Raw genomic sequence first — 68,707 nt, forward strand, 5'->3', positions numbered from 1 at the left:
ATGGCCCAAAACCCTTTGTTGCTGGAGACAGTGCAACCAAAAACCCTTGAAGCATTGAAGGGGGAACAATCTCGTTTACCCCCTCCTAAAAACTCCACACCCCTTTTTGCTTGGGGAGCTTATGGTCTTTTCTAGCCTGACTCCCGCAGTTCAAACCCGCCAAATAAATTCTAATAGACCAATTTTGGTCTCCCGCGACTCATTCCTCCGGCCGTGCCTACCAATTTTGTTGGTGGGTTAAGTCCCTTTAGGAGGAGCGCCTGTGAGTGCAGCTGCACTCAGTCACAATCTACACTGTTTCCACAGCCAGAAATTATGGGGACTTCTCTCCCCAGCGCTGGAACCTTAGGCTGGGATCTCTCCCCCTTCTAGGGGATGGGGAGGGACCCCCACAGCAGAAATAGCCCTCCCGATCTTTAATGTTCACACGCGGGTGTGGGGCCAGCCTGGTCCACGTCTCTGACCTTCCTACCAGTCTGAAGGTGGCTTTTTCTGCACGTCCTTCTTTGAAAGGCTTCTCTTCAGCTTGATTTTAGGTGATTCTCAATAATGGTTGTTTTGTAAATTAGTTGTAATTTTGATGTGGTTGTGAGAGAAGGTAAGCACAGCGTTTACCTGCTGCGCCATCTTGGTGGTACCCATACTTGATCTTGATCATGAACAGTCTAGCTCTCTGATGTCCCCATCTCCTCACCATTTACCTTAAGGTCTGTCAGGTGGAAGTACATACAGTAAGTCCTCACTTAATGTCCACGATACATTCTGTGACTTTAAGCGAAATTTAGTTAAATCAATTTTTACCACAGGCTAATTTATATAAACAAGAATTAAGTTCTGGGGCAGCTGGTTAGCTCAGTTGGTTAGAACGTGGTGCTCTTAACAAGGTTGCCGGTTCTGTCCCCACACGGGCCACTTAAACTGCGCCCTCCACAACTAGATTGGGACAACTACTTGACTTGGAGCTGATGGGTCCTGGAAAAATACCCTTAAATAAAAAAATAGAGTTAAGTTCCTACAGCATTTCATCAACGCTGTATTCGAGGACCTGCTGTACCAGGTAGAAATGCTTCTGGCTGCAAGTAATCACACTGTCAAGTGACAGTGACTTGAAAAGACAGGAGGTTCTTTTCCTCCCTCAACAAGACTGCTGGTGTTAGTTAGCAGTTCAACAATGTTGGGCCAGGTTGGAGTCTCCTGTGACTATAGACTGACCCCGAGGTCTCAAGATGGTAGCCACACTTTCCACTGATGTCTCTGGACACGGCAGCCTATGGAGATGGAAGGAAGGGAACAGCTAGAGCGAGAGGCTCTTTGCATTTCCTGGGGACTCAGGTTATTGACAAGGGATTTTGGTTATGTATCCCCACTATCGAAACCCCACGCCTTCTCTCCTCACTCAGGGATCCCCTCAAATATTGAAAATCACTTGATGGTCTCTGAGCTGTTCAGGCTTTGGCTTTGGGCCCTGGGGGGTGATGGGAGGAGCGGTGGGTGGTCTGGGGTTTCTCTGGGGATGGAACGAATCCCCATTCCCTCCACACACACCCCCAGCAAGAGCCACTAGCTCAGCCTTAGGGCCCATGGTCGCTCCCACAGCTGCGTGCGGTCCAAGTCCTGAACACCTCTGCTCCTTGCTTGTGTGCAACAACACATCACACAGGTGTGGGGCCCAGGCCTGGGGGTTGGCGGCTGCCCTGGAGGTGGGGAGTACCTTGGCCTCCCTGAGGGGGCAGCAGAGCCCTGCAGACTTAGGATGAAACCCTGGGGTAGAAGCCAACACTCGCCACCTCAAGGCCTCTGTTGCCACCACCCTGGCGTGAGTCCCCATCATGCTCACCTCTGCTACGGTAGGGTCTCCTGACTGGTCCTCTACATCTGCCCTTGTCCCCTAGTCTGTTGTCTTTACAGTGCCCAAAGGGATCCTTTTACAACCAAATTGGATCATATCCCTCCTCTGCTCAACACCGTCTGGTGGCTCACCCGACACTCAGACAAAAAGCCCAGTTCCTCATCGGGGCACACAAAGCTCTCCAGGATCAGACTTGACCAACCTCATCTCCTCCTCTCCCCCTCCACTGGCATCTAATCCTGGCACACTCCAGCCTCAGTGCCTTTGCACTGCCTTTTCTCTCTGCCTAGAATGTTCTCTCCTACACACTACGTATGGCTCCCTCTCCCACTTCATTCAGGTATTTAATTTCATGCTGTCAGGAACATCTTAGCTGACCTATTGTATAGTTTTTCCCATTATTGACCTGCTTCCACTAGAATCTGAGCCCCATAAGGGCAGGGATTTCTGTCAGTTTAGGTTACAGCTGTACTCCCAGAGCCTAGAAGAGGTCCTGGCACAGAGTAGGTACTCAGTAATGTCTGTCCAACGCAGGACTCTAAAACACTTAAAAGTGGTGCCTATGACACGGCAGACATTCAGAAAATGGTTATTGAGCGAGTGCATAAATCAATGCATGCATGCATGAATCAGTAAGTGAACCCCATCCCATTTGGGTCCCCCATCCCGCCCCCAGCAGCCGTGGGATCCAGCCATCAACACAACCACAGGAACTTTATTTACAAACACAAGGCTGGAGCACGGGCCAGCTGGGAAGGTGGCCATGGCAGGGCTGGGGGGCTCCTACTTCTGCTCCCGCCTCCAGACGATGACCATGCCACTGGCGTCACTGGAAGCCAGAAGGCTCTCATCACAGTTGAAGCTGACGTCCAGCACAGGGGCGCTGTGGCCCTGCAGCTTGTTGACAGCGGCCTTGGCTGCCCGCTCCACGTCAAAGAAGTGCACGCACATGTCCTCACTGCCTGTCACTGCCCAGGTGAGAGAGAGAGGCCGTCAGGAAGTGTCACAGGAGGCGGCGGTGGGGTGCCCCAGGTGTGAATTATCTGAGGTGACTCAGGTGTTGAGGGATTTATGTTCAAAGTCTGAGGTCCTAGTGTGCCTTGGGGGGGCCTGGAGGGTCCATCGCTAGATGGGAAGTCACCCAGGTGTTTTGGTTCTGTGTCCAGAGTGTGAGGTCTCTGAGCTTTTTTTGGGGGGGAGGGTCTATGTCTCATGTTGTAAGGCTTCTGCACTGGTTGGGGCTCTGTGTGTAAAGTGGGAGTCTGTCAGGGCATTGAGAGAGCTCAAGGCCCAGGAAGTCAGGGCATCAGGGTGTCATGACGCCTGAGTTAGATCAGCACCAGCCCTGGTGCCCGCCCCTCCCTGGAGGCTTGGACACCCCAACCGCATGGGACTCACCCACACAGGCGCCCTGGCGGAAGGACATGAGCGGGCAGAAGATGCTGCGCACGGGGTGTGAACTCTGCTCAATGGGGAAGCTTCTCTTCAGCTGCAGGGTCCCCTCATTGTCCACCACCCTGAGGGGAGGAGAAGAGGGGTCAGGGCGCAGCCTCAGCCCCAGACAGGGATGAACAGGTGCGCTAGTCTATGTCCCCACCCCTGCACCTGAGTTCTTTTCAAGGTTCATGAAATCCAGTTTTGCGACGACTGCATAAACCTGTAAAGCCTGGGCTGGGGTGGGGGTGGGGTTAGTGACAGTTTGGCCACTGTGTCTGTTGACATGAAATGGGGAGCCTCTGCAGTGCAATTCACTAGTTTCACTTCCTAAGGGTTTCTAAGAGATCCTGGCATTCAGATGGGCACAAAGAGAGGAAATGGTTGACCAAGCCATGGTGCCCCTGTGCTGTGAATAGCACACAGCCATTCACAGGAACGAACCGACGCGGCTGCAGGTGCCCTGCGGCACGTCCACAGGGATCATCTGGTGAGAAAAGTGAGATGTGGAAAAGGGTGTAGGAGGAGCCCACTTCTGTAAGACAATGACCCTCCCTCAGAAATGTGTGGGTGTGTGTGCGCGCCGAGGACTATGGGAGAGGGAACAAAGTATGGAACGGTACATACAAAGTTGTTAATACGCTTGACTGTGGCAGGGGGAAGCCAAGGCGGCCGGAGCAAGGAGAGAAGGGAGAGGATTGGGGAAACTGTCAGAAAACTTAGGAGTACACTTAAATTAAAAATTCTAAGTGTGTGTGTACATTTTTTCAAAGGAGAAGAAATATAAAATAGTAAAATGGCAAGCATCCTGTTGGGCAATCATTTTAAGGCTTGGCTGGCCGTCACTTGGGGAACTTCTCAATATACCAATGCCCAGCCTGCCTTAGAGCTTCTGAAATCCGTGGCCTGGAGGGCAGCCTGACCACGACTCTTGAAGCCTTTCAGATCATTCCAGCGTGAGGCCCAGGCTGAGAACTGCATTTGGGTAACATGACATTATGTGAGTGGGGACAGTAAACTCCCTGCCTCAAAGAAAAAAAAAAGGACAGGAAAACAGGCCACTGCTCTCAGGGGATCTATTTTATGCCTCAGTTTGCTGATCTGTAAAATGTACACAATAACATCACCCACCTTACAGGGTTGTTATGAGGATGAAATGAGGCGATATGTATGAGGTCCTTTCAACAGGGCCTGGTCCCAGCAACTGCCACCTAAGTGCCAGCTACTCCTATTACTATTACTGCTACTACTGAGGTCATCGTTATATGATGATGATGACGAGACCAGATCTCCCCATTCAGTGGTTAACCTGATGGAGGAGACAGGGCTCCCACCCCAGCCTGATGGAGCTGGCAGGTCCTCCACCTGCAGGTGGCTGGACAGGGGAGACCCACCTGTAGAGCAGCAGCTTGTTGAGGCAAGCATTGATGAGCAGTGAGGGGTCCCGGGCCTCACGGCTGACCCAGGAGCGGGCGGAGATGCTGGTCACAGGGCTACCCTCATGTACCACCAGACGCTTGGCTTTGGTCAGCTTCCCTATGACAATGGAGAGAGGCGGCAGAAGGAACGGTGAGGGCTACACACCAAGAGGGCGGGAGTGTGAGGACCCAGGTGCAGGCCTGGGGCCTGCCTACCTGTGGCCATGTCGAAGAGGAAGGAGAAAACACTGCCGCGGTCGTCGCCTGCCCAGAGCAGCCGGCCAGGGGCATCGAAAGACAGAGCGAGGACACGGCCTGTCAGCTTGCTGGAGCCACCCTTCACTTTCTTGCCCGTGGAGATGTTCATGACATGCACGTTGTGCTTGGCATTCCCTACCTGTGGGTGAGAGCCGCATACCGTCATCCTGCTCCCAGCCAGTCCCCCCTTGAGTCTGACCACAGTGGGCTGCTACTGATGGGACCTGCTGCTCCCCACTCGAGTCTAATCACGGTGGGGCCATGTAGGTAGACTAGGGGCGACCCAGGCTTATAATCCTCCCAAACCAGCCCCTCTTACAATCTGACCAGAGTACACAGCTGCTCTGGGGACTAAAGGGGTTGCAGATCCATAGTGCTGCCCCTTGGCCATGCCCCCCGTGGTAGGCAAAGCTTCAGGTTGTCCCAGGCCCATGATAACAGCTCATCTGCTCTCTCTTGACTGGTCTCTCCTGGAGCCCTGACTATACTGGGGCTGCTGCTGCTGCAACTATCCCAAAGCAGAGGCCCACTTGGCCAGTTCCCCCTACTCCCCGCTCAGGGCCAGGCCAAACTTTGCATTTCCCTCCCTCACTGCCCCCCACCCTCTGACTCTCTATCCCTGGGTCAGACCACAGTAGAACTGCCACTGAGACCAGACGAGGTTTCCAACTAGTAATCCTGCTTCCCAGCCAGCAGCCACTGCAGTTGACAAATGGTAGGACTACTGCTGATGGGACCAAAGGGGCGCCAGACCTGTAACCCTACCCCCTAACCAGTCCCCCCTGGAGTCTACCATAATGAGACCACCCCAGACCAAGCACTGTGTTACCCCATTCTGACTTATTTCCCTCTGAGTGACCACGGGGGACTGTGGCAATGGACTAGAGAGCCCCCCCATGCTGATGCCCCAGGGCAGCCCTCCTGGCCCTGGAGCCTGACCACGGTGAGGTTATTGTTGACGGGCTGGAAGGTGCAGCAGAGCAATTCAGAGCCATCGGGGTCAGGGATCTCCCGGATGCAGCGGCCGTCCTCAGAGGCCCAGATGCGCATGGTAGCATCAAGTGAGGTGGATACAAGGATGTCATTGGAGAGGGACCAGGCGAAGTCGGAGACACCACGGGTATGGCCCCGCAGCACACGCAGCACGGAGGGCGGGGCAGGCACCAGCTGGCACAGTGAGATGCTGCCGTCGAGTGAGCAACAGGCCAGGCGGTGCCGGTCGTCATTGGCGAAGCGCACCCTTGGGACTACAATGCCAAGAGTCACTTGTGGGAGTCAGCACACCTACCAGGTGCTCTCGTTCATAACAAGTTCTGACATGTGAGCCGGGGGCTGGGACCCACTGCACCAGGCACAGTGGCCTCAGCAAAGGGCTTTCCTTGACTGAGAAAGGGAGTTGGAACCCCACAAAGCCCTCTGCCAAAAGCTCCCTATATCTTTTTTTTTTTTTAAGGAAGACGCAGCTCACAGTGGCCCACGCGGGGATCGAACCGGCAACTTTGGTGTTATCAGCACCACGCTCTAACCAACTGAACTAACTGGCCGCCCCACAAAGCTCCCTATATCTTAGCAAGTACTTTATAGATTGCAAAAGACTTCTGCAATGTGAAAAGGCCCCTACATCTCAGCAAGCACTTTACAATTACCAGGATCTGGGCAGTTTACAAAAGTTACTCTATCCTTTGCAAGGGAATTTCTTTGCAGCAAAGGCTTTGAATTCATCCAAGTGAGTGACAACCCCAGAAGTCTTTTAAAGGGCTCTTTTAAGCTGCTGAGACCCTTTGTGGTAAAAAAAAATACCTGAGATTATGCAGACCACTTTGCAGAGGGCTTTTAGGTTTGTGAAAGGTTTTATGGATGTCAATTCCTCCGGAGGTGGGCTGGACATTGCATTCCAGAAAAGGACGCACTGGGTGGCTGTCACAGTTTGGGCAAATGCATAGTGATGGGACCTGCCATCTACTGGCTCACCTGCCTCATCCACGTGCTGGTCAAAAACATGGTACATGCCCGCAAAGGCATAATTCTCGCTCAGCGATGTGTCCCCAGCCATGGCTCGACTTGCTTCTGCCGCTGACGTGGGCACCACACTGCCGGGGGGCCTGGGCCCCAACAGGAGTGGGGGGTGAGAGGAGGTAGGTACTAATGTTTGGCCTGCCATTACCCCGCAGCATGGCTCCTCTCCTCCTCGCAAACCCCCAGCCCTCAGCTGCCCCTGGTACTACCTGTCCTCATAGACGGCACGGTTCATTTGTGCCTGCAGCTGGTAGGAGCCTCGGCTGACGGAACGTCGGTGTCCACGGGCCCCCAGGGCCCGAGGATCATCCTCAAAGTCCTGCAAACAGAAATGGTCAGACGTGGGAGCATCGTGAAAACAACCCTCAACCACCTGTGAGGTCTGGAGCCTTCAAAATATACCCGGAACCAGATTCCTTCTCACCTAGTCCAGTGCCACCACCATCAGCTGTATTGTGATGGCCTCTGCATTAGTTCTCCTGCTCCTGCCCTTGCCCTGCTCAGTAGATATTCAATAAATGTTCTCTGAACAAAAAATGAACACCCCCTGAAAACTACTCAGTTCAGTCTCTTGCTTCATTCAAGTTTCAGCTCAATTTCTCCCTCCTCGGAGGCCTTCCCTCATCATCCCCATCAGAAATAGCTTCCCTCTGTCCCCCATACCAATACTGTTTCAGCCCCCTCGTCTGCTTTGTTTTTTCATCTTAGCACACCTCCCTATAAGCCATAGTAATTTCTGACTTGTTTATCTTGTTTGCTGTTTATTGACCTATTTATCTTGTTTACTGTCTGTTTATTGACTTATCTCATATATTTTTTGCCCTCTGTTCATCCTAAGAGCCTGGAACAGAGCCTGGCATATAGCAGGTGCTTGACAAGTCTGTCCAGTGAATATACACGGAGGCAAGCAGTATGCATGGCAGGCGGCGTGGAGGGAACTCACCTCCATGCGGTCAAGGGTAGTGCGGCTGCTGCGGACGATGCTGTTGCTGTAGGCACGAGCACTGCCTGGCTCGGAGAGGGGCCCGTAGCGCTGGCCCAACAGCTGCCCACGCAGCCTCAGGTACTGCCGACGCAGTGCTGGGGGGTGCCCAGCCTTGGCATTCTCCCGCAGTAGCTGGCTGCGCCGTCGGATATACTGTGTCCGAAACTGTGGAAACGTTGGTGTGCGATATGCGTTGTACCTGTGATGGCAGCAGGCAGGCGAGCGGCAGGCACAGGACAGAGGGAATCAATCAGCTCAGGGGATAGGGAAGCAGAATGAGGTGTGAGGGGTGAGGATGGCAAGTGATCAGCAGTGGTGATGGGGGGTCCCTCTGGCACTGTGATGAGGGTGAATCTACTACAGTAATAATGGCATGGAGATGAGATCAGTGTGGAGACAATGGAGGCAGTCCGCAGCTTTGCTGAAGTTGGTAGGGGTCAGTATGACATGGTGATGGGGGTTAATGTGGAGCAATGACAGGGTGGTGATGGGGTCAGACTGGAGAAATGATGGTGGTAGGGTAAGTCTGGTGGGCAATGGTAGAGAACAGAAATGTCACCAGCCTGAGCTCCACCACCCTCTCTCAAAGGTTCTAGTAACACAGCCTCTTTGCGCATGCCCACATCGGACTGCATTTTCCCAGCATGCTCTTTAAGACCCTCTCCGGCCAGCCCTTTGCGGGCTAGCCCCCAAACCTTGCTACTGCGCATGCCCAACTTCGGCACGCCCACACAGCAGCATAAGGCAAGTTCTCCGCCCACCCTCACTCATCACCATTGCGCATGCACCACAGTAACTTCCGCTCCCATGGGCTTCGATCCCACGCCTCACCTCGCGTCTACTGCTAAGACCTGCTGCCACACCGCGGCCATTCCCCGGCCTCCTCTTCCAGCGTGTCCGCCCGCGGGCGCCTGCAGGACAGGGGCCTGGAATGTCAGGGTCTCAAGTGAAGGGGTCTAGTTCCGTCCCTTCTGCCTGGCGATCGTTGCCACAGACACTGAGTCTCTCCACGTCAGAAGGGCCTGAAATCCCACCCAGCTGTTAGCATGCTCGTCACCTCAGCCCTGCCCTGGCAGCGCCCGATGACTCAGAGCGGCGATTCACACCTGACTCCGCCCCTCCCTGGTCGCCATAGCAACACCCCTCCCCCAGCCTAGCAATCCTTGGCCTTCCCCACCCATCTTGCCCCCCGCCTTCTCCTCTCGGGTCCAAGATCAGGGTCCGGGATCAGGGACCACCTCCGGGGCTGCCTCCGGCTCTTGAGGCCCCTGGGGCGGCCCTGACACCAGTGTCGCCCTTTCCTTCTGTCTCTCTTCTCCCTTTCTCAGGCTCCAAGCAAGATGGCGGCCTGCCACCAGGAAGTGCTGCCAAGCGCAGAGCGAATGGATAGGAATCTTCTCCAGAGCGTGGGAGAACCACGCAAGCGCACTAAGGGACAGTAGCTTCCCGCACAAGGCTGGAGGCTCCGCCCCTTAAAGTCTATCCACCCGGTCCCTGATAGCACTTTTTGTATACACAAGAATAATGTCCAAGGGCCACAGGATAGGGGCGAGTATGCGAATCACTCACTAAAAACCAGAAATACGACTTCCAAAAAAAATGATTTTCTTTTAAAAGATATAAGTGATATAAGTTGCTTTTTAGCAGCACAATCTTGGCCAAGCAAGTTTTGAAGCACAGAGTAAAACAATCACACATGCAAAGCCCCCTAAGAAAGTTTTCCAATTCTTAGAGTGACTGATGGGCCCCCGGATACCCCCAAAAGAAGAGTACATTCTGTGGGGAGGGTGCAGGCGTGTGGTTTGGGCTTGGTGCTCCCAGAAAGCTTGGTCTGGGAATGAGTCTCTAAAGGCAGAAGACATAATTAGGCACAACAAGTTTTGGGGTTTGGATCCCAGGAGCCTATCTGAATCATCCTTATTTCAACTTCAACGGGAAGCTGCATATCTATTCATCTTAACGTGATCAGGATATACACTTACAAAGTTGAAATACAAGGTTTAGTAGCTTCTTATTGGATCTTAACATCAACTGACACAATTCTCAAACGTACTTTTCACACTAGTTTTATAACAAATACTATAATCTGAACAATGTTCTAAAGTCACCTGAAATGAGGAGACACATCCAAAAACGTATTGCTGTTTTTTTGTGTGTCCTAGCAAAACTGGAATTGACTTGGCACCGCCCTTGTCTATGTAACTAAGCTATCTGTGTCTTTTCAGGATACTAAATACCCTTGTATTGCATGATTGCTGAAGAATAAACTATTTCACTGCACAAATGTGTAACCACTAACATTTATTGGACAATATGCTGGACACTGTTCAAGATGATTTACATGTATTAATCCATTTAATCCTAATAACTGAATGTTGTGGGTATTATTACTATCCCCATTTTACAGATGATGAAATCTGAAGACCAGGGAGTTCAAGAGTGTCATTTTATTGAACTGGTCCCCTATTTGTGACCAGCATTGGGTTTTTTCCCATGTTCATTTTGCCATAAAGGATGCTGTGATCAATGCCTTTCCTCTTCACCTGGACCCTCTGTGGACAGAGCCCTGCCCTTTCATCCCACTACTCAGCTTGCAAAGAAATATGGTGGGAAGAAATCACAGGAGAGTCAGAGATGCCAGGGAGACTTACTATCTCACGGCTGGCATTGATTCTTTTGTTGTTGTTTTTACAATATTCATATATTAAAATTTCAAAAATTATTTTTAAACCCTCATTTCTATGAGGCTATAAGATACCAGTTAAAACAACCTAATGACAGGGTTGTTGTAAGTATAAATGAATTAATGCATAGCAAGTGTTCACAACACCTGTTGCACGAACATTGGCTATTATTCTGAGAGACAGTATAGTACTTTTCAGAAGGCAGTCTAACTTGGCCAGTGCCACAGGCTCTGCCAACTAGGAGCTATGTATTCTTGGGCAAGTCACTTAACCCTTTTATAACTCAGTCTCCTCATCTGAAAATACCGCCACATAGGGTTGTGAGGACTGAGTGAGTTAATACTTGTAAAGTTTAGCATCTGGAACAGAGAAAATGCCCACTAATTTTTGAGTACTGTTGTTTTAAAAACTTTCCCCAATAACAGATTCATCTGCCAGAGGTAGATCTGGTACAGAAATAATGTGAATTAGAAATGACCACAGCTGCCTCTTGCATTTGTTATGTACTCTGCATTTTTTCAATTTTTGTTCTTAAGCATTTACACACCCTCACTGGATTAAAAATGAGTTTTGAACAACAAGGTGATGACAGAACGCATTTTCAGTTTGTTGAAAGCATGGAGAGAAAGGGGCAGAGTTTATCAGCATGAATGAATTGCAGGTAAGTGGGTGGGGGAAAGGAGGGTCTCAGGCCCGTGGTATCAAGTCATGAGTGACCTTGATTACAATCATGACATCTAGAAAAGAAGCTCAAGCCCATAGCGTCCACAAGTCCCATTCACTCTAACAGGATCAGGGCTATTTTATCAGAATGATGGTTGAGGGTCCTAGCCAAATGAACAAACAAAAACAGATTTGGACAGAAAAGACAGGTAAGCTAGAGCTGTTTGAAGATAACACATCACAAAAGCAACTCAGATGGTGGCAGAAACAGGCAGGGCCATGTCTGTTCCGGATTCCTCCTTCCTTCATGCACCTCCTGTCTATTTGGCTCCCAGAGTTTAAAAATGCAAAGGCGAGCACTGAACCACACTGGCTGTGTCCGCTTTTCATTACTAACACAGGCTGAAATGAAACCCGGAGTGGGGCCCCATCTTTAGGGACAAACAGGAGCATGATTTGAGGGAAAGCCTGGGTAGCTTGGAGTGACAAGGGTATGCTGAGAATCCAGGCGAGAGAGAGAAATGAAAGAAGACATGGAGCTGACGTGTAACTGGACTGCAGACGCTGAGTCCTCATTCACTTATCTCACCCCTGAAGTTTCTTCCTAAATGGGACAAGTGGGGTTTGCGACATAAGGTCATAACTTAAATTTTACCATTTCCGATGGGAAAATATTTGCCTCTGAAGCCAAAGTTCTCACAATCCCCAAAGTCTTAATGGTGATAATTCTCCATGGTCTGAGTCAGAAACAAGATTCCTGCAGTGGGGAAAGACCTCACAGACCACTTGAGCACCCCCAGCAAGCTGCAACAGCGAGCCGGCCACAGCGAGCCGGCCACAGCGAGCCGGCCTTCCAAAACATATTGATCAAGCCCACATTAGGCGCCAGGCACTGGGGCAACAGCAGGAACTCAGACAAACGGTCCCCGCACTCATGGAGCTGCCATTCTAGCGGGAAAGATAAACGATAAAGATCATTTAGAAACTGGCACCTACTATCATTAAAATAGTAGTTTGTTTAGCGTTGCTGAGCTGTGGGGGAAGGGGGAGGAAGGAGAAACAGATTTAAGCTGGAACCTGAAAAAAAAGGAGCCAGAGATACAAAGCTCTGGATGCTGAATGTGCAGATAATACCAGTGAGGCTAGGCAGTGATCAATTCCAAGACAGGGAGAAATGACTTCGCAGGCTGGAACTGGGGCTGCTCTGCCCTTAAGATCTCAATTCTTTTTACCTAGTGAGGGCGTTAGGGCCAGAAAAGAATGGACCCTGGATTTGGTACCTCAGTCCCAAGCAATATAGTTAAATGGGCACAGCCTTTGGTTCTTCCCATTTCTTTTCTGCTAATACGCTAAACTACGTCTCACTGCTTTTCAAATGTTAAGTAAGCTACCCTTGCTTTCCTGGGATAAGCCCCACCTGGTTTTGGTGACAGTCTGCATTTACTGAGCTCTTACTACATCCATCTTATGTCATAGTCAGACCCACCCTCATGAGGTAAGTGCAACATTGAGTTCCACATTGAAGATGAGGAAAGTGAAACCTAAAGGGGTTTACTGTACATGACCACAGGAGAAAATACTAGAATTAGCATTTGGATCCAGGCAGGAAGTAGAACTGGACTAAGTTTCTTATCCTGGACACCAGAAACCACTTGGTAACCCGCCAGCAGCGTTGACAATAGTGCCCCATCCCTTTCTCTCCTCTCTGTGAGTCCCCCTGCAATAAATCCCAAATAAATCTCTGCTTTTGTCTCTCTTCCAATGCCCTGCACTGGTAGATGCAGCCTGAAATCCACAACAGCTCCCAGCTGCTGTGAGAAGCTGATTTCTTAGGCCTCCTCTCCAACTTCATCCCTTGTTACTCTTCCTCGATCAGGGTATGTTCCAGACACATCAACTTTCTTGCACATCCTTTGAAAACTGCACAAACTGTTCCTGGGATCTGAACACTCTCTCCTGTGTACTCATGGGGTGAATGCGTCAACTCATCCACGCTGTGCCAGGTACTGTTTCAATCATTTTACAGGCATGGAAAACCTTTATTCCTCCTAACAACCCTGTGAAGCTGGTACAATTATTATCCCATGTCACAGATGGGGAGATGGAGGCAGAGAGATGAAACGACAGTAAGCGATGAAGTTGGACTTGCACCCTGGCCACCTGGCTCCAGAATCCTTGCTTTTCACCACTACACTGTTTAACACCAACTGTTGAAATTCCTCTGAGCTTCTCCAGTACGGATTCATAACAAATACTTTTCTGTTCTCCACTCTCCTCATTTGATCTGTCAGCAAATCTGTCAGTTCCAGCTTCAGAATTTATCCAGAATCTGACCTCTCTTCTCCATGTCCACTGCTGCCACTGCCTAGCCCAATGCAGTGGTCTCCTCACTCTTTCTGCCTTCGCCCGCTGGTGTGTCCTCACAGCAGCCAGACGGTCCTGTTACAATGCAAGTCAGCTCAAGGCCCTCCTCTGCTCAGACCCCTGCTGTGGCTCCAGCTCCCCCAGGAAAAAAGCCTAAGTCCTCCCCGTGGCCAGCGAGGCCCTATAGGACCAGGCTCCTGTCACCATTCCAACCTCACCTCCTGCCCCCCCCACTGCCCCGTCCCCTGGCTCTCTGCTCTTGCTGCACTGACCTTGCTGTTCCTCACACACACCAAGCTAACTCCCACCTCAGGGCCTTTGTACTTGCTTGCTTTTCCTTCTGCCTGTAATTCTCCTTTCCCAGAGGCAAGGTGAACAGATCTGGCCAGTAAAGAAACAGCCCTTGTTCGATTCAGGTATTTGCTACTTACATAGACAACAAGAATAAACACAGATGCCAGCTCATGTCCCTCGTGTGCGTAACAGTGAAACAAAAAGGGCCAGAGGACTGCAGCGTGTAGGCCACCCTGCTGCAGAGGAGCTAATTCCACACGAAGTTCTGCAGCCCTAAGATGGGGAGAGGAGGGAAAACCTCAGACCTCACCAGAACCTCGGGTGATGAGAAACTGCCCTACGACAATCTCCTTGGTACAAAGGGAGGTTAATGAGAACTGGCCTCAAAGCAGTGCCTCAGAAGCCTCTTGCTCTGTGTTCCCAGGATCACAGGTACCGTGTTTCCCTGAAAAGAAGCCCTGGCCAGCCAATCAGCTCTAATGCGTCTTTTGGAGCAAAAATTAATATAAGACCCGGTGTTATTTGACTGTAAGACCGGGTCTTATATATAATAAAATATAAGACCGGATCTTATATTAATTTTTGCTCCAAAAGACGCATTAGAGCTGATTGGCTGGCCGGGGCTTCTTTTCGGGGAAACACGGTGGTTCTGCCAATACTTAGATCAGCTTGCCTACGCGGCCTATGTGGAGACATGCAAGGCAGCCAGAGTGCCATGGTGGAACCATTCCCCAACACCACATACCCTCCTCCTTGCTTGCTTTCCCTCTATCTGCAGGTTTCCATTATAGGGTTACCTCCTCCTAGTTGCCTTCCCTGACCACGCTGTGTAAAATAGCACATCCCATCACTCTCCACCCCTTTTCCTTAACGCTCGCCACTTCCTTACATTGTGCACCAATTTACTACTTTATTGTCCGTAGACCCCACAATACATGACTCCTGAGGGAAAGAAATTTGTCATATATATCCTTTGCTGTGTCCCTATTATTTGGCACACATGACAAATGCCAACATTTCTAACTACTTCTGACTACCAGACACTGTTTTAAGTGTTTCCCGTATATCTTGACTCATTGAATAGGCATTATTCCAACATTGCAGGCGGAGAGACAGGTTTTTAGAGACTCTGGCTTTTGGAGGAGGAAGGCAGGACCTTTGGTGCTGGGCAGAGATGGTCCCTCTGTCTGGAGAAGCCAGAGGGGTCCTGAGGGGAGCAGAAGCAAGAAGGAGTTCTAGGGCCATTACCTGGAAAATACGAACTTAAGGAATGTCAGATGTCAAGAAATAGAAGCTAGCATTTATAGAGCTGGGTGTCTTGAGGCCCTTGGAGCAGAAATGCCTGCAGCTATGGAGAGGGCTTTGGGGTAGAGCAGGCCTGCAGAAAACAGATGGCAGCTACCCACCTCCCACGCCAATTGGAGGTCCAACAAACCACACTTCTAACAGTCTTCATCTTTTTATTAGGGGAAACCTCAAACTTACTAGTATCGATAGAATGACCTTTCATGTAACTACCACCCAAATTCAACAAAAAACAAAGCATTTTTCAAACTGCAGGCTTCCTAAGCACTTGAGTGGTTTGGGGTCAACTGACTTTGTTAAAATACAATAAACTAGGAAACATCAGGGAACTTTGCACATTCCATTCATTAAACCTTTCTTCCACTTACACAGAAATGGGTCGACTGGACCCCAATTAAGAAAAATGTACTTCTGTTGGGTAAATCAAGTTTAAAAACAGACTGCAAATTCTGCCCCTGAACTAAGAACTAGACAGAGTAATGGAAACTTTGAGATGAGTTTTAAAGGAAGGTTATAGAGTTAAAAAATTTCACTTGATGGCATATTAAAAATGTTTATGCAGCACAATGCCACGGATTGTTTATCTAGAAGCCTTAACTTTGTGCATTTGTTTGTTGAAGACCCTCTCCCCCCAATAGTATCTAGGTAAGTTCTCCATAACCAAACACTCCTCCAATACACTGTATGCATTCACACTGAGTGGAAAAAAAAATTACGAAAAGCTTCGAGTCAGGCCTTGTCACCAAATTTGAAAACCTGGTTTCTCAGATCTTGGTGCACTGTGAGTTGTAAAGGATCATGGCCCTTACGTGAGTCTGAAGGGTGGGAGGTGGAAGAGGAATGCAGCTGGGCAGGGATGTGACATGTTTTGTCTTGATAAACAGTAACACTGGCTACTGATCCTTATCCGATGTTTTACATACCTGAAGTATTCACAGCAACTTACTTTAAAAATCTATTTGAAGTTTTCTACACTCCAAAATCTAGAATGGGGGGGACAAATGTGGGGATAGTATCAGGGACCTGCCCTGCTCTATACATGTCACATTCAACACCCTTAACCTGGCCATCAGGTGGGCACTATTATTCCCACTTTATACATGTTGAACCTGAGGCAATTAAGCTAGGAAGCAGGGTCTTGAAAACTGATTGATTTCAGCCCACACGGGGTGGGAGGTGCGGGTCCTGGGATTTATCGTGGACCTTGAAGTGGGGGGAAGCTGTCTATGGGATGTTTCTATCAGTTTTTAGTATAAGCGAGATCCAGGGCTTTAAAATGCAAGTTATTTGCAGGCCAGGGATCTGGCCTTGGGGTGCAGGTTCTCAAGGCACCTTTGAGTGTGTGGGAGTTCCTGGTTTTGGTGGGTTCTTGGGAAAGTCACATTAATGAGATCCTGGACAAACTGAAGCAGAGGACTAATACACACTTTTGTCTGAAAAAATTTATTGATCAGTGATTTCAGAACCAGAAAAAACCAACTGCAAGTCCTCTAGGTCCCTTTCCATAGAGTAAACAAACAGCAAGAGACTGGGCCTCCCTGGGCTGGATTACAAGGTACCTTCTGAAACCAGGAGCAGAGCAGGTTAACCAAGTTGATATCCAGGTCTGAGGCTACTTATGGTCTTTACTGATGCCACTTAGGGGGTCATTTTGTTGCAAAAACCTTATGGTTACGGAATGCCATCTCAGGCCACATTGGGGGTGAGACGGGCATTGCCCCCTGAGGAGCAGGGAGCAGAGATGCCTTTACTCACTCACAAGGCAGTAATGGTGGTCCCTCCTGCCAGCTCCCCCTGCTTTAGCTCCCCAAAGGCCCAGCACAGAATGCCCCCTCAGACCAAGTACCCAACTGGTGGGGGTAGTAGCCACGATGCCTTTATCTGGGCTGAGCTCAGTGGGCCAGGAAGGACCACCTGGATGAAGACAGGTCCTTGGGGCTTGTTCCAACTAGCTGGGAGACATGGGCACCAAGCTGCCAATACTGGTACTCAGTACAAGGATCCAGAGCCCGTTCAGGCTACTTTACCAGTACCGTATGCTAGGTGGCTCACGTGAATCTCTCTGTTCTGGAGGGTGGAAGTCGAAGATCAGGGTACCAGCAAGCACGGTTCAGCTCTGGTGAGGGCCCTCTTCCAGACTGCCACCTTCTTGTATCCTCACATGGCATGGAAACCAGAGGGGGAAAGCAAGCTGTGTCTAATCCCATGAGGGCCTCACCCCATAATACCATTACATTGGGGAGGGTGTTCTAACATGCATTTTAAGGGGACATACTCCATCCATTAACACATGCCCCAGGTATGAGGGAGTAAGGCAGTTTAGGATGTCCTGGAACTTGCAATCTGGTCGCACTGGCTCAAGACTAGCCAGGTGGAAGTAAAGCCCATGGGACTCCAATGCAGCCACCAAACCCTGGACTAAAAGAACTGAGGAATTCAGACCAGCTAGAGGCACAAAACCAGACAGGCCATTCATTGCCACCATCTTACCACTGAATCTCTGCAACTGAGGGCTTGGCCAACTGTTCTCAGTGTCTGTCCACGCCTAAGTGTACTTTACCCTCCTCAGTAAGTGTGTAATGCCCAGGAAGCTGAGGCACAGACTAAATGACTCATCCTAAATAGCTGGGAAGCAGCAGAATCGGTTTCCCTCTTAGAAGCCTTTTCTCAAAAAAGGACTGTGACCCTCACACTGAACAGTGTATCTTTCCCACCTCATCACTGCAGGGGAAAGAACGGGAACCAGTAGGGCAGGGTTTGGCTCCCCCCAGATGCTTACATTCTCAGAACCACCCTGTGAGGAGCGCACCCATCTGATGGCTCGGAAAAGCTAAGATTCAAACCCAAGCAGTCTGATTCCTAAGCTGACACCCATCAAGACAACGGGGCCAATACACCATCTCAGGAAACCCAATTTGAGCCGTTAGGGGATTTCACCTGTAGCCACCCCACCTCAAGGTTTCGTGTACAGGCATACCTCACTGTATTGTACTTCATAGACATATGTTCTATAAATTGAAGGCAAAGCCTTCCACCATCAAAAATATGATTTGCTTTACTGCAAAGACTTGCTCTATTACGATTGTGGTCTCGAACTGAACCCACAGTATCTGAGGTATACCTGTATACACACACCCAAGCCAGTCCCAAACTGAACGAACTTTAAACTCGAAGTCTCTATCCTTTTGGCAGTCTATGCGCCCAACCCCTGAGTATTTTTTCAGGAGTCTCCCTTCCACTCTTACTCTATTTCCAATTTACAAACTAGGTAGAATAAGGAAAAAGCACTATCAGTATCGATTGTTTTCAGGTTTCAACTTTTTAATCTGCTCCATGAAGAACATCCTAAACGCTACGAGACACAACAGAATATTTTTTCTTCCAGTATTAAAAAAAATGGACATTCACAAATATTTTTAAGAAAACTTCTACATAATCAGTGTGGTGATCCTCAGTAAAAAAAAAAAAACCTCTAAATTATCACACTGGTTTCTTGTAGTTACATTTGGAAATTGCTTCCTAACCATGATAACCATTGCATATGGGTTTTTAATGCCCCTAGATACACGATTTCTGAAAATAAAAATCAGTCTGGCCATTTTTTTGCCAGAACCAATCCTGAGAGCTCAAACTAAAAAACTGCTCAAAGGACAAATACCCAAACTCTATAAATGTTCCAGAATTTGTCTTTAAATGGGAGAAAAAAAACTTTTAAAAACACACGGAGCTTTCTAAAAGGTCTTTTAACAAGCTACCTTGGGAGCTCAATTCAAAAATAGAAGTCAATATACTAAAACAGATGTTTCAGTGCAGCTCCAAAAATCTTTATAAATACAGCCATTTGGAAGGACGATCCTGGATCAGAAGTTTTATTCCTTGTGTATCTGAGAACAATAAGAACGGGGAGAATTGTGATGTCAGGAAGGAACAGGCTGACATGCTCACCTCCTGAAGTAAAGTTACTGAGGGCTTGACAAGGACAGCCCCTCATCTCCTCCATGGCCAGAAAATTACAGGGGAGACACGTTTTCAGAACCCCCCACTACCCCGCCAACTAGCCCTGACCCAGCACCTGAGAGCAAGAGAGGCCGAGGAATGGTGTCAGGTGGGCCAGGTGAGAAATGTGCAGGGCGAGGGAAAGGTGAGAGAAATATGACAGGGCTGGTGGACAGAGGTCTGTTCAGTGGCAATATACAAGCCTCACCTACATTAGGTGTGCATGCCTCATCTCAGTTGTCATAATTGTCTCTGTAATTTCCTCCTGAGTAGCGGTCATAACCACCCTGGCTTCTGGGAAAAAACAGTCATGTTACAGAAATGCTATCAGACACCCCCTGCCCTGATATTAAAAACCATATATTTAAGTGTCATATCAAATTTTATACGTTAACTTAAATGTGTAAAACAATATATTAAGCATATGAGTATCATGTAGAAATCACAATTATACGGTAGGTAATTTACACATAGCAAATCAAATCATATTAAATGTTAATACAATAAACATAACAGTACAATAAATATATGTACTGTATACTGCAATTATACGATCTTTCAATTTATTAATGCATTACACATAACTCAAAACATTGTTTCCTACTTTTACAGTTTTGTTTAAACTTGTAAAAGCAAACACTGGAAACACCATGGTAAGATATTTATGAACACCCAGGTAGCCCAACTCTTAAGGAGAAAAGCAGGACCGCCAGAGGACCCCAACCCCTCGGATACCCACCTGCCGCCATAGTCTCTGGACCGTCCATATCCATATCCATATCCTCCAGGTCGATTGTCATACCTGCCACTCCCATAGCCCTGGTCCCCACCACCTACAGCAGATAAGAAACATTTCAATTGTCCACAGGCTGCTAACAGGTGGCTCTCCTTCACACCCTGTGACCAAATTTACCACTGTATTTACCTCTAGAGTAGCTGCGGCCACGCCCATGGGCCCCAAAGGCACCCCCTCTGGTTCCCCGGGCGGATTTGCCCGCGTGGTCCACACGGATCTGGCGACCATCCAGAGACTAGGTGTGGGGAGACACAAAGAGGATGGGTTGGTGGTCACGCAGGGCAGTGGTGAGGGAAGAGTGGGTAGGGCAGGCGGGCCAAAGAGCCCAGAAACTCTTGCTGGGCACCAGGTTCTGGGTGCCATGTTCCAGAACAAGCTCCTTTGACCACAATGGCCTTATCAGAGCTACAGAATCCCACAAAATGACCTGAATCCACCGTGTTCCCCTGCTACTACTTACATCTTGACTGAACTCAGGTGAGTTCTCCTCCCCACTCCTCTAAGCTGCCCGCCTATTAGGGCTAGATAGACACCTCTCTTGGTTTGAGGCTTCAGAGTCCATCCCAGAAGACTCACGAGGTCCTCTCCGGGCCAGGCCCACAGGTCTGCAGACTCTACTACCTAAGCCCAGGGCAGGTCAACCATCCACGGGTGGCTTCTCGGCCTCATGCAGGACCAGTCGTCGCCTCCCAGGCAGCCCGGCTGTCTGCCGCTGCCCTCCACCCCCTAGAATAGAAGGCAGTCAAGCTCCTGTGAGTGGGCACTGTGGGGTTTGGTGGCCGCGCTGCCTCTAGCATACAGAGGGAAAAACAGAAAGAACGGTGGAAGTGGCAGATGGGGGCAGGGCCCCTATGCAGGTAGAAGGCCTCACCTCTCCATTCATGGCTCTCATGGCATCTGAGGCATGTTCTGGATTGGTGAAGGTGATGAAGCCAAAACCCCGGGATCGCTGAGTCTCCCGGTCCTTGACAACGACCACTGGGGAAGGGAGAGAGAAAACGGGTAAGAGGAAAAGTGACAAGGAGTGTCAAGTAGAGAACGAACCCCTTTCACCAATCCTCACTTGAAAATTATCAGATTCTCCAATGCCTAAACCTATACACCTCTAGCCTAGGAACAAGGAAAGAAATATGTGAAGGCCTGGGGCCCTGACCTTTCTCTCCGAGTTTGTTGAAATGCAAGAGCTATGGAACTTCCTCTCACCCCCCCAACCATGGATGGGTCTGGCCACGTCTCACCCTCAGAAATAGGGCCGAAGCTGCTGAAGTGATCTTCCAGAGCCTGCTCATCAGTGTTGAAATTGAGCCCTCCAACGAAGAGCTTCCCTTCTTCAGAGGACATGGCAGTGAATTGGGAGTCCTGTAGGCGGAATATGGATAAGAATGGAACAAAGAGATCGGAACAGAGAGAAAAGAGAGAAAAGAGGGAGAGAACAGAAAATGGACACGAAAAACAAAATAAGGAGTAACAAAGGGAAGACCGAGAAAGCAGGCCGAAAAGATGGAAATCTGCCGGGCCAGATCAGCGAGGTAGCCATTTGGGGGCCGCCTTAGCGCATGCCCACAACATCCTCTGCCACCACGCCCGTCATTTTGTGCCGACGCGCAGGCCCGAAACACCCTTGCGTTTCCCTCTGTGCCCGCAGAACAAGATGGCGGCGGTCACGTGGGAAAAGGGAGGCCGCAAGTCTCGGCCATAGCATGGTCACTCCCGCCGCCAATGCTGCCATCCCCTCCCGGCACTCCTCGCACATGGATATCGCGCGCCAGCCTCCCACCACCCCCAAAATTTGACCTCCGAACACGGGGCCCGCCCGCCCGGAGAAGCCCAAGCCTACGTGGCCGAACCGCTACTCTCCCCACTCGCGCGCCTCGCTCTTGGCCGGCGGGGCGCACACCAGTGAGGCGAGGAGCGACCGCTCAAGAAAAACGCCGCTTACCTGGAAATTAAGTAGAAGGACAGAAGGCACAGCAACCACCAAGGAGCAGAGCAACTGAGAAGGGTGCCGCGCGGGAAGACGCTTAATAAAGCGTACGTAGCCTACATACGTCACTGAACGTCCCCCGCGCGCGCCGGCTTGCGTGCGCGCTCATTGGTGGGGAGAGGGGATGGCGGAGCAAAGGGAGCGAAGCGTTCAGCGCGCTTCCGGAAATGGGGGCGAGCTTTGTGTGGTCGGTGCGCTCTGACGTCAGAGGGACTATTTTCTGTTCTCTATTTTCTGTTCTTTGCCTCTACTGGCCCAAGCTGTTTTCTTCCCTTATGCGCATGAACGTTTTCGCTCTCACACCACTTTCCGTCGTTGTCCTCACTTCCTTGACGTCATTTCCCCCGTTGGTTCCGATGTGTTCCTCGCCATCTCAGTCATGTTCCTGTAGGGTCCGGACGACATAATTACCGTCCTCCGATAATGATAACCCCCTTCACTTTCGAGTCCTTTAACCTCATATCCCGTTAGGGCCCTATGTTTTATCCCCCCACGTCCCCGATGTCATCAACCTTCACAGTCCCTAACATCGGGTCTACGTTTTCTCAGGGTCTGTTCCTGACCCCTACTTTTTTGTTTTCCTCTGTGCCGAACATCTAGCCGCCTGTCATGGGACCCTTTTCCCTGGCATTATTCTTTCTCATTTGTGACTTCAGCCCTCAGCCTTATCTGACAACCTCCTGAAGCCAGCCTTTTGATTTCTCTGCCAGTACACTGCCTGAGATGCCTTTTACAAAACAGGACGCTCCAATCTTCAGAGGAAGTAAATCCTAATCCACGCAATGATTTTTGCTGTTACTCAGAGTTGCTGAGCCTTTGATCCACAAAAAGGACTTCCATAATACACGGTGCACTTATCCAAAGCAAGGTGTGTCTGAGCCCACTACCCAAATTTAGTCTTGTCCAGCCTTCAGAGTGTCTGAGCTACCTTTGCAATGAATGGATTTAAATGAATGGATTTAACCGACTTCATTTCTGAGCTCCCCGTCCAGAACAAATGGCTTAGTTTGCCCTCAGGTACTCTAAATTTCTTATCCACAGAGTGGACTCGTCCAGCCTTTTCTAAGGGTCCGCCCTCCAAACACAGACTAGCTTTGTTAACTTTCTGAGTATAGTATCGTATGCATAATGCACTTGTCTGGCTTTTGCTGTATTCAGACCTCCTACGTATGCCCAAGATGGACGTGAACAGATTTCACATTGTCCACATACATACTGGTCTTAGATAGCCCTCAGAGAATCTGAATCCCATGCGAAAAAGAGGTAGTTGTTTGCCTCTCCAAGTGTCTGACTTCTGATCATAGTCCACAGTTCGTAACACATCGTCATTGTTGGTCTATGCAAAGCCCCTCATTTTATTTATTCTCTTATTCTTGCACCCAACTATAATTCCCTTCCTCCCACAGTTAACTATTTTATTGGATTTAATGTGCATCTTTTTGTGTGATTTCATATAAAAATCTACATTTTTGCCTATGCTGTTAAAGTAAATGGTAGTGTCGTTCTGTTTTTCAGTTTTTTCCCCCATCAGCATTGTTTTTAAGATTCATCTGTATTGTTACGGGTACATCTAATCTGTCTGCTGCTTCTAATGGTTGCAATAAACTCCAATGTGTACATCCACTGTATCGCTTTACCCCTAGGTGCTCCCAGCAGGGAACACTGGGCTGCCTCCAGCACCCCATTTCAATAAATGCCTTGTAAATGCTCCCTTATGGGCCAGTGTGAAAATTTCTATAGGATTGTATACTCAGAGAAGAATTGCTGGGTCATAGGGGATGTACATACTTAATTTCTGTAAGCAGTGCCAGATTGTTAGCTGGAATCGGTGGAGCAATGTGCCTACATGCCTGTCTCTGCCAACACTTAGCATTATCCAGCTTTCTAAAAATTTCCAGTCTAACTGGGGCAGTCATATTTCATTAGTTCTTTAATTTGTGTTTTAAGTGATTGATGATGATTTTGAGTACTTTTCATGTGCGTGTTCAATTTTGGGTTTTCTCATGTAAATTGCTTGTTCAAATCCGTATTCCTGTTAGGCCAATTCCCATATTCCTCTTCTTACTGACTTTCAGGGGCCCCTTACATAGTCTAATTATGAATCCCTTGGATGTTGCAAATTGCAGATACCCTCTCCCATTCTGACATTTGTGTTATTAACTGTAATATTCATAGTGTAACAAAGATCTTTAATTTTCATATAATCAGTTTCCCACTTAAAGTCTGTACTTTTAAAGAAATCCCTCTTTCCCAAGATCAAAAAGGTGTATGTATTCTTCTGTTAACTTTCCAGTTTTGCTCTCATATTTAGGTCTTTAATCTATCTAAAGTCCATCCTCGTATGTGGTGTGAGATATGGATCTGGTTTTTTCTCCGTATCTTGAGCCAGATGTCCCATCACTATCTGCTAAGCAATCCTTTTGCTTTTGTGTATGTGGTATTATTTCTATCACATATTAATTTCCACAAATCTAAGGCTTTCTCTGAGCCCTTTTTTCTGTTCCATTGGTCTACTTAGGCCAATATCAGGGTTTTTTCTTTAGTTACTAAGTAAGGCCTTTAGCATGTCATAATATCTAGTGAGGCAAGTTCCTATCATAACTTCTCTTTCAAGGCTATTTTAGCTATCCATAATCCTTTACTATTCTAAATTCAAATGTAAGTTTATTGCAATTCTTAAAAAAAGAAATGGAAATTTTGTTGGGATTGCATTAAATTAACAGATGTGGGCACAAATAACATCTTAATGATATTACTTGTGGAAGTTTTAATGCATGTTCACAAACTCTTTGGTACTGCGCCCTTCAAGAGTTGGAGTTTAACTCCCTTGCCCTTGATTGTGGGCCGGACTTAGTGATTCACTTGTAATGCACAGAATGAACATGTCACTTCCAAGACTAGGTCATAAAAGGCACTTTGGCTTCCTGCTCTCTTTCACACAGATTGCTTCCTCTGTGGGATGATAGCTGGCATGTCACCAGCAGCCCTATGAAGGAACTGAGGCCTCCTGTCAATAGCTATGTGAGTGGGCCTTCTTGGAAGTAGAGACAAGCCTTCCAATAACTGCAGGCCCCCTCTGCATCCTGACTAAAACCTCATGAGAGACTCTGAACCAGAACCACCCCGCTAAGTCACTTCTGGGATTCTGACCCTAGAAACTGTGAGAGATAGTAAATGTTTATTGTTTTAAGCCAACAAGTTTGGGGGTAATTTTTACATACATAATACATCACCAAAATCTTCCCAGCAAAGAGCATGAAATGTTTTTCCTTTTATTCAGATCATCTACTTGTTATTAGAGTTTTGGTTTTTTTTTTTTCTATAGAGGTCTTGTTTTGGTTAAATTATTTTCTACATACTTTATTTTCTTGTTTGTTATTGTTGGTGTAGAGAAATGCTTTTGATTTTTATAGGCTGATCTAGAAAATTCCTGAACTCCCTTATTAGTCCTAACAGTTTTTCTGGTTATTCTCTAAGGTAGTCAATCATACCATTTGCAAATGGGTTTTATGAGTTCCTTCCCAAACTTACACCTCATTTCTCTTCTTTCTTTGCAGCATTGGCCAGTTGTGTATTAAATAGTAATATTGAGAGTGAACATCCTTGCCTTGTTTCTGATCTTAAAGGGACAATGCATTTAAAACTATTAGGTGTTTTTGCTGTCTAAGTTTTTGCCACCTAACCTTTATCAAGGTAAGGAAGTTCTCTTCTACTCTTATTTTATTGCTAAGAGTTCTTTTTAAAAAATATCAAAAACAGGTATTGAACCTTATCAAATTTTTTTAATGCTTTGAGATCATAGTATTTCCTCATTAATATGGTAATTCACTCATTAATTTTCTAAGTTTGATCATGTTTGCACATTCCTAGGATAAACCCTACTTGTGATTTAAAAAATACACATTGAATTCAGGTAGCTAATCTTTTATGAGAATTTTTGCATCTGTATTCGTAAGTGAAATGGGTCTATAACTTTATTGTCTTGTATCTTTATCTGGTTTTAGAATTAAGACTATACTAGCCTCACAAAACGACCCAGGCAGCTTTTGGTCTTTTCCTATTTTCTGGAACAATTTGTATATTTGTGAATTAACAGTTCCTTGAAAGTTTGATAGAACAACATCTGCAAAACCATTTGGGTCTGGGCCTGAAGCTTTTTGTTACAGTGAGATGGGGTGCTTTTGACTATCATTTCAATTTTTATTACAACTTTTTATAATCAAGTTTTTATTTCTTTTGCATCAATCTGAGCACACATTAATTTTTCCAGAAACTTATGCATTTCATCTAGGTTTTCAAATTTATTAGCTTACAATATTTAGCCTCTTTTTGTATGTACAATTTACCCTCTTTTTGGTCTGTATCTTGCATTCTTTTAAAGCAGTCTTGGCAGAGGCCTATCATTAGTATTTTTAAAGAACAAGCTTTTCATTGTTATTCTTTATCATTACTTCTTTAATTCTCTATTGCACTTATTTCCTTCCTTACATTGTTTCCTCCATGGCTCATGGATTTGTTCCTCTGCATTTTCTAACTTCTTGAGTGGAATGCTTAGACCATTTATTTTTCAGCCTTTCTTCTTTCCTAATAAATGTATTTACAGCTATATATTTTCTTCTATTAACTGATTTTGCTGTGTCCCACAAATTTTGTAGTAGTTATTACTTAGTTCTAAATATTTCTAAAGTTCCTTAATGATTTCTTCTTTTATCCAAGGGTTATTTAATAATTTCTTCCCCCAAATGGGGGCTTTCTAAAGCTTTTTGTTATTAACTGCCAATTTTATTGCATTATGGTCAGAGAACATGCTTAATATTGATACTTCTGAATTCTTCAAGGCTTTCTTTGTGCCCTACTATGGTCTTACTTTTGTAACTGTTAAGTGTAAGCATAAAAGAAATCTTCTCCATTTGTTAAGTGGAGAGTTATATAGGAATGTGTGATATACAAGTATATGATTATGTATCAAGCTTATAAATGTATTGTTCAGGGCTCCTTAGGAGTATATGTGTTTATGGTAGACATATCTCCCTGTCAGTGAGTAGATGTCCTTCTTTGTCTTTTGTGATCTCAAATTTCATTTTGTTAGCTTTTAGGATGGCTATCCCAGCTTTTTGGGGGCTGTTAATTAGTCTGCTGTATCCTTTCATTTTTCAACATTTCTAAATCTTTGTATATGTGTGTATACTGCTGGAACTTTAAAAAAAATCCAATAAGGGTCTCTGTGTTCTATTTTTATAATAATTATTAAAACTTCTGACATCTCATTTCATATTCTTCATTTACAGTATTTTTCTGTTCTTTTTCTCTACCATCATGTTCATACCTCGTATTTTCTTTGGGTCTTTTCTATATCTCTTATTCCTGTTTTGTCTTCTAATATGATCTCTTATTATACTTATTTAAAATTCTTCATCTGTCCCAATACTTCTGCTTCAGATATTATGTCACCCGGTGTGGTAGCCAGCCTCCAATTTGGCCCCCAATGATCCCTGCCTCTTGGTATTTACATCCTGTGTCGTTCCCTCCCATGTTGTACTAGGATTGGTCTGTGTGACCAAGAAAATACAGCAACGATGGAATGTCATTTCTGAGGTTAAGTCATAATAGACACTGTGGTTCTGTCTTGGTAACAGTCTCTCACCTGCTTGCTGGGACCACGTGGTTAGGATCCCCATGGGGAGGCTCAGGTGGTTAAAACAAAAACAAAAACTAAAGCCTCCTGCCAAAAGCCTCACAAGCAGGCCATCTTCGAAGCGGGCCCTTCAGTCGAGTCAGGCCTTCAGCTGACTGCAGTACTGGCTGACAATTTGACTGACACCTCAGAAGAGACCCTGAATCAAAGCCACCCAGCTAAGCTGGACTTACCATGGTGGTCACTTCGTTAGGTATATAAATGTTGAACAACTATGGTGTACCCCTGAAACGAATACAGAGGGTGCCAAAAAACACATTTTAAGACAGGATAAAACTATTAAAATTGAATTACAATGAATGACACTAGCATTCATTTGATTAACGCTATCTTTTGAGCGAACGTCATAGGACACATTGCTACTGTAATTCAATTCAACTTTGAAAAGTAATAGATAACATCTCTTAAAATGTGTACATTTTGGGGGCACCCCCAGAAATACTACATGTTAGCTATATTTTTAATAAAAATCTTTTAAAAAAAACCCCAAAACAACAAAAACCACCTGGCTAAGCTGCTCCCATATTCCTGACCCTCAGAAATGGAGACAATTAAGATTTGTTTTAAGCTGCTAAGTCTGGGGGTAATTTGTAATACAGTAATAGATAACTAATACATGCAGTTTATTTTTCTCTGGAGGTAATTGTACTGTCCTGGCGTCTAGTTATTTCAGCGCTGAGCTCATATTCCTGACGTGAGAAGCTGTGATGGCTGGTAAAATGTACTGAGGGAAGCTGAAGGCCACTTCACTGCTGAATCACCTGGACTTCTAGGGCTCTGGGGGTGTGTGGGGAGATGAGCCAGAGGGTTGACAGTCCCAGGCACCACAAAAGCAGAGCTCTCACTCCCATCTGCTATCACAGCACCTCACAATTCCTCTGGCAGGGATTTCATCTTTAAACCCTCAGAGGAAGCCATTTCCCTTGGTGTCACCACCAGCCCTGGTGTCTGGAGGGAGAGGTGGAGGAGTGGCTGCCTCTGAGTACACATTTCTTCCCCTTAGCACGGTGCTTGGTGACCTGACGCTAGCCCCCCAGACACCTGTCCTAGTGGTTGGGATGATTTCTGCAAGTGATGGGACAGACAAGGGTCTTCCCGGGGTAACATGGGGGAGAGGTAAGAGCCGGAACTTAAATCTCTAACCTCTCCTGTATTTGCTGCCACCAGCCATCCTCCACTCAAAACACTGGCCAGTTAAAGATTCCATTTCCCCATAGGTCTTCTTAGCTGTGCTGCAGTTTCTGGAACTCATGTTTCCCTCTGTGGTTTCTCTAGGGTTCCTTTTAGGCAAGGGAATTGGTGGCTTGTGCTGTTTGCCATCTTGGCAGAAACACGAAGCCCCAGCCAAGCACCCACGGGGACTAATACAGGTTTCTGCCTTTCAGGGTATCTCAGCCTCCTATTCACAGGAAGGACCCCTCTATCCCTCAGACACCCCAAACCACCAATCACAGAATTGGCTGGCCTGGCCCCTCAAGTATATGAGCTCATTAATCACAGAATGTGCCCAGAGGGTACCCAGTTGGTAACTGACAAAGTGGGTACATTGCAGGCCCTCAGAGGGCCATATACCCCCATATGTTGGATGGCACTTAGTGTGGGCGATGCCTGAGCCCCTTATGCATAATTATTAGACCCATAGTCTTGAGGTACCCCCGACACATAGTGGTCTTGTCCTGCTCTTCCTGTGACTGAGCCTTCATCTGAGGAATGGTCAGCTTCCCCAATAGTGGGGGTGATGGGAGCCTTTTAAGGGTTCTATCCAGCTTTACATGGCAGTCCCGGGGGAGACAGATGAGAGGATGGCTGCCCTGGTGCCCCTCACGTCTGTCAGCATGGCCTCATGTAGCAACTTCTGGCCAGAGCCTGGCATGGTGAGGCGACGACCTGTAGGACCCGCGTTACTTCACCCCTTGTCTGCCACGTCCTTGTGGAGGGCAGCACCTGGCCTGTGAGAGAATCTGCCTTCTGAGAACCTAAGTGAGAAAAGGACTTTCTCTTGATCATTAACCTCCAAATAAATAGGGGACTTCTTTGAGGGCCTGAGCTTTATCACTGTTTGGTTTGTTTGTTCACAGTAGTGGGATGGAGAAGGCAAATAAAAGGTGTCTACTGGTAAAATGGTTAAGACAGGTACCCACGAGCTAGAAACCCAGTTTACAGCTTAGAGCCCTCGGCATGGCAAGGCCATAGTCCCTCAAGCTGGCCCCAAAGCAAGTGACAAGAATAGGAGCCTCAGGCCCCTGCCCAGGACTGCCCGCATTAGTGCAGAAGACTCACAGGGAAGGGTCTGGATCCCAGAACAGATGACAGGTGGAAGGCTAGAGGTGGATGGCCCAGTAGCCCATACTTCCCAATCTTTGTAATGAATCTTGCCCTTTTTGAGTCAGGAACTCTCTCTCATCCCTTAGTCAGGGGCCTGTCCTGGAGACATACATTCACAGCCATAATCCAAACCCTCAGAGGCAGACCGGTGTTCCACACAACAGCCTCAGGCCCTCCTCAGGCAGTCCTGGAGCTGCGCTCACCTTCCACAACCAATTCTCAGCATCCACTCTCTGGCCACTGGGGAAGCAGGAGCCACCCTACACCAAGTGAAGGAGTTCAGCTCTGTCAGGTAAAGAGCCCCGGGGGACTCCATCTACAACAAAAACCAGGAAGAGGGCAGAGAAATGAACAGATCACAGTGACCTTCATGTGTGCAAAGTACAGTTGTTAAAAACAAAGCAACAAAACCAGAAAAGAGGCCATGGCCTCCAGGAGACAGTGCCAAAGCAGAGCCCCGTACTCTCAGACCCGCAGAGAGAGGGCCCCACGCTCCGACAGGGCGAGGGCTGGCAGGCAGGGACGTAGGGTCTCACGTGGAGGCCCTCGTGAAGAAGGGAGATCTGGACGGGCTGAGGGTGGGCTGCAGAGCGCCTGATTAAGAGGGGGCTGTGGCCTCGGCCCCCTCCTCTGAATCCCACACCTCTGACTGCAGGTAATCAGCAAAGAGAGCCTTGGCCCGGCGCAGGACGCGGCCCAGGTGATGTTTTCGCACGAGGCGGTCAAAGTGCATGGCCAGCTCGTTGTAATCCAGCCCGTTGCGCATGATGTGGTCACGGTGCTCCAGCAGGATGGCAAGGCAGAGGAAGAGCATGAATGGGTTTCCCCGGCCAAACTCCTGGGGTGGGGGCAGGCCCAGTGGGTGTGGGGGCGGCAGGGACTTCCCGGGGTTGTTCCGGGAGCCCACCTCTGGCATCAAGAGGGAGCCTGCAGCCACGTCACCAGCCGGAGAGGCCTCCTGGGAGGAGGGCGGGGATGAGGAGGACGGGGAATCTGGGTGGGAAGAGGAGGAGAGCAGGGGGTCTGAGGTGAGCAAGGGCTCGGAAAGGGATTTGGAGGTGATGAGGGCAGCTGGATGGTGCACCTGGACCAGAGGGTCCCTCCTGGGGCCAGTGTTGTCCCTGAGTTGCTGGAGTTCATCCAGACTGGCTTGTCTCAGGAGACGTCCCCCGCCACCAGGCCCCTGGCTGGTCATAGCCAAGTGGTCAACCGCATCTTCCAAAGCACTGCTTCCCCCACCTGCGGGCCTCAACATGTGCCTCTGGCGCATGGGCCGCCCTCTGTGACCACCGAAGCCAGTGTCTGCCACTTGGCTAGGGGGTCCGACGAGCTCTACCTCATGTTCAGGAGGATCAGGGGGCAGTGAACTCCAGGTGACCTCCAGCATGCGGAGGGCGTCGTCAAAGGCGAACTCACGCTTGAGCTCGAGCAGCAGCCAGCGGTAACAGAAGAAGAGATCATCCGCCCCGGCTTCTTGCAGGTATTGGTAGAAGTCAGGGTCAGCGTGTCGCAGCAGCAGCTTGAGGTGGGCAAACTTGGTGGCCATGGCACGGCCATCAGGATGGAAGTTCGCAGCCAGGCGCTTCATGATGCCGCAAAAGCAGACGAAGGCATGGCCTTCGTGGTCCATCACGGCGAGGATGGGCGAGGCAAGGTCGCTCATGCCCTGGCAATAGGACACCTGCGGGTGGGTCACGGCATAGGTGGTGAGCAGGTCGTGCAGTGCCCGCAGGTGTGGGCCGTCCTCAGGCCCCGCGTAGTAGGGGTGGGCCCGGTCGGTACGCAGCACGTCCTTGAGGACTGTACTGCGAATGAATTCCAGGTCCTCGGGACTCGCTCGCTGGGCCCACTCGCTCTTGAGCTGCTCATACTCACGACTCTTGCGTTTCATGTAGTCCATCCGCTCACAGCCTGTCAGCCCGTCAGGGTACACATTCAGCAGGTACCGCCACACCACCTGGCCGGGGCAAAGCGGATGAGGCTGAGGCTCTACAGGTGAGCCGCCCTGCCCCAGGGCATATCCGTGACCACCCACCCAGCTGCCAGGGGCCTCTGTCCTCCTTCCAAATGTCTGCCTTCCCACCTTTGACTCCTAGCCCCTCATGAAGGACAGCCCGCTGCCCTGGAACATCTCCATGCCACCCCACGCCAGTGGGGTCTGCGGCACGTGTCTCATGAGCTATTCACGACAGCAGGAGCGATGGATGCAATGAAGGGCCGAGGAGGCTCACCTTTCGCAGGGAGGGCTCGACACCACCGTGATAGATCCGCAGGCGCAACTCCTCAGGCCGGGAGAGCTGGCCTTCGTGGTTCAGATACGTGTGGAACTCGGCATCGCTCAGGGGGGGCTTGAAGGGCTTGACATCCTCCCCATAGGACCAGCTCAGCACCTGCTGGACCTTAGACAAGGTGCGGCCCACCTGTGAAAGAAGGAAGGAGGGGGGCCACTGGTCAGTGGGTAGGCTCGGAGCAGGTGCCAACCAGCATGCTCAGAATTGGGGGAATCAGGTAGGCCCTGCCTTCCAACCACAGCTGGGCCGTGGGGTCCCTGAAACCACCTGAGAGAGGATGGACTGTGTGAACGGTAGGGCAGCTGTTGTCAGCGATGACCGTTTCTCAGCCAGCAGCACGTCAGAGCCAATGACATCCTTGGGGCTGATTATGTCCCAGTCTTCCAGCAGCGGGCCTGGGCAAACAGAGTGAAGTGACATGAGCGTGGGGATGAGAACCCCAGACCTCAGGGCCAGGTTCCTCTCCTGTCAAAGCCAGGCCACCAAAGGGCAACGAGCGACTCCCACTCTCTCTTCTCATGTCATCTCAGTCATACAAAACATAGAGCCACGAACAATTCCTTTCTATTAGAATAACTGTCTTTTATATTCGGTAACTGTCTCACAAAATGGCTGCGCAGGCTCTAATAGCAATATTTTAATGACAAAGTAATATTTATTGAGCACTTACTATGTGCCAGGCACTGTGACAGGGGCTTAACTTTAAGAAAAGTAGTAAGAACTTGAGACAACATTTCCCTAGTGTGAAGTGCCAGGAAGTGTTCTGAGCCCTTTGCAGATATTAGCTCATTTACTGTTCACATCCATTCTATAAGTGAGGCACTATTATTAATGCCACTCTCTCTATGAGGAAATAGGCACATTCAGGATAAGATAGTTGCCCAAGGCCCAACAGCTAGTGAGTGAAAGAACCAAAATCTGCAGCCCAGGCCCAAAGCTCGAGAGCCCAAACTCTCAATCTTATATTCACACTAGTTCTCCTCCACAATCAGTACAGATTACCATGACCGTTCTCATTTTACTGATGATGATGGAAAGGTTGGCACAATTCGTAAGTGGCCAGGATTCTACAGCTAGGAAATGGCAGGGCTGGGATCTGAACCTCCTTTGCCTCACTCCAGAGCCCAACTAGGTTTTAGAGAAAGTATGTGTGGAAAAGGTATGTCATGTATGTTAGACAGAGGCAACAATGCTGTGCTTGACTCTCTCCAGTTCTGGCCCTTGGAACATCAGCAGAAGTCTGTCCCTCCTCTCTCTTCTTCACAGCCTCTCACATTCATTCTTCCTGCCTCAAATGTGATGTGCTGGCTGAAGTAGCAGTGGCCACCTGAAGGTAAGTTGGAGAGATTTAGGAGATGTCAGCCCTGGTGCCAAAGAGCTGCTAAGTTGACAGCAGCAATGTCCAGGGGCTTTCAAACTCAATTATATGAAACAAATCAACTTCAAGTGGTTTAAGCCATTGTCATCTGCAGGCAAGTACTGTCCCTCAGCGGAATTTCCATGGAGTTCATTGTCCTTTACCCCACAGAGCTGAGGGGGAAGCAAACCCCAGGCTGCATGTGGATGTCACTGCCTCTCCTTGGATGTGTCACAGTGCACAGCAAACCTTAGGGGCCCCAAAGGGAAGCCTGAGAGCCACTGGAGACACGACCTCCTCAGGTGCTTCAGCCAGAAACCTGAGAGACGTCCTTGCCGCCTCCCACTGTCTCAGCTCCCAGGGCCAAACTGTGGCTAAGCCCCATTGCTTCTGCGTGCTGAATATACTTCAATTCCACCTCTTCTCTCATCTCCACCTTGTCACCCTGTCTGAGCCACCACGTTTCTCACCTGAAACTCCTAACCAGTCCCTGCTTCCTCTCTGTCCCTCTCCACTCTCACCCAACAGCTGCCAGAGTGGTCTTTCTAAAACATTAATCAGAGTATTAAAACACTTAACAGGTAAAATGGAGAAGGTCAAACTAATAGTCTAAAAGACCAAAGAGAAAAATACCTTCCAGGCACAGAGCTAAAGCTTGGTAATTTGAGTGGAAAACTACAGAGATCGGGAAGGCAAGTCCAGGAGACCTAACATGCAAATACTAGGAAACGTGGGGGGAGAAAAGGGATCAGGTGGAGACAGTATAATCACACAGACACGAAGGAGAACGTCCCTGAGATGAAATGGCTCACCAAGTCTTAAATAGAATTACTTAACAAACAGTAGATACGACAGCCTTCCCCCCACTCTATTTAGATTCTGGTGAAATATCCAAATTCCAAGAAGGAAGCAAAACTCTTTCCAGCTTCCAAAGACAAGGGACAGACTGCTTACAACAGAAAGAAGGTCAGAATAGTGATGGACTTCTGTTCCACAACTCTGGAAGCAAGAAGACAGTGGCTTGTGGCACCTATGGAGCACTGAGAAGAAAGACGTAAGATTCAAGGGCTTCACACCCAGCCAAGACAGTACATATCTACAGCGGTCAAAGGAAGACGTTTTTCGTCATTAGAGTACATGCAACCCACGCACCTATTGGAGATGAACAAATAAGTTCTCTAAGCAAATGACTACTGAATGAAGGTGGGGATAGCAAAGGAAGGGTAAATGGTGATGGGCCACAGATTTCTAATATATAAAGTTAAACATAAAGTGAAAAAGATACTGTGATTGAGAGTTTGTAATCTTAAGGCTTACTTTAGGATTCCTGAAACACAAGTGACTTATTATCAAGAAAAGATGATACTCTGGAATTTAAAAAAAAACAAAAATTACCATCTCAGGAAAACCCAGAAGTTAAGAGTTAGGGATCAAAGTAAGAATAAGAATTAGAAGTGTTCCAAAGCTTCCATTTCAAGGGCCGGGGAGTCTGGGAGAGACTGGAGGGGAAAAGTGGTCTAAATATTTCACTGTTGATTGTATAAAACAGCATAAATCCAGCAGCAGGATTTTTATGACGCATACCTAAAACTAGGTAACAAAGAAAAGATGAAAATTAAAGAAACCTAAAGGTATGCTTAGCAAACACAAACAGAAAGCAAGAGCAGTGATGTGAATGTCAGGAAAAGCACTGCTCAAGGCCAAAAACATTACAAGAATAAAGAGACATTCTATATTGAGTTTAAAAAGAAAAAAACCCATTAATAAAATATACTATACTATACTATACTATACTATACTAAGCTTATAGTAGTAAAGGATTTCTACAAGCACAAACTCAGCTAGTGGCAAAACCTGATCTGAACTGACATGAAACTATATATAGTCTTTATGTAACCCACTAAGTGTGAATGTGCACACATTTCCCTGAAGAAACACCCAAGTGTTCCATTATGGGGTCCTGTCCCAAGCCCTGCTTGTGATATTACATAATATATGCTACACATACTACATTTCCTCATCGTAAAATTTATCAAAATTCCCAAACCCTAAATTAACATATAAATGCTGTGCAATGCCAATCAGAAATCTAATGGGGTTTTTCCTGGAACTGGAAAATTGTTGTAAGATTCACATGAAAGAATTCACATTTAAGAATAGTTAAGAAAAAAAGAGCCAAGAAAAATAAATAGTGGGAAGATGATAATGCTTGTCTTATTAAAATTTACCACAAAAACCACTGTGATGAAAATATGGTGTTAACACAGCAATAGACAAATAGAGCCAATTGATGGAATGCAATAGGAAGCCCAGAAATTAATCCAAGTACACCTGGGAACTCAGTATATGACAAAAGTGGCATTTCTAATCAGTGTAGAGAAGGCAGTTATTTAAAAAATGATGCTGGGGTCCGGCCCAGTGGCTCAGGCGGTTAGAGCTCCGTGCTCCTAACTCCGAAGGCTGCCGGTTTGATTCCCACATGGGCCAGTGGGCTCTCAACCACAAGGTTGCCAGTTCAATTCCTCGAGTCCCGCAAGGGATGGTGGGCTCCGCCCCCTGCAACTAAGATTGAACACGGCACCTTGAGCTCAGCTGAGCTGAGCCACTGAGCTCCCGGATGGCTCAGTTGGTTGGAGTGCGTCCTCTCAACCACAAGGTTGCCGGTTCGACTCCCGCAAGGGATGGTGGGCTGTGCCCCCTGCAACTAGAAATGGCAACTGGACCTGGAGCTGAGCTGCGCACTCCACAACTAAGACTGAAAGGACAACAACTTGAAGCTGAACAGCACCCTCCACAACTAAGATTGAAAAGACAACAACTTGACTTCGAAAAAAAGGCCTGGAGGTACACACTGTTCCCCAATCAAGTCCTGTTCCCCTTCCCCAATAAAAAAATCTTTGAAAAAAAAATGATGCTGGTGTAATTGACTACTTATCTGGAATTTTTTTAAAAAAAGCTAGGTCTACTTATCACAATGTTGACAGAGTAGGTACTTATATATAGAAAGAAAATAATAAGCATATTAGAAGAGAATGTAGAATACTTGTATAAGCTTATAGATGGAAAAATGTTCCAAAGTAAGAGGAGAAACTCAGAAATCATAAAGGAAAAGACAGATATATGTATAAGACTACATACAAAATTTTATTTTTAATAGGACAAAAAGACACCATAAACAAAGCCATAAAACAAAAGGTAAGTACAGCATAGGGAAGAGAGTCAATGGAATTGTAACAGCTATTATAGATATGATGTCAGAGGGGTAGTAGATTGCGGAAGGGGGTTATCCCTTTGTGAGGGGTGTCAATGTCTAACTATTATATTGTTTTGTACACCTGAAACTAATAAAAAAAGGTAAGCTGGGAAAAAATATTTGCAATACTTCTGATAGAAAGAGGATTCATATCACAAATGTACAAATCGGTCAAAGGTCTAGGCTTGGTAATCTGATCGTAGAGGTGACAGAAACTGACTTCTTCCCAGAAAGAGGGACTGGGCCATGCAAGTGGTCACAACATGCCTGTTGCTTTCACAGTCATGAACACAATTACGAGAATGCCATTAATAATATTTATAGTAACAGCTCCATCTCTTGGGTACTTATTAAGTATAGTATGACCCATTTATGTTAAACACATACCATTTGTGTATATATACAAATATGAATATACTTATGTATCTCTATATGTGGATAACTTTGTGTGTATTTGTGGGCGCATGTGCGTGTGAATAGAGGACCTGCAAAGTTACATACTACACCGATCAAAGTGGTTCCTGCAGGACAAAAGGGTAGGAGATTGAGATTAGGCATAGTGGTTCCAGGAGACTTCAGCCTTCATTTTTAATAAGGAGAATGTATTTACTGGGTAATTAAAATTTTGTTTCTTTAAAAAATGCAACTCCAATCAATTTTCCCATCAGGATTTTAATGAAATGATAAGCTAATTCTATTAAATGAAAAGAATAGTTAAGTGAACAAGAATATTCAATAAAATTTTTAAAGAGGAAAACATTAAAACATATCATAAAGCTACGTGATTAAAACAACAAGGAACTGACTAAGCATTTAACAAAGATCAATGTTAAACACTTGTAGACGCAGGAATTCAGTAAGACAACAGGAAGAAAAGAAAGGGCTCCTTAATAACTGGAAAGTTGATTCTCTTTAAAAAGATAACTTTTAAATATCTTTCTGCCAAACTGATGGGTGTCTGTCTTCCTGCTTTATTTGCATGTCTCTCAGTTCTTATGCAATTGGGGTTTTCTCCATGTTTATTAGCTGAGCAGTTTGATTTCTTTACTGAAATAGCGCTACTGTGTCTGTTTTACAGGTGAGGAAAGCGAGGCTTGGGGAATTAGTTAAGTGACTGGCTTAAGCACATAGGGCTACTCAGTGGCAGTGGTTCCTGTGTGTCTTGCTACCTGTCTTTTTCCATTTGTTTCCCTGCCCATCTGTCACCATTTTTCTCTCTAACTCTTCTTTCTCTCTCTCTACAATTACCATATCCAGGAAATTTAACACTGATACAATACTATTATGTAATATAATGTATAGTGATATATATAGTATATATAATATACATTATAATAGTATAATAATACTATTATATTATATAATGTATGGTCCATAATAAAATTTTTGGGACCATGCCTTAATTTATCTGTGTGCTCTGAGGGACCAGCATAGGCAAGAGTGGGGTAACAAACATGAGAAGAGAGAAAGTAGCTGAGAGATCAAGAGAGCACATGAACAAGTGAGCAAAAGTGCAAACAAATGAGTATGAGTGCAGGAAGAGTGAATTAATAAATACAACTACCATTATTATAATCAGCATTGTTGTATCCCATATTATCATAATTGAAACACACACTACTATAGCTCTATTTTTATATTACATTATATAATTATATACTACTAGATTATACACTATAATAGCAAATTTAACATGATAATTATTGTTATTACAGCTAGTAGTTTTTGAGCATTCACTGCAGCCATGAACCTTTTCAGGCATTTTCCATGAATTTTCCTGTTTAATCCTCCCGATAGCCCTAAGATACCATTATCTCTACAGGTGAATAACTGACGCCTAGTGGGCAAGCCAGGATTGAACTTAGGCTACCGAACTCTCTAGCTCACTGTGAAGAAGTGTATTGCAAGGGGTGGAATCATCCTATGGGGACAGGATAGGTCCCACAACTGTGCTCCCCAAGGCACTGGGTACTCACTGTCCTCAGTGGGCCGGATATCTACACGCAGCTGAAGGTAAGGTTTGGAGGCAGTAGCGAAGGCTGTGCTGAGATCCCAGTCAGACAGGAGTGACAGGTAAGCTTCCTGGCCCGGCCGATCTTGGCCCAGGTAGCTGATGCCAAAGTTCTTCTTCCTGGACAAAGAAGGTACAGACGCTCTCAGTGCCCCATACACTTGTGCCCTTGGAGGCCTCAGGGACAGTTGCAGGGGAAGATAGACGGTGTTGACAACAACTTCCTAATACGTGTTGGGTACTGTGCTAAGGATTGTGGTCAACCTGCGATCAGATCATTCACCTTTCCTTTGTTACACAAACATAGAAACAGATACACACCTGCTTGCATCTTGAGGGTACATTGGAAACTGGTAAAATGTTGGTACCCTCTAGGGAGGGTAACAGGGTAGTTGAGGGATAGAAGTGGAAAGAAAGCAGCCTTCTTACTGCATTAAAAAAAAAAGCAACCTGTATGACTGTCACTTTTCACAACAAAAGGTGCTTATGCAAAAAAGTCAAATAACAACTAAGAATTTATTCTTTAGATACACTTGTGCAACTATGCAAAGAAATATGTTGTGTGATAACTATTATCACCATGGAAACATCCTAACTACCCATCACTTTTGTACTCTGTGTTTGTTACCATGTGCATATATTCCTCAAAAATAACCACCACAACAAAATAACCATCATACCTGCCCCCAAGAGACATCATTTTTCACTTATCAGGTTGGCAAATTTTCCAATGTTTTCGAGTAACCAGTGCTTGTGAGGGTGTGAGGGGAAACAGATATTTTATATGCTGCTGGTGAGATTGTAAATTGGTAAAACCTGTCTGGAGAGCATTTTGGAACCATCCATTGAAATTTTAAAAAGCATGTACCCTTTAACCCAGCAAAAACACTCCTAGTGAATTTATTCTATGCCTAGATTTCGCCAAATATTCCAAGAGACGCCGATGTCGCTGTTCACAGTGGGATTATTTATAATAATAAAACAAACAAATACCCTACCGAACACGAACAACGAAAAAGCCAATCGCTGTTGAGGTGACTGGATCACTGTTTGGCTGCCAGCATCCCGTTACTCACCCGTTCAGGTCAAACGCTCGGATGAGGATGTGCTGCAACACATCAAGGGACGTGATCTGGGGGTCAACAGCGAAAGAGCGGAACTCAGGAGGCAAGAAGCTCTCACATTTCTGGGGAGAGAAGACACGGGGTAGGCCATCAGGGGCCACATCACCACGCTGAAGCAGAGGGAGCAGTAGAAGAGGTCAGAGAAGTGGCAGGCATTCTGGACCATGGTGAGGACTTTGGTTTTTGCTGTGAGTGAGCGGGGAGCACTAGAAGGTTCTGAGCAGAGGACGGATGTGGTCTGACTTATGTTTATAGGATCCTTCTGGCTGCTCTGCTTAGAACAGACTATGGGGGATAAGGGAGAAAGCAGTGCTCTAGTGAGGAAGAGGCTACGCAATAGTCCAGGCGCCCAATCCTCCTTCTATGTCCCCTCAATGATGGTTGCCGGGATCACCATGTCCAGTCTGGCCTCTATTAATAATCCGTCCTCCATGCTGCAACCAGTCTAGCACACAGATCTACATACAACACTGTCCTACTTAACTCTCTTCAAAGGCAACCCCAAGGTCCCCAGCAGGTGAGCACAGACAGTCTCTCTCTCCAGTCAGCTTTTTGGAACTTTACACTCTGGTACTACCAAACTTCTGGAAGTTACTTTGAACACATCCTGCCTTCAGGCCTTCGCTTATGCTGATGCCTGTCTGGAACGTCCTTCCTACTTTCTTCCATGGGCTCACTCATAGCTCAGGCAGCATGTCTTTTCTGAACTCCCAAACCTCTACCTTAGAGCGTCCTCCAGTACACTGAAGTGACCCGTTTACTTCTCTCCAGAATCTATCCTCTTATCACCACCAGTGCCACCAACCTGGTCCCAGTCACATCACTACTTGTCGGAACTAGTGCAACAGCTTTCTTACTCAGAGTACACACCAAAGGCCCTTCACAATCTGCCCCTCTCTCACTTCTCTGATTCATCTTCATTCACTCTTCCCCTCACTCTCTCGGCTCCAGAAATATGGCAACCTAAAGGCACGGGCCAAGCTCATCTCCCAGCCTTTGGCCTTGGTGTTCCCTCTGCCTAGAACACTCTTCCCCCCTGAAAGGCACATAGGTGACTCCTTTTAATTTGGGGCTCTGTTCCTTCAATACCTCTCTGGGGATTTCCCTGTACAACCTTGGCTAAAGTAACACCCTAGTTCAAAACTTTTGTGTTATTTCCTCGTGACATTCACCAGTGTCCAAAGCCTCTCATTTACTGAGCTGTTTGTCTCCCCGACAAGCATGTCAGCTCATCCAGGGTGGGGACTTGCACAAAAGTGCACTCTCAACACGTTAACTGACTTCAGTGCCTCCTTTTCAGATAGCAGCAGCCTCCTTCATGCCTTAGGGCCCCACTTCTCAACTATTAAGGCCCCTCCTCTCTACCCACAATCTCCATCCATCCATTCCATAGACCCCTACCCTTCCATTTTCATTCTTCGTGCCCTTCTGCCATGCCCCCGCATTCCCACGTCCAGCCTCCCTCAGCCCTTGCCACTATCACTCGGCCTTCAAGCCTCGCCCCTCAGGTAACACCCCAAATCTCAGGTACCGCCCTCCATCCTAGGACAGCCCCCACCTTCTTTTCCCCTGGGAGCCTCGGGCGGGCTGGATGACGGCCGCCAACCTCACCTTGACTCGGACCCGTACCACCTCTCGCTCCTCCTCGTCAGCTGCGGCCGCCTGGACTTCCCCGCCAGGCGGGGGCGCTCCGGAGCCGGCAAAGTCCGAGGACCCAGAGGCGGTCGCCATCCCGCCGCCACCCGCCTCAGGGTGACGGGTGACGGTTGCCCCCTACCCCTTACGCGCACTCCAGAATGCGAGAACCCGCAGCCCCACCTTGCGCCTGGACGCAGGCGCAGAGGGCGCTGCACGACCCTGGCCTCCCCCCGCCCCTCCCACCTGGCAGAGTGGAGTCGTCTTTGCGCATGCGCATAGAATGCTGTCACCAGGAGCCCCGCCCCCCAAAGCAGGGCATTTTTGCCTCACTTTAGCCAGTGCGCAGGCGCCAACTGAGGCCCCGCCTCCCCTCGTCCGCGGTTTGGTTGTTTGGACAGTTTACTTCCGGATTCACCTAGTTACTGTTAAAGTGATGACCTATTCCAGCGAGAGAAGTGGGCGAGGGAAAGGAAGCTGCTGCGTGATGACATCAAGGCTCCACACCCCTCTCCAAGTCGCCTCGAGCCTCTGCTTACAGATTACGTCATCATCTATTTCAAATGCTTGTGGCCTTCTCCAAATGAATCCACAAAACGGAAAAATAATCCCTCTTTCAGAATCTTTTAAAAATAGTTTACACGTGAAAATTCATGGAGCTGTATATTTTTGATTCTTCTAGTGTGTTTGCATGTTATACTTCAATAAATAATTTACCCCCAAAAAAGCCAGTTTTATGCTCTCTGGAGGTTTAAAGTTTGCCTTCGTTTTCTTTAATCCTCACAACACGTTGAGGTCAGTCCTGTTATGAAACGGTGTGTGTCAACAAAACATGGGCTGAGTGATTGAACACTATCTTAGACTCTTTTGAGAAACTATATGTAGGGCAAAAGGCATTCTCCTTACTTCATTGCATAACATCCATATGGTTTGGACAAAATACAGACTGCCCTTACGAATGTAATTTCTAACAAAGGAGTCCTGTAAAATTCCTGGACTTCAGCTGTTGTTGCAGTGTTGTATGGATGCTACTCTTAACATTAACTTTTTAGAGAAGTCTGAAATTCTATTTTGGTATCCATTAAAATAATTTGTTGTCTTGGTATTGATATTAAATTGACATCTGTTTTCTGGAAGGTATAAATAATGGAGACTTTTTTTGAAAGCCAGAAGAGGGATACTGGCACATTTCTCTTGTCCCATGGGCTGGAGTCAAAAACACTTATGGTACTACTGGATTTTTTGTTGGAAACAAACGAGTTTGAGAATCTGCTTCTCATTAAAATTTTCATAGTGTGGGATGAGCAAAACATTAGCCTGGAGCTTGGAGTTTCTCCTGAAGGCACTGAAGTACATGTTTTAGCTGGGGGCATGATGTGGCCAGATGCTTGTCTTGGTTGTGGAGAGAGCCTTGGATGAAAAGATAATGGGAGGAAGGAGATAGAAAAGGTGGTCCTTACCATGGTCCTGGGGAGAACTTTTTCTTTCATTTATTCCTCCATTCAACAAATACAAATTGCATGCCAGAAAGTCTACATATACCATGTTTCCCTGAAAATAAGACCTAGCTGGACAATCAGCTCTAATGCGTCTTTTGGAGCAAAAATTAATATGACAGTCTTAATTCATTTAATCTGCATAAAAAACCCTATGAGGTAGGTACTATTATTACTAGCATTTTACAGAGAGCACTGAAGGTCAGGGAGAAACATGCTCAAGGTCCAAGGGGTAGTAAGTGGCACAGAGAATAGACAGTGCAATGGATGGAAGGTGGGGTTGTGCCTGGTGTGTTTGAGGAAGAGTAAGGCCAGCACGCCTTAAATGATAAGGTAAGTGATGGAGATGAGGTGAGGAAGTGACTCACAGCTTTGGCCTTAACAGTGAGGCATTTCTCAAAAGCTACACTGTAGGCTCAAGCACAACCAGGATTGGAACTGAAGTCCTGCTCTGCACAGGTCACCTGCAGTCAGCCTACAGGCACCTGCAGTTTTATTATTCGTTCTTTGTCATCTCAAAATTCCTCAAGTACTCATTTGTTTTATGACTGAAGGTCTCATCTGTAGGATGAGGGGTATCTGTGGGGTGAATGATGGGAACCTGTGGGGTGACAGGATGTGGGGGTGAGTGATGGAAGATCTGCGGGTTAACTGGAGATCTGTGGAGTGTAATAGGGATATGAGGTAAGTGATGAATTCTGCAAAGTTATAGGGAGTTTATAGGGTGAGTGATGGCGTATCTGTAGGGTGTGACGAGTGGCCTATGGGGCAAATGATAGGGGGTCTGTTATACATGATGAGGGGTTTATGGGGTGAATTATGGGGTTGTTTGGTACGTGATGGGAGGTCCATTGGGGCAAGTGATGGAGGTGAGATGAGTGATGGGTGGTCTAAAGAGTAAATGAAAACTATGTGTAGGGTGATGGGTGTCTTAAGGGTTAATGATGGGGTATGTGGAGTGAGGAGGTCTGTGGGGTCTCAGGTGAGTGATGAGGATCTTTAGGGTAGTGATGGGTGAGTCTGTAGGGTCAGTGATGGGGGTCTTTGGAGTGAGTAATCAGGTGTCTATGAGGTACCTGATCAGGAGACAAGAGGCTGAGTCAATTTAAGAACTTGAAGATTTAGAAAATTCTCATCCCGTCCATGTTGCAAAAAATGAGAAAGTATGTTCTGGAGAGAACACCAAGGGTGTGGGTGGAAGACCACTCCTCAAGAGATTATGGGTGTGACTCATGAATCTAATCAGCCATCACTGGAATCTGTGGGGTTAGTGACGGGGGTTTGTGATGTCATAGATTGAAGGTCTATGTGATGAGGATGGGGGTCTGTGGAATGAGTGAGTGATGGAGGGGTCTGTGGGGTCAGTTATGGGGCATCTCTGGGGTCAGTAATTAAAGATCTGTGTTAGGGTCAAGACCTTTTATTTCCTGATTTTAAAAATTGCCACCCCCATGGATTTCCAAGGTTCTCTTGGACCTTTGTTCCAACAGCTCCTTTCTTTCCCATTTCTAGCCCTTTCAGTGCCCACCCATCAGCCTGACTTTGACACATCTATTCGCTTTGTCTCTCTAACCTGTGGGAGCAAAGACTGGACTCTTCTGGTAGATGGAGAGTTTGTCATCAGCCAGTGTTCAAGCCCAGTCCATCACTCATTAGTTCTTCTTGCTCTTGGCTTTTGTAGCTTTGGTGTCCAGCAGGCTCTGAGCATGGGTGAGCTGCTTCACAGAATCGAGCACAAGGATTCCGGGCAGCACCAGCCAGAGGGCGTTCATGAAGACAAAGTAAAACCAGAAGTAGAGTGGGTGGCCCAGCTCCCCATGCTGGAATCCATCTCGGTACTCCGTGAGGAAGTAGAGCACATCCCCGTAAATCTGACCTGTGGGAAGCAGAAGGGGAAGGGGGAAACCCTGTGAGGAGAAGGAGCTATTCCAAGGCATTCTCCAAGTTATCATTCAAGGTCTCAGTGCTCAGGATTCCCAAATTCAAAGAGCTAAGAATTCTGAAATTATACAGCTGAAAAATCGAGAAATCAGAAAAGTGAGAATTCCAGAAATCAGAAGCTGAGAATTTCGGAACCCAGGAGAATTCATATCTCCAGAATTTAAGGAAGATCAAAATCCTTTAATTTAAGACAGCTGAGCATTCTAGGACTAAAAAGAACTCACATTTCTAGAACTAAAGCAAGCTAACAATGTAAGAACACAAAAGGACTAAATCTCAGCTGAAGGGGGCTCAAAATCCTGAGCCTGGAGAACTCAGGGGCTTCCCAACATCATGGGCCACCTCCTGTAACCTGCACTAGAGACTTTGTGACGGAGGAGGAGAAATGAACACTCCCTGTTTGAGAACACAGGCCGAGAGGGGTATGGCTGTTCCAGAACCTCAGGGAGTTTGTCATTCAGTCTGACTCAGCCCTGGATGGGCACAATTGAGAGATCCCACCCACACAGATGCCCCTGTGTCTGTGGATCCCAGATCATCCCCTTCAGCACCCAGTGTGGGCCTTTTTCTCACCCACAGAGACCACGAGCTGTAGGACAAAGCGGAGGGGCTGCTGGTAGAGAAAGGCGACCACCACCCAAATGCTGAGTGGTCCCCACAGGCAAGCAGTGATGGTCTCCATGCATATCGTGAAGTTGTCATTCCTGCGGGAGAAAGGATAGGGAGACACTGGCATCACTGTGCTCTACCCACGGGCACCCCATTAGTGCTCCTTGACTCACCACTACCCCAAACCAATGCAGGTCTCCCGTGACAGTGGCAAACACTTACAGGATGTATCGGCTGTCTCCCTTGGCATACTCTTTCCCTGAAGAAGAGACACACATGAAAAGTAAAGGCAGGAAAAGGAACGCAGACGCGTGACAGCTGAGGGCCCATGTAATAAGACAGGCTTTATAACCCCTCCATGCCTGTTTCCACATCTGATATGGGGTAGCTGTTTGGATTCTCGAGTTAATACTGTGTTTCCCCGAAAATAAGACCTAACCGGAAAATAAGTCCTAGCATGATTTTTCAGGATGACATACCCTGAACATGAGCCCTAATGTGTGTTTTGGAGCAAACCTTAATATAAGACCAGGTCATATTTTCGGGGAAACACGGTATATGTACACAAGATAATGTGTGCAAACCTGACATAGAACATAAGTGTTGCTGGGCTTCTCTGGTACTCGAGAAATATTTGTAGAATAAATGGAGACAGGTGTAGATGATGGAGTGAGTGAAGTAGCCAATGAGAGAGAGAGAGAGAAAGAGAGACTGTGAACAGAGGAGTGAATGAGTGAGCAGAGAGTCAGTAAGAAAAAAGCAGATCACACAATGTGAAGGATAGGTAGGGGATTGGAATAGGTTCTTTACTAAAGAAAATTTCCAAATGATCAATATACACATGAAAGATGCTCAAACTTACATTAATCATTAAGGAAAAGCAAATTAAAACCCCATAATGAGATATCACTCACATCCACTAGAAGGACTAAAATTTAAGAAACACCTGACCATAGCAAGTTTCAGTGAGGATGTGGAAAAACTAGGACTCTCATATACTGATGGTGGGAATATAAAAAATGGTGCAGCCATTTTTGAAAACAATTTGGCAGTTTTTCATAAAGTTAAACACACATCTACCATACGACCCAGTCATTCCACGCCTCTATGTTTCCCAAGAGAAATGAAAGCAGATCTCCACACAAAGACTTGTTTAACAATGTTCATAGCAGCTTTATTCATGAGGCCAAAAAGGAGTATTGCTTATAACAGCAAAAGACTGGGGGAAATGCCCATCAATACTGGACAAGTCAAATAATTCTGTAACATCTATGCTTTGAAAGCTCTTTATGAACTGATGAGTGACCTTGTTAAAAAAAAGCAAAGTTAAGGAGTGTTTATAACATGTTACCATTTGTTTACACAAAAGGGAAAAACAAAGAAAATGATGATGATGATGATAAAGTTATATGGCATCTACTGTCTGCCAAACACTATTCTAAGTGCCTTATATATATTTGGGTATTACTATTATCCTTCTTTTACAATTGAGCAAACTGAGGTTTATGTGTTTAAGTGTAAATAAACCCCGGAAGGAAACGAGCAATTATTAACAGTGGTTAATAACTGGGGACACTTGGTGGACAAAAGGTAGGTCCTTTTTCACTGCATACCTCTTTAAATGGTTTGTTTTTGACCCATGTGAATATATATGCGAGAAAAAAGTTAAATAAAATTTTAAAATAAATTAATAGAAGAAGAGATGGTGGGTGGGTAAACATAAACATCTAAGCCAATCGTGCCTGGAAAATTCCCTCCCACAGCACATGAAAGAACTCAGGACTCACAGAGTTGGGATAAAAAAGCTTGGTCTCCAAGAATGTCCTCGTGGTACAGGCTGAACCAACCCTCAATCACCATGTGAATGAATCCACACACTGCAAACCAGCACAGGGACAGTCGACGCCAGGTCCCCAGTGGGATGACCGCAGCATGTCCTGACAACAGCCATGTGGTCATAACTAAGACCCCAGAGACAGAGAAGAGGCCAGCCAGGATATGCCAGGTAGGGCAGTCATTAGGCACAAAGTTGTCCAGTCTCAGGTGCCGAGGCCAGTATGGGTGCAAGGGGCTAGCGTCGGTGGCCATGTTTTTGTAGGCAGATGGCTGTGTGTGGATAAGTACAAAGGAGAAAAAAGAAGAGAAAAACCTGAACAAATAAAAAGTACAGAATGACATCATAAAATCAAATCCGTTAGTTATCACAAGAAATGAAAAGGGACTAAATTCATCAGTTAACAGACTTGTAAAACTGGATTAAAAACAATCCAATTATATAGTTTTAAAAACAAAACTGTAAGGCCACAGAAAGACTCAAAGCTTGCTTGTTCCAGCTCTCTAAGAGCCATATAATGTGGTAAACACAGGAGCCAGACCAGGTCCTTGCCCTCGGGGGTCAGGGTCAGCTGAGAAAGACATAGCAACGATGCATGGTCCCTGCCCTCATTGGTCACCCTTTTGTGAGGGGGACAATGGAATCAGGTCTCGTCCCCGTCCTCAGCGCTCACAGTCCGCTGGGGAAGACACAACGACTAGGTTGGGTTCCACTGCAGGGGTCAATGTCTTGCATCATTCAACGGAGAGCTATTCCCTCCCTGTAGTCCTGGAAACTTCAGGACAGAAGAGAGAAGACTAATGAGAACTACAACTCTCAGGTTCAGTGTGTGGAAAGCCAGACGCTTCCCGCAATAGCGCAAACCTACCTCCTAAATGCAAGAGGAAAAGAAAGTGGAAGGCAAGGGTTTCTCGCGTGCGGCGCCTAAAGGGAAAAAGGAGGGTCAAATACAGAGACCACCAATCAAAACTAGAACCCTCTAGTCCAGCTGCCCAATGAGAAGGAGGATCTTTTGTTGTCCAGGCGACCACGCCGTAGCCGGGGGTCTGGCGCAGGCGTGTGGTGGGGAGGTGGAAGGGGTGGCGGGGGGGGGCAGGGAGAAGGGTTTCGCGCAGGCGCGCAGAGGGCTGGCCGTTTAGCAGCGAAGAGGTAGGGGATGGAGTGGCAAGCCGGGCGGAGGGCACTCACCCAACGGCGCGGTCGCGGCGGCTTCTCCCACAGGCTCTTGACTTTCTTGAGGTTAGCCTGCTGGCTCCGAAACTGCTCTAGTTCAGACTCATCCTCTCAGTTTCGTCGTCTTACGGAGTTAGCCAAAGGAGGGGCTGGGAAGGCGGCCGGTGCCGCTCCCAACCAATAAGAAGCTCTTTGTGTGCCGCCAGCCCCGCCCTCACGCGTGGTGCCATTTTCGCTGTTGGCTGAGCCGGAGTCAGGAGGTGCGTGAAGGCTGGGACTGCCAAAGTTGGTGGGCGTTTTCGGCCCGAAACCAACCTGCAGAGAGTCTTAGCTCATCTCCCCTTATCAGTCAGTCATGTCGTAAATAGGATATAAGTCCTTCTCGTGTGCTGTTAAAGAGCATTGCGTCGCATCCTCTTATCTTTGCTCTAGTTTTCTAAGCAGAGCAATGAATCAGTTCCCAGACCAACCTTCAATTCTAATGCCTGAATGCACAAGGAAACTTAATAGTAAGATCACATCTTGTATACTGTGCCTTCACCCTCTCTACCTCAGCACTCAGAACTTCTAAGTGATGATCCTCACCTCTCCTGATTTGAAATCAGAAGAACCAATCAAAACTCAGGCCCCTTAGCCTTGCTGCCCAGTTGGCATGGAGACTGTCTCCCTGTGCCAACTCTAAAGAACCAACCAATCAGAACTCCTTAATTCTAAGACACTGGGCACCCCGACCGCAAAATCAGAACACAGACCCGTCCCAGACCTCATATCTAATTATTAATACAACTTACAACCTTCAGTCCTAAGGACCAGTGTGCATCAACTCTTGCTTTCCCTCCTCTCTGCCTCACTCAGAGCAACCAATCAGAACGGGGATGCCTCAGTTTCCCAGCCAGTTAGTATCAGGCCTTCTCCACATTCAACTATCCAATCTGTCCTGGCCCCACTCAAATTAAGCAGTGCCATCCTCGAGCTCATCTCCAATCATGAATAATAAATTAACATGACCCAACTACAACCTGCTCCCTCTTCATTGTTTCTAGCTTCCAATTCTTTATCCATGCTGTGCCCCCTTCCTCACTCACTTCTATTCCACACTAAGCAGTGAAGAAAGAGCCTTTTGTATATTTCCTACTTTTATTTGGCAATAATAAACTGTATATAAAAAGGGAGAAAGAAGGCAGGGAGGCCCTGGATCTCCCCCTTTCTGCTTCCCCCAAGCATCCACCACCCCTAGGCCCCAGCAGGGACCATTCCTTCCTGCCTTGTGGTGGGGTGGGGATTGACAGGCATGGAAAATGGTGTGTGTGTGTGTGTGTGTGTGTGTGTGTGTGTGTTGGGGTGTTGGAGCAAGGATGGAGAGGGGTCAAGAATTAGAGGGCCTTCCCTCATCCTCCATCAGAGCCGGCACCCTGAGGAGGGGTCTTGAGGGAGCTGTGAGGGTCCACAGATGTGCCTCAGCCTATGAGACGGTAGAAGATCCAGCATCCAAAAGTGATCCAGTGACTGGCCCAGCTGAGCTCTGACCACTTGTGGACAGTGTATGCCATGCCATAGCCCTGTGGGAGAGAAAGAAGTGATGGTCCCACTCAGGAAGAACAAAGAAGTGCTCAGGAAAACCCATCTTTTGCTCAAAGCCATTTCTGTGACTCCATGGTAACCCTAGGTAAGGCCCCAGAGAAGAGACTGGGTATACATAAAAGGTAAGCCGATTTAGGTTTTTTTTTCCTATTGTGTTTTCTTCTTTAAAAATCATTTTAAAAATAAGACAAGACAATCCCACTCTCTGACCTGTACTCTGCCTTATTAATAAAGAACTCCTAGAATTGATTTCTTAAAAAGACAACAATTGGCAAAGGAAGTGAGTAGGCTATTCTCTGTAAAGGAAAAAACGAACAAACAAATAGCTCTTAAATGTATGGCCTCACTCATAATCTTCCTGCTCTCAAATTTGCAAACACATCCAGGAAGTCTGAGAGGCACTCGGTGGGGTGACAGGCACATTCACACACTGCTGGTGAAAGGGCAAAAAAGGTAACTTCTTCATTTTGACTATCAAGAGTGGATCCTACAGTTCTGTCTGCACCTGTGTAAATCCACAGGGGGGTGAGGGTATTACTTGCTGCCGCGTCATTTGCATATAGGAAAGGATAGGAAATCACCTGCGTGTCCACCGATAAGGGACAAACTACACTGTGTCATATACTCACAATGGAAAAAAATGAGTGAAGATACTCTATATACTAATGTGGAAGATTTTCAAGAATTATTACGTGATAAAAGCAACCCGTGGAACAGTGTCATTCATGAGTTACCTGTAGGGTAAAAACCAGGAGGAGGGAAACTTTATATTCGCTCATTATGCTTCAATTTTAGAAGGATATTTTAATCAAATAAATGAAAGTGGTTACCTGTAAGAGGGCAGTGGGTAGATGGTAAATGGTAGGAGCAAGACTTTCCCCTGAGTATCTTCAATACAGTTTTGTTTTTGAATCATGGCCTATACGTTAACTGTTTTTAAATGTTTTAATTAAATAAGATAAAAAATTATTTAAAAAGTAGCAAAACCCAGAATCTGCACACTCAACCTGAATAAAAATTAAAAATTGTTTTTAATGATGAAAATAATATAAAGTTTTATTTTAATTAAAAAATTTAAAAGAGAAGCAAAACCTAGATCCTGTAAGAGCCATATGAATAAACATTATTTTTAAATTGTTTTTCACTTGAAAAGGAGTAAAATCTGGAATGTGCATATTTCACATGAATAAAAATAGTATGTACATTTTAATATACATTTTAAAGTCAAATCCAGAATTTATACACTCAACCCGAATAAAAATATTTTTTACAAAATTAAATAAGAAAGAAACCTTGCAAATTCTACCTAAACAAAAATATGAGGTGATTAATTTAAAAAAAGGAAAACCTGGATTTTGTACTCCATCTTTATAAAATAAATTTTATAAGTAAAATATTTTGCACACTTCACCCAAATGAAAGACCCAACAATGTGAATCAACGAGAGGGACAAAGGGAAAGGCCAGAGGAGCATTGGCTGCACAAGCTACAGACATGGTTCCCATGAGCAGGTGGCACATCCCCCAGCCCAGGACCCCACCTCACCTGCTCCTCTGTGGTATCATCCACGTCGACATCGAACAGGGAGCCCAGGTAAGCCAGGTGGAAGACGGCCAGGGCTCCAAAGAGCAGGTTTAAGGCTCGCACCCTCAGGCCCTGAGGAGGACAAATGGATATAGTTGCTAGCTGGACCTACTCACTGTCTCCCAGCCTCACCTGGGCAGGCCCAGGGAGACACTCCAAGTGCAGTGGGTCCCAGGAATGAGGTTGTCCAAGGCAGCACCCCCGGGGTAGAAAAGAGATGGTCAGATCCTCCTATGGAAGCTCCAGGAGTACCCAGGGATGAGGGCACTAGTAGCATTGAGGGCATTCAGGTGGGGGAGATTTGAATATTCAGGCAGAGGAGGAAGAATAGTGGGGCTCTGAGTTGGGGGTTTCTGGTGATAAACATCGGTTGTCAGATGGGAGGCGAATCTGACTTTGTTCTTCTTATTGCAAACAACATACAAACAAACAAAAGCGTGATCTACAGGGCCCACCACCCTCCCCCTTGCTCACTCGCTCAAGCCACACTGGACTCCTCGCTGTTCCTCAAATATTCCAGGCCCTCTCCCATCTCAGGGCCTTTACACTGGTTTTTCCCTTGGCTGGAAATGCTTCCGTGCCTTACCTCCTTCAGATAAAGAACTCCAAAGGTACCTCCCTATTTAAAATGGAATCCACTCACCCCCTAATACTTCCCCTCTCCTTTCCCTCATGTATTCCTCCTTGGCACTAATCACAATCTAACAAACTACTGTACTTCACTGGCTTACTTTCATTTACTGTCTCCCCTGTTAAAATGTTTGTCCCAGAAGGCTGGGATTTTGGTCTGTTTTGTTCACCACTGTGTCTCCAGCACCTGAAACAGTGCCTGGTACCAGCAGGTGCTCAATAAATGTTTACTGGAAACATGAATGCCAGGTGTGTACACAACAGGTCCTTGATAAATGGTTGTTAGAGACATGGATGCCAGTGAATAGAGGTGAGGTTACAGGGGTGGCTCAGGCACCACCAGAGGAAGCTGGGTACCATGAGACAGATAGAAGATGGAGACAGAATAACGTATTTGAGGGGGAGTGTAAGGTGCGAGGTTACCCAGGCTGAACACTCACCAAGCGATGCTGGTGTGAACAGTCTGGTGGGCACCGTTTCGACAAGACGCAGGCACTGAGGATCCGAGCCAGGCGCTTCCGGAGGACTAGGGCAGATGGGGGGAGGTATGGGGTTCCGGTTAGCTTCAGGAGACAGTGGTTCCAGCCCCCACCACCAACCTTCCATCCAGTCTGCTGAGCTGGGCTCTCCACTCACCGTGCTCCACATACGTGATAAATGCCAGGGACAGCAGCACTGCAGCCAGGTGGAAGCTGAAGCCCTGGGTAGGTGGGGGAGGCAATGAGGTAAGTGAAGAGGAGGCCCTGGCTCCACCCACCCAGCTTCTTCCCTGACCCCGCTCCGCCCTGCTCACATGCAGGAGAGCACTGGCTGCATAGGTGACCAGCACAGCTGAGAAGGTCCCCAGGCGGAGAGCATTCTTGAAAACATCTGGAGGGGGGAGATGTGAGTTAAGAGTCCTGAGACGCCCCTCTGCCCTTCCTGGGGGGCCACAGGGCAGGGTGAGGATACCCACAACCTGTTGGAGGCCCCAGGATAAAGTCTTTTTTTTTTTATTAGTTTCAGGTGTACAATACAACATAGTGATTAGACATTTGCACCCCCCACAAAGTGATAACCCCAACAAGTCTACTACCCATCTGATACCATACATAGCTATGGATAAAGTCTTTATAATGGCCTCAAATTTCCTATGTCTAAAACTTAGCTCCTGAATTTCCCTTCCAACCTGCTCCTCCCGCAGTCTCCCTGCTCCTCCCGCAGTCTCCCTAAGTTCAGTCAATGTCAACTCTACCCTTCCAGTTCCTCGGGGCAAAAACCTCAGAATCACCCTTGATCTGCCCTTCTCCCACTCCCACAGCCAAACTCAGCAAGTTCTGTCAGTTCCACCACCAGAATTTATCCAGAATCCACCTCTCCTTTCCACGTCCACTGCCACTGTCACCATTGCTGGCCTGGACTATGCAATGGCCTCCTCACTGCTTCCGCCCGTGCCCCCTCCCCGTCTCCTCACAGCAGCCAGAAGGTCCTGTTACAACCCAGGTCAGCCCAAGACCCTCTTCTGCTCAGACCCCTGCTGTGGCTCTAGCTTCCAGAGAAAAGGCCAAAGTCCTCCCAGTGGCCAATGTGGGCCTGCAGGACAAGGCCCCTGATACCTCTTTGATCTCACCTCCTGCCACTGGCCCCCTCGCTCTCTCTGCTCCTGCAGAACTGGTCTCCTCAAACTTGCCAGGCATACTCCTGCCTCAGGGCCTTTGCATTGGCTGTTCCCTCCATGTGTTATACTTCTTCCCTACATATTCACATTGCTTTTTCTTTCACTTTCTTCAAGTCTGCTCAAAATGTCACCTCCATGGGACTTGCTCTGACTAATCTATTTAAAATTGCAACCTCCTACCCTCATTGCCAATACTCCCAGATCATCTTTTCCTCTATTATTATTTATTATTTTTTTTTAACCATAGCACTTATCACCACCTAAACTATTGTGTATTTTTTCTCTTTTTATCTGCTCCTCTCTACAAAAATGCCAGCCCCACCAGGGCAGGGATTTGGCGTTGGTTTTTTTTCCTTGCAGTATCTTCAGTGCCTAGAACAGTAGGTTCTAGGTTCTCAGTAAATGTTTGTTGTATGAATGTATGAAAAGGCCTGGGGTAAGTACTCTCAACTCTTGGAGTGGTGACTTGGTGACTCACAGTTATTTAGCCAATAAGACATGGGCAGGTTCCAGCTTGTGACAACTTCCACCATGGACCGAGGAAGCTCCACGTACAGTGGCTTAGACACCGTCAGGTCCCTGTGGGCAAATTCATCTTAGATCTCTACCCATCTGACTGCCACACTTTTGTCTTAGCTGTTTTCTCCCCCGGGAGCAACCTCCCTCCTCCCCGCATCTCCTCTAGGCAGCACCCGGTGGGAGAGGGGGGCCCCAACCCTCCCCACCATTCCAAGTGATCCTTCTCCTCGGTGAAGCCGGCCCCCGCCAATGTGGCCGTGGCCTCGGACAGGAAGCCCACAAAATAGTTGCTGAAGTGGAAGGAGACAGCACTCTCATAGGCTCGCAACCACCTGGTGAGAAAGGAGCAGGCAGGAGAGGCATCATGCGCAGGGGCCAGTATGACACCCCACCATGTGTCAGCATCCCTAGCCCCACTCTGTAGACTCACCTTACCATGGTGCCCCTAAGGCCCCCGGGGGTCAGGAAGGCAGCAGAGAAGAAAAGAAAGAGAGTCAGAGAGGCCCAGGAGGCTGGCCTGAGTTGTTCAGACAAGACAGAAACATGGTGGCAAAAAGGTGCAGTGTGATAGTCACACACATACATATACTGTCAGTAAGTTAGTTTCATGGGACTCAAATGGATGTGTGAGTTGCTCTATAATATGACACGGTCCCGCAGTCTTACATGGCCAGCCATCCAGACCCAGCCACCACCAGAGGCTGATCTCACAGCCCTATACCCTTACAGCCATGAGGCCAGATACAAATACTGTCAGACTCCCAGCCTGGCAGCTCTCTAACCTGACTCAGCGACCATAAGACATAGAAAAGTCCTTTAGTTAGGCACAGAGACCATCAAGCACCCTGCTATGCCCTCATAAACAAGTCTACACTCAAGATAGTCATTCTGTCAGTCATATAATAGTCAAAAACAGGCAGAGTCCTACATTGGAAAAAGCGTTGATTCTGGAATCAGGCCTGGGATTAATGCCTGGCTGCTTAGCTGGGTAACACTGGGCAAGTCACTCCACCATCCTGTGCCTCATTCAGCATCCGTCACAATCAGTGGCCACTGAGTGGGGGAGGGGGTCATACAATCAAGTAGCCAGAAGAAATCCTATAGTCACACGAGAGGCCAATGGTTGGTCCTGTAGACAGGCACAGGCACACAGTTGGTCACGACCCCTCAGGTAGAGAACACCACACAACCAGAGAAGTCAGAGCCACAGGCAGAATCCATCACAGACAGGAATATAACACACTACAGTCAGACACATACTCAGCCAGAGTTACAGACAAGCCAGGCTTACCCTACCCAATGACAGCCACATACCCCCTTGTTGACAATGGAGACAGCCAGAACTCCAGTCCCACACAGGGAGTCAGTGGCTGATAGGCAAACAACCCATACACATCCCTCATCAGAGTCACAGACAGGTCAGCATCACCAACCAACACATACTTGTCACTCTCTGTTGTAGTCACGTAACTTGCTTCTAATGGTGAAACAGCAGAACAGATGCACAGCTATACACAGATGTGTCAGAGTCTCAGTCACACACGGAGTCACAGAGCCAATCAATCTTGGCCAAACAACAGCCACAGACAGACACTCAGTCTCAGTCTCTGTCATGGGCTAGATGGTCTCAGACTTAACAGAACCAGTCAGTCAGACGGTACACCCACGCCCCAGTTAGCCCACTTGCCCTCACCACCTGCCTTCATTTACCTGGCTTTGCGTTTCTTGCTGTAGTAACAGAAGACAGACAGAAGCGTTAAGAGACAGGCTCAGAGCTGGGGAGGCCCCAGGTCCCTACCCAACCCCCTCGTGGCTGCACAGAGGCCTCGAAGGTCATGCTCACTTGCGAAGGAGGCGGTCACCATCAAGGGGGATGAAGTATGGGAAGAGATAAGGACCCACACAGGTGGACAGCACAAGGCACAGCAGGGCGAGCGCCAGGCTCCGGGCCACCTTCTGCAGCCACCGGCGGCTCTGTGGGGATCAAGGCTCCATGAACACTGCCCTATGGTGGCTCCCACAGTCCCTGCCCACCTGTTCACCCCAGACCTCACCAGCGGGCGGCCTTGGACAGTCTGTAGGTAGCTGTGGAAGGATATCCAGGGCCCAAAGACGATGGTGCCCACGAAGTAGAGGTAGCCCATGAACTCCACAGGCGAGGGCACCGCACCCACCTCACCCCGGTCCAGGTCGAAGCCCAGAGACACCGCCTTCATGGCCACGATCATCTGGGCCCCTATGTGTGGTGCCCATGGTCAAGTGGATGGGCAGAGAGCAGGTCAGCATGCGGGGACGGGGAGCACTGGGTGAGGGGTGGTATGAAAAGAGGAGTACAAGGATGAACAGGTGGGCACGGAGTCAGACAGGCAGGCGAGCAGGTGGGCCCAGGACTGGCAGATGCCCTTATTCAAGAGTCAGGCAGGTACATGAGACGGGAAAGATAGGGGTGTGGGGGAAGGCATGGTAGAGAGAGACACCGACATAAAGGGAATCTGAGGCCTGCACGTCCAGTGGCATGGGCAGACGAGAGAGAAAAGTGGGGAAGGAAAGACAGGGTTGGGGGAGTTAGGAGACGTGGAGGGGGCAGGAGGGCTGAAGCAGGTCAGAGGGCCAGGGGTGCCTACCTCGCATCTTGTGCCATGTCACGGTGTCCACCATGTGCATCTCACTGAGGAGAAAAGGTGGCATAATTCTCCAGGACTCCCTCCTCCAGGGGGAGCCCAAGCTCAGCCTGTCCTGTATAGCCTTCAGAGAGAACAAGTTTCCCACATTCCCTCCTCAGGGAACACCTCCCACCCTCCCTGTCCTGGACGACCTCAGGAGGAGCAGCCCCGGGGCCCACCCGCCCTTCTGCTGACAGTGTGGGGATGACAGCTCACACCCCATACCCCATAAGCAGGTAGATGAGGATGGTGACGGAGAGGAAGACGCCTCGATGAGAGGAATGTCGGCAGAGGAACAGCACGAGGTAGCACAGGAGGCTGAGCAGCACGACCCAAACCATGTGCAGCTGGAAGAAGTGGTAAAGGCTGAAGAACCCGCCTGCAACGGTGCTTGCGTGCTTCAGGTAGGATGGCAACCCTTCAGGTGAGAGGAAGAGAGAACAAAGAGGGAAGTTGGGTGGGCTGGCAGAAAGGAAGGGCAATCTGGGCAAAGGGCATAACCTAGGCAAAAGCTTAGAGGTTGAACTATGGTGGGATTGCAGGAGGTTCAAAGCAGGTGTCGGGGGCTGGAGAAGTGGCAGGGCCTGGGTTTAAAGAAAAGAAACATCTATAAAGGAAATTTGCAGAACCCTGGAGGAAATTTGAGTATCAACTATATTGTATAACATTATTGCATCCAGATTAAGTTTCTTAAGTGGTGATGGTTGAGGCTGTGGCTGTTGGGGAAGATATTCTTAGGGGGCACACACTGAAGGATTTGGAGTGAAGAGTCAGCAGGTTATTCAAGTGATTCAGGAAGATAGATAGATAGATAGATAGATAGATAGATAGATAGATAGATAGATAGATACAGCAGGCTAATGTGGGAAGATGTTAACAATTGGAGAATCTGGTAATGCATATATGGGTGTTCATTGTACTATTCTTTAACCTTTTGGTAACTGAAATATTTCAAAATGATAAACCTAGGAAAAAATAAAACATCAATTTAAAATAAAATAAAAAAGAAAGTGTAGAACCTTTGAATTTGAGATTTCCAAAATTCTCAGCATCCTGTAGGGACCTTGGGAACTTGTAATCTTATCGTTTGGATATAGGCTTGTCATGATTGCAGAGACATTCCGGAATCCTAAAATCCAAAAATCTTATCATGCCCTGATTCTAGAAATCTGGAATGCCAGCATTTTAGAAGCCTAGAATGGGAGAATTTCAACTTGTCAGAATTCCCAAACTCTGTAATGTGGTACTTTGGGATTTCATAACTCTTTGATACCAACATTCCAGAAACTTATAACCTTGGGATGTAGACACTTCAGGATCCCAAGATCCAAGAACCTCAGCTTTCCAGAACCTAAGAATATTAAAAGGCATGGCTTGGCATGGCTGGACATAGTAGGACGTGCTGTAGTGGAATGGTGCTTGGACTGGTGGGATGTGGTGGGTTGACCATGTTGGCACCCGGCTTGGCATGGCAATACGCAAATTGTGCAGGATAAAGTGTGGCTTGGTGTGGATGAATGTGGCACGTGTAATATGGTCTGGTATGGTGGCACAGTGTGGCAAGCACTTACCGAGCCTCCAGAGGAGGCGGCAGGCAAGGCAGATGGCAAGGAGCAGCCAGATCTGGTCAAGGCCCTGCTGGGCAGTAGGCAGGAGACATCCCTGCAGCAGCTGCTGGAAAAATTCCTGGCGGCTGAAGGTGGCCATTGCAGCCCCCCACAGATGGATGGACAGATGGACAGACCTGCCAAAGTAGGGACACAGAGACGGGATGTCCATGGGAAAGACCATACTCAAGGAATGGACTCAAGCACTCAGATTTCGGTTTCGGACTGTCCAAATCATGTAGAGACATGGTACTGGGGGGCTGGGGGAGGGTGTGAGTATCAGGTACATCAGACTGAGCCGCCAACTGTGTATATGGGATGTCCTGGGTGCACACACAGAGCCCACGACCTGTGGTAAAAGAAGGAGCTGTGTCTCTTGTATGCTGTGACAAGTCGTGGTCCAATGGTGATTGAATGGTGTACATTCTAGTCCCGTATATCAAATGAGGGGCCTCTCTGGTTTCCAAGGTAGAGTCACTCTGTGTGGATGGCAGAGAGGAAGATCCTATGACATTTGGGGGCCGTGTGCATCTCTCCATGTACGGATGTGGGGGGTGTCCTGTATCCCCTGCGTTCCCCATCTCACCCCTACCCGGCCTCTCCCGGCCACCAACAAAGCCCTGCCAAGGCCCCGGGGATTCAGGGAGATGGTGGTGATGGTTGGGGGTAGAGTAGGAGGGGAGTCTGAAAGGTGATGGAGAGGAGACCCTAGGACACGCGCTGCAGACCCGTGCCGGGAGGCCGGCTCAGGATGGGAGTGGAGGAGCCGCGTGCGCACTCCTGCGACCTACCTGGCAGGAAGGAAGCCGCGGTCCCGGGGGCCGGGGACGTACCGCCGCCGCCACTGCCGCCTCCTCCTCCGGGCAGCCTCCCCCGCAGGCCGCAAGGCCGGGACCAGCTGCGGCTCCCAGGACAGCGCGGCGAGCGGGCCCTTTAAATCCCGGGGAGGCCCAGCCGGTCAACTCAGCCAATGAGAGGGCAGGAGCGGGGCGGGGCTGGTGGAGGAGGAGGGGAGCGGGAGGATCGAGGGAAGGAGGAGCGGGAGATTGGGAAGAGCGAGGCGCTGGGGGTGTGTGGGGGGGGACGTCTGTGCGCACCACGCTCGCGCCCGCATCTTTCTGGCCCTGGGTGTTGCAGCTCCTTAATGTTCGCGTCCGGAGGTCTCTGGGCATCCAAGATCAAACTTTCGAATCATCAGATTCCTAACCTTTGGAAGCTGAGATGGGAAAGATGGGGGAGGGCAGAGGGAAAGCCCGCTCCCCCCAACTGCTCACCCTCGCACGTCCTCCCAACACTGTTGTGCCCCCATTCCACAGATGGGAAAAATACTGCCGAGGTCTCTCCTTCCCTATCCTTTGAGGGAACTAAAGAAATTTCCAACCCTCCCCACCCCCAGGGACGGGCCAGAAATATTTGTAAGTATTGACTGTATCACCAAGGAGTACCAATGAGGTGACTGTGCTTCCCCTAGAGACTCCTTCTGAGCACTTGGCTTGTCGTTGAGAACTGACTTGCTTGCTTAGTTACCCATCCCTTAATTACTCACCCTGCTTTGAGGGAGACCCCAACAACAAGTGAGTGTTCCCTGTGAACCAGGAGGCTAGTACGGAGCACGGATCAATCGGGAGCATTTATGAAGTTCTTAACAGCGTCCCCAACCGTGGTTTGTATTGGGCTCTATCTGCACCGTCACTGCGCATTTATACTACACTAGCTGTCTGCCTGCCCTAGGGCACTCCACTCTGCCCTAGGCTGAAGAGCCTATTTTTCCAAAGGAGCATTTATTGCGCTATGATGTGGAAGGGAGAATGAAGCCTGGGTCAACCTGGACCCCACCATGACCTGAGGAGCCAAGGAAAACAGGTTCTAACCAGATTAGTGCCTGCCTGTGGAGCTGGGCAACTCATGCCCACTCACCCGGCTTCAGTGTCCCTTTCTGTTGAACAAAAGAACGGGATTAGTAGTTCTTAGCTTGGAAATACCAATGGCAATTGAGAAATGTGTAAGTCTCCTCTCTTAAAAAAAACAATGTTAACATGAAGTTAAATGGAGTTTTAATTCATAAATTAACATTCATGTATTACAAACAAAAAATATCGAACCCAGTAAGAATATATATAATGAATAAATTACATAGGCCAGATGCATAAATAATTCCTTTCCTTAACAGCAGAATACAGGCCATGCATTTTATGAATTAGACTTCATTCTAATTTTTTCTCTGTTTTCAAACTACTCAAGTAGAGTCAACAATGACCCACAGCACATGCCAGAAATATTTCCTTTAGTTGCAAGACCTGGCATTTAAAACTGAAAGATCCTCACTAAACGCCACACTCAGCTTCACAGACTTGATTGTTTACATCTAGTCTTTTGATGTGTATGATAAGGAATTGGTATCTAGATTCTAGGACATATAAAGGGCATCTATAAATCAATAAGAAAAGGACAAACAATATACCGGGAAATGGACAGTGGACATGAATAGGTAATTCACAGCAGAAGACACCTGAAATGGCCAGTACGTATAACCTGTGAAAAGATACCCCAATCTCTTTAGTTATCAGGGGAAATGCAAAATTAAAACAATTAGATACATTTCACATCTACTAGGTGTTGTGTTTCATATTTTATCATTAGAGCTTAGTAGAGAGTGGGCACTCAATAAATATCTGTCAGATTTTATAGCCTTTGTGGTCATTCTGTGTTATGGTTTCTGGGGCATTTTAAATGGCCTCCCCATAATTAAAAAGATGCAAATTCAAACAGATCACATTTTTCACTTATGAGATTGGCAAAAAAATGCCAAGCCTCATAATAACTTTTAATCTATCTATCTATCTATCTATCTATCTATCTATCTATCTATCTATCTATCTATGTATGTATCTATATTTTTTCTAAACTATTTGATAGTAATTACAGACATCATGCCCTTTCAACTAAATAGTTAAGTATGAATTTCCTAAGAAAAAGGACATTTTCTTACATTCCAACCAGCAGCCTGTGAGGCTTCCAATATCTCTGCATCCTCATCGACACTTGTTATCTTCTTGATTCTAACCATCCTAGTGGGTGTGCCAATAATGTCCCTCTATAGGAAAAGGAAATCCTGGGTCATGAGATGCATTGTTATCAGGTCTTTTCAAGTCTCCCTCAATCTGAACAGTGTCTCAGTCTTTCCTTAACTTTCATGATCTTGATGTTTTCGAAGAGCCACAGGCCAGTTATTTGGAAGAATGTTCTTCAATTTGGGTTTATCTGATATTTCCTCAGGGTTAGATCTGGATTTTGCCTTTTTGGCAGGAATTCCACAGAAGTGACCTGTGTTCTTCTTAGTGTACCCAGAGGCACAAGGTATTGGTTAATTCCCAAATTGTTGTTATTAGCTTTGATCATGTGATTAAGGTGGCATCTTCCAGGTTTTTCCACTGTAAATGTACTATTTCCCTTTGTAATTAATAAGTATCTCGTAGGGACTATGCAACTCTCTTATTTTTCTTCAAATTCCCACTCACTAATTTAGTACCCCTTGGTGATTCTTGCCTGAAGTAATTACTACTATGACGGTGGCCAAATGATGATTTTCTTTTACATGTATAGCTGGAATTTTACTGTAAGGAAGAGCTTTCCTCTTTTCCCCATGCATTTATTTATGTATTTGCTTATTTGTATCAGTATGAGACTCATTGATTCTTCTTTTAATTCACAGGTTACAATCAGTTACCATATTTATTTATAAAAGCAGCTTAATTGAGATATCATTTACACACCATGAAATTCATCTGTGTTAGTTGTACAGTGCAATGGGAATTAGTATATTTATAGACTTCAGTAAAAATCATCACAATCTAATTTTAGGACATTTTGATCACCCCCAAGAGAAACCTTGTGCTCATTAGCAGTCACTCCCCATTTACCTCAGAGCCCTAGGCAATAGCTAATCTCTGTCTCTATAGATTGGCTTATTCTGGACATTTTGTATGAATGAAATCATACAATGTGTCATCTTTTGTGTCTTGTTTCTTTCACTGAGCATAATGTTTTCTAAACTGTGTTAAAATGCACATAGCAGTAAATTTACCATCTTAACCATTTTTAGGTGTACAGTTAGTTCAGTAGCGTTAAGTATATTTGCATTGTCATGCAGCCAGCACCACCATCCATCTCCAGAACTTTCTTCATCTTCCCAAACTTAAACTCCATACCCATTAAACACCAACTCCCCATTGCCCCCCTTCCCCAGCCCCAGACAACTACCATTCTACTTTGTTTCTATGAATCTGACTACTCTAAGAACCTCATATAAATGGAATCATACAGTATTTTCCCTTTTGTGACTGGCTTATTTCACTTACTAGTATATATAGAATTTTTTTAAAAGAAATGTCTATTCAAGTCCTTTGCCCATTTTAAAGTGAGATTGTTTGTTTTTTGTTGTTGTTGAGTTGTAGGGGTTCTTTATGTATTCTGGACATCAGCCCCTTATCAGATAAATGCTTTGTAAATATTCTCTCTCATTCCGTGGATTGTCTTTTTGCTCTGTTGATTGTGTCCTTTGATGCTCAGAATTTTTAATTTTGACATAACCAACTTATCTATTTTTTCTTTCATTGCCTGTGCTTTTGATGTCATATCCAAGAAATCATTACCAAATCCAATGTGATGAAGATTTCCCCTATGTTTTCTTCTAAGAGTTTTATAGTTTTAGGCCTTAACATTTAGATGTTTGATCCATTTTTAGTTAATTTTTGTATACGGAGTGAGATAAGGGTCCAGCTTCATTCTTTTGCATTTGGATATCCAGTTTTCTTAGCACTGTTTGTTGAAAAGAACTATCATTATTTAATGCTCAAAATATTCTAGGGGTTGGCCGGTTAGCTCAGTTCATTAGAGCGTGGTGCTGATGACACCAAGATTGCCAGTTCGATCCCTGCATGGGCCACTGCGAGCTGCGCTCTCCTTTAAAAAAAAAAAAAGAAAAAGAAAAAGAAAAAAAATTCTAGATGTGGCAAGTGGGAGTCACCTCAAGCTGGTTCCTGTGAGATTTCGACATATCTCCATCATTTGTTGAGCACATCTTTCCTTTAGATTCCATCAGGATGTTTCAGGCTCATCTTGTACTTTCCCAGTCCTGGTTCTGGAGTCAGTCATTTACCCCCAAGAAGCCTTGTTTTCTTTTAGTGGAGAATGGCATTTAGGAAACCAAGATCTGAGCACTAGAAGTACTCATTGCTTCTGTAGTATGGCTGATTCTAGACCCTCTCAGTGGATAGAGTTAGGAATATATATATATATATATATATATATATATATATATATATATATATATATATATTCCATATCCACATAAGTATATAAATGCATATCCACATCTATCTTATTATATACCTACTTATATATTAAAATCCATGAGTTCCTATTGACATGTATAATATCAATCCCACACCAGAGTGTTCAGTCTAGCCTTTCCCTTTTCTATATTTGTAACTCCCTCCTTCAACAGTGAGAAGCCTGATTCTCATTATCCATAAGAAATTTACTTATTTGCTCAATACTACCTAGGATACACATCAGTAGTTTCAGATTCACTAACCGATACTGTGTTTCTCCAAAAATAAGACCGGGTCTTATATTAAATTTTGCTCCAAAAGACGCATTAGGTCTTATGTTCAGGGCATGTCATCCTGAAAAATCATGCTAGGGCTTATTTTCCGGTTAGGTCTTATTTTCAGGGAAACAGGGTTTCACTGTGGAAGACAAGTCTACCAACTAGAGGTCAATATTTGTTACAGTCCTTTTTGTCTTTAGCCTGATGGACACCATGCTCAAAAATTACTTGGGTTAGTTCTTCCTACTCCTCTTCAGTGAGGCTGTGTTTGAAATACAATTAAGGTTCATCTGTTTCTGATTGTATTCTGTTTTAGGATTTCCCCCCATCCTTGTTAATTTTATTTATTTTTTGAAGTATGTGAAACATTAACATGGTTTCAAAAGTCAGAAATGTTCCAACGAGTATACTCAGAAAAGTGTCACTTCTCTATCCAGTCCTGCTAGTGTACTCCCATCCAGCCCCTCTAGGCAACCAGTCTCAATAGTGGCTGATTTGTCCTTCCTATGTTTCTTTTTGTAAAGATAAGGAAATATACATATGTTTTCTTATATCATCTTGTTTCTTACATGAAGGCTTGCATACTATAGATACTTTTGTGCACTTCTTTCATTTAACAGTATGTTCTGGAAACCACTCTTCATCAGTTCATAGCTTTCTTCCTCAATCTTCTTAAAGCTGCATAGTACTCCATTGTGTGAATGTACCACAGTTTATCCACCCACTGCCTGTGTATAAGAACTGACATTATTGTCAATATTTTTAAAATTATCAACCATGCTGCAATGAATAACCTTGTGCACACATGTTTTCACATTGTTGGTGGTGTATCGTTAGGACAAATTACTGGAAGTGGGATTGCTGGGGCAAAAAAGAAATACACACATTTTTTTTTTTAAAGATTTTTTATTGGGGAAGGGGAACAGGATTTTATGGAGGAACAGTGTGTACTTCCAGGACTTTTTTCCAAGTTAAGTTGTTGTCCTTTCGGTCTTAGTTGTGGAAGGTGCCGTTCAGCTTCAAGTTGTTGTCCTTTCAGTCTTAGTTGTGGAGGGCGCAGCTCAGCTCCAGGTCCAGTTGCCATTGCTAGTTGCAGGGGGCGCAGCCCACCATCCCTTGCGGGAGTCGAACCGGCAACCTTGTGGTTGAGAGGGCACGCTCCAATCAACTGAGCCATCCAGGAGGCAGCTCACCTCAAGGTATCGTGTTCAATCTTAGTTGCAGGGGGCGGAGCCCACCATCCCTTGCGGGACTCGAGGAGTTGAACTGGCAACCTTGTGATTAAGAGCCCACTGGCCCATGTAGGAATCGAACCAGTGGCCTTCGGAGTTAGGAGCACAGAGCTCCAACCGCCTGAGCCACTAGGCCAGCCCAAAACACATACATTTTTGTTAGATGCCAAATTCCCCTCCACTGGGGTTGTATAAAGGGCATTTAAAAAAGCACAAAGAAGAAAAGCTGCTATTCACAAGAGAAACCAAACAGTCTTTCTTGCTGCCATTCAATAGTCCATGTTGGTTTTAAGATTGAGGGATTGAATTTCACAAAGACTGGTTTTACAGAGTGATTAAATGTCACCAACATTGTCAGAGCCCCTGTTGGGTGGTTATGCTCCACCCTCACAACCTGATGCTGCCACGGGAGTTGCCCATTTCACAGAGACAGCAACTGAGGTCACGTGATGATAAGCCACATGAAGGGCCATCTATGGACAGGTAGTGGTGATTCAAAGCCTGTCTGTTAGCTACAGGCTATTTCAGAGGTTAAGCATTTGTTTCTTTGTGGGATCCCAGGTGTGGGGACAGAGCCAGGAGTGCAGTTTCCAGGCTCTCGCCCTCACATGGCAAGGTGCTCACTCAGGTAGTAAAGGGCCATCAACTGTGATTGGATGGCCATCACCTGTGACTAGTTGGCCATCAGCTGTAACCAGTGAGCCATTGGCCACTAATATAACTGCCATGGCTACGCTAGCAGCAGATGGTGGCTAGCAAGAAGATGATGGCTGAGCTAGCAAGCGCGGATTGCAGTTAGCATGGCGGAGTACAGTTCGCAAGGGGTTGGTTGGTTGGCAGAGAGAAGCGGATGGCAGGTTGCGGATCGTGTGGCTCCTGCTTCCTGTGTCTCCAACCCAGCCGCCAGTGAGACTATAGTGGTATGACTCCCCTACCTATGGCTCCGTGGGTGTTCCTTTTTGGCCTCCCCATGTCCTGCGTTCTTATGTGAGGAGCGGGACCAGAGACCCTGCATGACACCCCTCATGACACCAGGTCTCCCAGAAAATCTGATCAAAGTCCTCTCCTTACTGAGAAAGAGAGAAGCAGCCCCCACATGCAGGAGCTGGCCTTGCACTCACAGCCAGACCTTGGTGTCCTCCTGTCGAACGTGAACAATTTCACAGACCATCAACTTCCGATCAGGCCACTCTGGCTGGGATAGATGGAGACCAAAACCAGCCCACTCCATAATATTGTCTGAACATAGGCAGAACATGAGCATCGTCCAAGCCCCACGAATGACCAAAGACTCCCCTAACCTGGGTAACCTGCTGCTCTTTACCAGTTACAACTTTAGCCTCACTCTTACCTTCCATCTGTCTAGATAAGATTTATTACGATACCCAATCATAGAATCACCCCACTTCCAATCCAGAGCAAAGTCCCGCTTCCGAAACCCTCCCTCAAATCACGTAACACCAGCCCAAGTCCTAGAAGTTCTTTCTAACACCTACTTACTGAGACACCCCATGGTGCCCCACGGTGTGCGCTCTCTCTTGTTGCCATTAGCAATCAACCTGTTCAATTATAGGTGTATTCCTGGAGGTCTGTGGCTAGAGGGCTTTGATAGCATTTACAGAGTTTGCTGCAAGTTCAAGGGCTCTTTGAAACCTCTAGTCCATCGACTCTTAATTAAGTGGCCTTGAACCTACAGCATCAGTAACACCATTAAACAGATGGAGAAACTGAGGTCTAGACAGATGAAGTGCCTTCCTTAGAATTAAACTGTGAGCTGATAGCTGGAGGGAACTGGAAAACATGGTGGCTGACCCCAAAGTGAGGTATGTCTGACAGACACAGGACCTGCCCTCAAGCCCATTTTGACCCAGCCAAGCCCGTACAGGAGGGAGACAATGTCCCCCCTGCAAAGGCCACAGAACTCCCCGGCAGGAGTCACACGTGCTTCTCTCTGAAGGACGGCTTCTTTCCCTCCCTGCCTTAGCTTTCTTTCGGTGGAACCGAGCAGTAAGATCCCACGCTGAGGTGAGGGATAAGGTAACCCTCACCCCTGGGTTGCCCTCAATGAGGCTCAGGTGGTGAGGTCTCATCCCAAAGCTGCTCTGTGTCTGAGTCTGGTCCCTCAGACAGCCTGTCATCAGGAGCATGCCTCATTCCCATCTCTGTTTCCCTTTGCATACCTCCCTGCCTTTGTCCCTGCCGTGTCCTCTGCCTGGAATGCCCTTCCTCCATTTCTCATCCTTGAGCTCTTGTAATTTCTCTCTAAGATGCAGCTTGGAATCACGTGCAATGTGGGGAAAACCTTTCACCCTTCCTGCCTCTAGGACGCCCACACCCTGGACAGACCCTCTCTTCACAAGCCTTATTAAACAGAAGTGCCTGTCTCCCCACTAGGCAGGGCCTGCACCTCCATCCTGTCTGGGCCTCCCGTGCCTGCACTGGCTTGGGCTGCACTTCTAGGCAATGTCCAGTCAGTGTTGACTACAGGACTCCATCAAGCAGCCGGATAGCGTGGGTGAGGGAAGGGTGGGTGCTGCTGGCCTCTGCCTGCCTGGAAAGCGCTTGGGATAGGGCCGCGAAGAAGACTCTCTGGAGTTGGGGGGACATGGAGACCCCTCCTCACTCTGCATGCTGCTGCACCCCCTTCCTTCCAGAGCCAGCTTGGGGCTCTCCATAGCTCCTAGCACTCCAGGGCCTCCTGACACACTGACCCCTGCCCCAGGTATCCTCTGGTGCCCCGAGATCTGACTGCACTGAGCTCGGGTGGAGCTGTTAAAGCTGTGGGCTTTTCCTGACTAGGCCTGACACCTGGAAGGCTGCAGCATGGGGTTTG

General features: G+C 47.2%; 5 protein-coding genes across 15 annotated transcripts; all 5 read right to left on the bottom strand.

Annotated features, from left to right (window-relative positions):
- Positions 1–2,544: 2,544 nt before the first annotated feature.
- WDR13 (WD repeat domain 13) lies at positions 2,545–9,369 on the bottom strand. 3 transcript variants are annotated; one of them, XM_033116251.1, is made up of 10 exons: positions 9,199–9,369; positions 8,792–8,871; positions 7,919–8,159; positions 7,185–7,294; positions 6,931–7,061; positions 5,899–6,206; positions 4,918–5,098; positions 4,678–4,819; positions 3,248–3,366; positions 2,545–2,817 (listed from the first exon to the last, which is right to left on the bottom strand). In XM_033116251.1, exons 2-10 carry the CDS (start codon positions 8,830–8,832, stop codon positions 2,633–2,635), a joined length of 1,458 nt encoding a protein of 485 aa, XP_032972142.1. In that variant the 5' UTR covers positions 8,833–8,871; positions 9,199–9,369; the 3' UTR covers positions 2,545–2,632. The 3 variants fall into 3 exon arrangements, with proteins under 3 accessions (XP_032972142.1, XP_032972126.1, XP_032972134.1); XM_033116235.1 differs by having other exon boundaries at positions 8,792–8,982; positions 9,199–9,333; XM_033116243.1 differs by having other exon boundaries at positions 7,919–8,125; positions 9,199–9,213.
- Positions 9,370–18,573: 9,204 nt separating this feature from the next.
- RBM3 (RNA binding motif protein 3) lies at positions 18,574–22,156 on the bottom strand. Of its 4 annotated transcripts, none has more exons than XM_033115347.1 (7): positions 22,002–22,156; positions 21,301–21,421; positions 20,934–21,040; positions 20,192–20,297; positions 20,006–20,099; positions 19,479–19,557; positions 18,574–19,154 (listed from the first exon to the last, which is right to left on the bottom strand). In XM_033115347.1, exons 2-6 carry the CDS (start codon positions 21,401–21,403, stop codon positions 19,500–19,502), a joined length of 468 nt encoding a protein of 155 aa, XP_032971238.1. In that variant the 5' UTR covers positions 21,404–21,421; positions 22,002–22,156; the 3' UTR covers positions 18,574–19,154; positions 19,479–19,499. The 4 variants fall into 4 exon arrangements, with proteins under 4 accessions (XP_032971238.1, XP_032971228.1, XP_032971218.1 ...); XM_033115337.1 differs by having other exon boundaries at positions 19,475–19,557; XM_033115327.1 differs by having other exon boundaries at positions 19,479–19,560.
- Positions 22,157–30,433: 8,277 nt separating this feature from the next.
- TBC1D25 (TBC1 domain family member 25) lies at positions 30,434–41,966 on the bottom strand. The gene is made up of 6 exons (XM_033104883.1): positions 41,714–41,966; positions 40,055–40,164; positions 38,944–39,098; positions 32,625–32,752; positions 32,298–32,486; positions 30,434–32,023 (listed from the first exon to the last, which is right to left on the bottom strand). Exons 1-6 carry the CDS (start codon positions 41,831–41,833, stop codon positions 30,665–30,667), a joined length of 2,061 nt encoding a protein of 686 aa, XP_032960774.1. The 5' UTR covers positions 41,834–41,966; the 3' UTR covers positions 30,434–30,664.
- A 1,711-nt stretch (positions 41,967–43,677) lies between these two features.
- Positions 43,678–48,965, bottom strand: EBP (EBP cholestenol delta-isomerase). Of its 3 annotated transcripts, XM_033104907.1 has the most exons (7): positions 48,806–48,965; positions 48,486–48,541; positions 48,237–48,392; positions 47,571–47,889; positions 46,006–46,042; positions 45,748–45,878; positions 44,886–45,109 (listed from the first exon to the last, which is right to left on the bottom strand). In XM_033104907.1, the coding sequence occupies exons 4-7, from the start codon at positions 47,869–47,871 to the stop codon at positions 44,886–44,888; spliced, it is 693 nt and encodes a 230-aa protein (XP_032960798.1). In that variant the 5' UTR covers positions 47,872–47,889; positions 48,237–48,392; positions 48,486–48,541; positions 48,806–48,965. The 3 variants fall into 3 exon arrangements, with proteins under 3 accessions (XP_032960787.1, XP_032960798.1, XP_032960795.1); XM_033104896.1 differs by lacking the exon at positions 48,237–48,392 and having other exon boundaries at positions 43,678–45,109; positions 48,806–48,964; XM_033104904.1 differs by lacking the exons at positions 48,237–48,392; positions 48,486–48,541 and having other exon boundaries at positions 48,806–48,963.
- A 939-nt stretch (positions 48,966–49,904) lies between these two features.
- Positions 49,905–59,975, bottom strand: PORCN (porcupine O-acyltransferase). Of its 4 annotated transcripts, XM_033104916.1 has the most exons (15): positions 59,823–59,975; positions 58,996–59,168; positions 57,650–57,842; positions 57,386–57,429; positions 56,816–56,997; positions 56,605–56,735; positions 56,472–56,489; positions 55,192–55,206; positions 54,968–55,093; positions 54,721–54,821; positions 53,379–53,455; positions 53,222–53,285; positions 53,026–53,111; positions 51,917–52,027; positions 49,905–50,349 (listed from the first exon to the last, which is right to left on the bottom strand). In XM_033104916.1, exons 2-15 carry the CDS (start codon positions 59,129–59,131, stop codon positions 50,248–50,250), a joined length of 1,386 nt encoding a protein of 461 aa, XP_032960807.1. In that variant the 5' UTR covers positions 59,132–59,168; positions 59,823–59,975; the 3' UTR covers positions 49,905–50,247. The 4 variants fall into 4 exon arrangements, with proteins under 4 accessions (XP_032960807.1, XP_032960815.1, XP_032960822.1 ...); XM_033104924.1 differs by lacking the exon at positions 56,472–56,489; XM_033104941.1 differs by lacking the exon at positions 58,996–59,168 and having other exon boundaries at positions 49,915–50,349; positions 59,823–59,968.
- Between the last annotated feature and the right edge of the window lie 8,732 nt (positions 59,976–68,707).

This window comes from Rhinolophus ferrumequinum, chromosome X, assembly GCF_004115265.2.
Source record: "Rhinolophus ferrumequinum isolate MPI-CBG mRhiFer1 chromosome X, mRhiFer1_v1.p, whole genome shotgun sequence".
NCBI lineage: Eukaryota > Metazoa > Chordata > Mammalia > Chiroptera > Rhinolophidae > Rhinolophus > Rhinolophus ferrumequinum.

Excerpts from the sequence above, each read along its gene's own strand:
- WDR13 (XM_033116251.1), bottom strand. The coding sequence starts at position 8,832 with ATGGCCGCGGTGTGGCAGCAGGTCTTAGCAGTAGACGCGAG. Across the intron at positions 7,062-7,184 it reads CGTGCCGTCTATGAGGACAG|GCCCCCCGGCAGTGTGGTGC; the intron begins GTAGTACCAGGG and ends GTTGGGGCCCAG. Across the intron at positions 5,099-5,898 it reads TCAACAATAACCTCACCGTG|GTAGGGAATGCCAAGCACAA; the intron begins GTCAGGCTCCAG and ends TCTCACCCACAG.
- RBM3 (XM_033115327.1), bottom strand. The coding sequence starts at position 21,403 with ATGTCCTCTGAAGAAGGGAAGCTCTTCGTTGGAGGGCTCAATTTCAAC. Across the intron at positions 20,298-20,933 it reads TGAGAGCCATGAATGGAGAG|TCTCTGGATGGTCGCCAGAT; the intron begins GTGAGGCCTTCT and ends CCCCACACCTAG. Across the intron at positions 20,100-20,191 it reads TGGCCGCAGCTACTCTAGAG|GTGGTGGGGACCAGGGCTAT; the intron begins GTAAATACAGTG and ends TATCTGCTGTAG.
- TBC1D25 (XM_033104883.1), bottom strand. The coding sequence starts at position 41,833 with ATGGCGACCGCCTCTGGGTCCTCGGACTTTGCCGGCTCCGGAGCGCCC. Across the intron at positions 32,753-38,943 it reads TATCCGGCCCACTGAGGACA|GCCCGCTGCTGGAAGACTGG; the intron begins GTGAGTACCCAG and ends CTGTTTGCCCAG. Across the intron at positions 32,487-32,624 it reads CACAGTCCATCCTCTCTCAG|GTGGGCCGCACCTTGTCTAA; the intron begins GTGGTTTCAGGG and ends CTTCTTTCACAG.
- EBP (XM_033104896.1), bottom strand. The coding sequence starts at position 47,871 with ATGGCCACCGACGCTAGCCCCTTGCACCCATACTGGCCTCGGCACCTG. Across the intron at positions 46,043-47,570 it reads AGCTTTTTTATCCCAACTCT|GGAAAGAGTATGCCAAGGGA; the intron begins GTGAGTCCTGAG and ends TCTCTTCTTCAG. Across the intron at positions 45,879-46,005 it reads GGAGACAGCCGATACATCCT|GAATGACAACTTCACGATAT; the intron begins GTAAGTGTTTGC and ends TTTCTCCCGCAG.
- PORCN (XM_033104916.1), bottom strand. The coding sequence starts at position 59,131 with ATGGCCACCTTCAGCCGCCAGGAATTTTTCCAGCAGCTGCTGCAGGGA. Across the intron at positions 54,822-54,967 it reads GAGAAGGATCACTTGGAATG|GGACCTGACGGTGTCTAAGC; the intron begins GTGGGGAGGGTT and ends ATTTGCCCACAG. Across the intron at positions 52,028-53,025 it reads GTTCACACCAGCATCGCTTG|GGCCTGAGGGTGCGAGCCTT; the intron begins GTGAGTGTTCAG and ends TGTCCTCCTCAG.